Below are 72,089 nucleotides of genomic sequence, written 5' to 3'. Positions count from 1 at the left end.
GGAGGTAATGACATTCTCACCATTTTAACCCAAAAAATGCTACTATTAGTAATAAGTTATTATATGGTAATGATCTTTTCCGTGAACCAAACATGTGAATACAATTCCAGAAAAGATCATTCTCCTTGTAATGATTTTTTCCGCGAACCAAACTCCCTTAATAAAGAAAACGATGGTCTTTTTTCTAATGGGTAAACTAATCTTTTACCAGCTAAACTATTATTTTTGTTCCATTTTTATACTTAAACATTATTTTTTTCAAAATCATATTTAATATTTAGTTTAGATTTCGATTTGATATCCCACTGTTAAAAATTTAACATAAATGCTAACGTGATATTTTTTATTTTTTCAATTATGACATGGCATTATTTTATGGTGAAACATTAACATCATCATTAAGTTTTTAATAATGAGATAGCAAAATAAAATATATATACGAAACGTTAAATATGATTTTAAAAAAAAGATAAAATTTAAGTATTAAAACAAAATAAAACAAATAATTTAGATACCACATGTTACCCTTATTTATTTTGGTAAATGGGTCTAATTCTAAACTAAACGAGAGCAATTAAATATGTACAAAAAATCATGGCGTTTTTACCCAAAAATCACCCTAACAATAAATAATTACATGTCATGCATCGTTTTTCCAAATATTATCGATCTAACATATTTTCTAACATAGTGGCAATAAAGCAAGTATTAGGAGACGCGCATTGCAGAAGTACAAAAGGCACGGATCAGGAGGTGCACCTTCCCGGGATTCCTTTTGAGTTGGCGCCAAGTAGAAAATCACGGATCATGAAGTGCGCCTTTGACGAGTTTTTATGACATGGGGGAAGGCGCAGATCATGAGGCAGGCCTTCCATAAATACCCCCTTTAATACTGCCCAACCGTCCATCCGTCCCCTTTAATTATCACCTACCCCTTTAATATCATTCATCCTCTGCCCCCTATAAATACCTCCTCATACAACCCTCAAATCACACCAAAATTTCTCTCATTCTTTCTTTTATCATTCTTTCTATCAAGCATCAAGTAGGTTTTATTGTCGTTTTTAGAAGGTAATCTTTTATTATATTATAATCATTTAATAGTTTATTATTTCATTATATTTTATTATACTATTTTTTTTAATTTTTGCAGTTATAAAATGAAAGGTGTGTTGTTGCGTTTAGATGATAATCATATCTTGAGTCATTATACTGATACAGTAACAATTTTAAAATTATTGTGAATGTTTTATTTTTTTAGTATTAGTTTATATTTTAATTTATATACTATTTATTTAATTAGGGGAATTACCCATTTATTCGTAACACTAAGTTAGAGATACTGAGTTGTGTTTTGGTTGTATTTAGTCGAGGCTGGATTCAGTTACATAGCGAAATATGAAGGGCATTGTAACCTTGAACCCAACCTTATTTCTGCATTGATTGAGAGGTGGAGACCAGAGACACACACATTTCATCTTTCGTGTATGGAGTGTACTATTACGTTGGAGGATGTTTTCATACATTTGAGACTTCTGGTAGTTACGATGTTATTTCTGGTGTGGCGGATGGTGTATAACACCCCCAACCCGTACCCGACCCGAATACGAATCCCATGTATCACATTGACTTTTCAATCTTTGACTCTTAAAGAAAATCAGATAAATTTTAACTTTCATTACATAAACTTGTAATTACATACCGAAGTTTAAACCATTACGAAATTTATCAGAGCTTACGTACTATACGACTCTATTTACATGCCAACACATATATAACATAAACAAATATACGGTGTAAGGGGCTTGTGATCTGATTTGCAAGTTGTGCTCTGCTGCTCCTAAGACTGGTCTTTTTGTTTTTCTGTACCTACGTGTAAATCACTTATACGCTAAGTCATAGACTTAGTGAGGCATAAACATATCATAAAGAATTTTTAAAAATATGAACGTGCAATCTACTATTTAAATGCAATTATGCCTGTCATATCATAATTTATCATATCATATATGAAGCAATGTAAATAATAATACCGTATTAAGACACAATCATGTACATACTCTTTATATCCTTTATAAGCCCATGTACATTATTGAGAACTCAAGGTATACGAGTACTATAAGGTTGTGCACACATATGCTGTCACTACAGCTCGTATAGAATCCACTAAGTGGCATAAAAAATTTGTGTCCTGGAGGACCTATCCATATGTTCTGAAGAATATAGGTAAGTTGTCCATATGTCCCAAAGGACATAGGTAAACTGTCCATATGTCTCGAAATACATAGGTAACCCTCTACTCTTGGCATGCCAACTATACCTATCGCTCTTATATCACATAACATGGGTATACTCTTTCATATCATTTCACCTATTCACATGTACATTTCACTACAGCTCGTATAGAATCCACTAAGTGGCATAAAAAATTTGTGTCCTGGAGAACCTATCCATATGTTCTGAAGAACATAGGTAAACTGTCCATATGTCCCAAAGGACATAGGTAAACTGTCCATATGTCTCGAAATACATAGGTAACCCTCTACTCTTGGCATGCCAACTATACCTATCGCTCTTATATCACATAACATGGGTATACTCTTTCATATCATTTCACCTATTCACATGTACATTTCACTTTTCATATAATTACATAATCATATGTCACTTAGCTTATAACTTATGTCACATGTTCATTTAATTCATTATGTCCTTATATATTCTCATCTTATAGCTTACATTACCTATGCATGTAACATTATGTCTTATTATCAAGTAACTCAATTAATATTCATGTATTGTTTCACAAATCATTATCCTATAATACATACCACATATTCTATTTGCATATATACACTTATCAAATAACATATAACATATTATATAAACATATATACTCATGCATGTATATGTACATAGTAATTATCTTATATGCATGCCCATAATTACTTTACCATGAAAACTAATATAGGAAATAGACTTGTCACAAGTCTTATTTCCATTGGATTAAATCTATAGTATGCACTTACCTTGGCCTCATTTAATTTCCAAAACCACCTCTTTGAATCGAATCCTAATTCAATGATTGATCCGAAGCTTACTTGTGCTCGATCTACACATTCACACATTCCAATTACTATAATTATACCCTTAATTGCTTAGACTAAACGAAAAGTTTATTTTCAATTTCCTTTTTGAAGTGTACGGTACACCCTATAGGGTATTGATACATTCCTTAACATGTGTATCGATACACTACCTATGTATCGGTACCCAAATTACATTAGAAAATTTTCATTTTAAGGAGGGTATCGATACACTTCCTATGTATCGATACACTTTGAATATTTTATGCATTTTACTCTTGATGTATCGGTACCTGTTGAATATGTACCGATACACCCCAGCCTAGAATTCACATTTTAAGCACAAAATTTACTTCATTTTTAGCTCAACACTTCATTTTTCATTCCTTCACCTATCTTTAACTTACCTACTTATACTTAAACTCATTTCTACTCAATAATCCCCTCTATAACCTCAAAATCCTATCCTTCATATATAATTCAAGAATTACACCAATTTTGCAACAGGTTCTAATTCCAATTCTAACAATTCAAATGCCTTAATTAGGTTGATGACAAGTCAAATTTAACCTCCAATTCTAGTTATGAACTCTATTCCAAAATTTCATTCAAGAACTCCTATTCTTTAATATCTCTTAACCCCATTATCCTTCGATTTTAAGCTAACTTAAGCTTTCCTTAAGCTTAATTATCATCTAAAGAGCAAAATCCAACTTAAATTTTAACTAATAATCCACTAATAAACATTCTTATCTTAGCAAGTTGGGGTTCATGGCTGGAAGAAAACTCTGGAGACTTTGATATTTCCTTTTCCAACCCATATGGAACCATATATATCCCCTTTCAAATTAATTATCTTTTATATCAAATGACCATTATACCACTTTCCATTCTTCCTTATTCACTATTTAATCCTATACAAAATTTGCAATATAAGTCCCTAAACTATTCAATTTATCTAATTTGATAAACAATTTCTGAAATATTTCAATTTAGTCACTAACCCGACATTGAGGATATTACATGGTGATTTGCATTCCTTGTGCGAGGAGTATCTTAGAGGTATCCCACCCAATTTCAACGGTGGTCGAATACCGTTGTCATGGTTGGCAACAAATTTTTAACATTTGAATGAAGACTGTTCTGAGGAACAGGCTAAAATATTAGCTCGGGCTTGCATATTACAACTTATAGGAGGGATCTTGATGCCTAAAAAATCTCGCAACCAAGTTCATTGTATGTGGTTGCGTCACCTCGAAGATTTCACGTGGTCGGCTCACTCAGTTGGGGCTCTACAGTTTTGGCATCTCTGTATAGAGAAATGTGTCGGGACACTGATTATCAAAAAAATATTATCAATGGATGTCTCATTCTTCTTCAGTCATGGGCGTGGTATTACATGCCCTTTTTACGTCTAGTCGTGAATAACTCATTTGTCTTCCCTTTATTTTTTTAGATAATTTCAATACTGAGTTTGTTTATAAATATTTTTTTGGGTATATAATGAAATATGTTTTTACATTGAATAGGTGGTCATGTACAAGGAAAGATCATCGTGATATACCAGACGAACTGGAAGAAATTTGATTACTCATTGATCAAAAGACTGGTAGAGATGTATGTATTTAAATTTTATTATTTACCTTTAATTATACTTATATAATTAGAATATAATTTTCATAAGAATTATATATTTTTGTTTTAGTTTCAATGAGCTCCTTATTGTACTGAAGAAATGTGGCTTTGCATCCCACCTCACTTGAGTGACTCATTATATGTATGGATGGCGGTGGTCCCTCTGATATGTTATACTATTATCGAGTGACATCCTACTGATCGCGTGTTGCGCTAATATGGTGTCATACAAAATATTCTTGAAGCACTTAGGAATCTCGACAATATGCATAATGTCGATAAACGGGGCAAAAAGAATGGCAACTGGTTAATGAAGCATAGTGAGTGGATAATGATATAGGAGGATTGACGTTAATGCATTCCCCATACAGAGTCAATTTATGTGGATCATTATTCAACTGCAGCTGACTATTATTACTGGTTTAATACGAACGGGAAACCATTACTACTTTTTGACAAAGCATGAGGCGGAAGCATTCATCAGCGCCGAGAAAAATATCCATCATCATAGCATCATTATCCCCCAACTCATGGATGGAGAGCATACGCTTTCAGCTCATCCTCAACTGCAGCACCATTACAATCACAGCAGCCACCATCTACACCGATTTACATTCCCAACCTACTACTATACATGGGTACACCACCTGTTCACATAGCACCACAACCATTTTAGATGCCACCGCAATCAGTTCAAACGCCACCGTTACTGATCTTATATTGCCATGCTTATAGATCTAGCGTGGGCTTCATATGCTGCATATTTTGTGAGTGGTGATTCACCACATACACAATCATCTCCTGCTCAATATGGATCGCAATCAATGATGTCGATGTTTTCGTAGTTTTCATAATTTTCTATGAACAGTGGGATATATAGTTATACAGCTCCATGGTCCTTATTCTATGGAGGTCCTACATCGTCATTTGTCCCTCATCAACAAAATGTAGTTGTTACTGCTGATGATGATGAAAGTGAAGGGGAAGACCAAGTTATACAAATAAACCCTCATTGAAATAAACAACCACCACCCTGTAGAATATATTCAAGACGCAGACATCGATAGACTTGTTTAGTTTGTAATGTTTTTATCTTATTTTTTTGTTTATTAGCAAATGTAATGAATTATGGACTTTTTATTTATTTTGTTTCTTAATGTTGTTATTATTTAACTGTTTGAATTGTAACGTTTGTATTTAATGTTTGCATTTAATTATTTTTAGTATTTACTTTGTAATGTTTTTCTTTAATTTTCACTTGAGTAGCCTATTACTTGGTGATGCTAAAATGACATTAATTGAAAGCAAACGAAAATGAAATAACACAAACTGAGATTTCAGAAACTATAATTACATTGTGATGCTCAACGGTTACGTGATGATAAAAGAGATGGACATTTTTTCCTGTTGTGGCCTAGGTTTCTACAATGCCTACATCTTTTGTTTTCTTTGGATGTCTCTTAAATATCCATATCACAATGAATTTAAGTGGATTTTGGAAGACATGCCTCCCTTAATAAGGAAAGATCTAGTACAATTGGAAGCCAATTCTAAACCTCATATGGGTCTTTCTCATTATCTATAGAGGGAACTTAAATTCATATACCTTAAATACTTCTGAAAGTTGGTATACGAGATCCACAAAATGATTATAGTCTTGACGAGTATAAGAGCAAGCTGCTATGAGATGGGAGCATGGATACTTTAGAGCTCGAAAAACTCATAATCACACCATATATCTTGTAGATTAACTCTAAACGAGTTAGCTTCAATCCCTTGAAGAGGTCGTGATATTTATGTGACATGAAATAATTCATGGGCTCGAGAGAAGTTTGTTACAGACATTTCATTTGATGCAACAATTCTTTTTTGTAGATCTGCAAATAATCTTAGGTGATAAACATGGTTGTTTTGCATCCAAGTCTGAGCTTGTCCCCCAAGCTTGGCAAAAATCACTCTCAAACGAAAATACGTTGTTTTAACCAAAGTTGTTACTAATAAATGGTGCCCCTTTTAAGGTCAAATTGATAGCCTCAACCAAGTTAGTTGTCATATATCCATATCGATGTCCACTATCATATGCATTTATCCATATTTCTTTGTTGATGAGGTTGATGTAATTGTATCCTTGCTTGTTTTTTCCTCGTAAATCTTGAAGCATAGACTAAAAAATTTGAGGTTTTAGTTCGTAACCTGAGCATCAAATGTAGTACTTATTGTTAAGTTCCCATAAAAATGATTGAGAAATGAAATTAGGCATTGTAACATACTCATGCACACAAGTAATTGGCGTTCATTATTCTTCTTAAATTTTCCATGATAGTTTGCGAGAATATGTAGGATACAATACCGATGTTGGGCATGGGACGGTTGCCACATTGGACCCAAAAAGTCTATTGCTGCTTTGATCCCAACTCTATGGTCTGAAATGATGCATATTTTTTCATTTGTGACAACATGTAAGCGTAAGTTTATGAGGAAAAAATCCCAATAATTTGTATATTCACCTTCAACAACGGTAAAAACAACTGGAAGAATATTGCGATTACCATCTTTGACAACTGCCAATAGTTAAACTTGCTTGCATTTTTCATACAATAATGTTACATCAATTTGGACCACGAGCTTGCAGTATTTCACAACATTAATGCACTGTGGGTAAGTCCAAAAAAGTCAGTAGAATTGACATCGATCGCGAAACACTCGATCGTTGTAGTATGCATGACAAGCTTCGAATTCGACTATTGTCCCATGATTCAATTTGCGCACTACCCTAAACCAACTTGGTAATTCATTGTAAGATTAATCCCACTCGCCGTGAAGTTTTTAATGGCATTCTATTTTACCTTTCATGCTTTTCTATAAGAGACGTTGTACCCATATTGAGATTGTATAGCTGAAATCAGCACCGCAATAGCTATATGAGAGCTTGCTTTAACCATGGGCATGATGGCTTGGCAGATAATGTCGGAGTTCAAGTTGGGATGGTCCTGGTTGATCCCTTTAGCACAACATGTATGTGGACCTTTGTATACTGTTAGTTCTCACATGTTTTTTTCACTTTCCTCTTCGATACACGAGCCATCCACTTACAACCGTTATCATGTTGGACAAAGTAGCAGACATACTTTTTCAGTAGTGGATCACTCGATTCTAGAGTGAACAGATTTACGAATTTTTTAATTCTTAATTACAATCATCGCTTCTTCTTTGGATGGAAACTCTATTATGATATATATAATTGACCATCATTGACTGATGAGTTAAATTCGTAGTCACCAACATTAGGCATATATGTAAATTCTGGTCTATACATTGCATCATAGTCAGCTTCATACATATGTGCTGGAGTTTCGCTGTGTACCTTATGTTAGGATTTTCGGAAGCTCGAATCGACAACCAGAACGATTTACAAAGAGGGGTCGAAACGGTTTTGTGTTTAGAGAGTAAGGAGATTGAAAGATAGAGAATTGCACAACGATTTATAGTGGTTCAACTTTCTCAATCAAAGTCTACGTCCACTACCTTAGCTCCTCACCAAGGATTTTCCAACAAATTAACTAATTTGTTCTTTCTTTTGAGGATAAAGAGTAACCTTACAAACTCTCTAGTTTTTCCGGGCTAAACTAGAACCTTTCCCTAGATTTTACACGGGATTAGCTAGAACCTTTCCCCTTTACAAAAGGATAAGAAATGTAAACAAAAAAACCTCTCTAAGGTAGGCATTTACAAGATTGAGCTCACAAGAACAAAATATATACAAGAGAAAGATGAAATAAGAATTAAAAACTCTTCTCTTGTGTTTGATTGCTTGGATAGTTGTTCTCTTCCTTCTTCAAGTGTCCTTAGCTTGTATCTATAGCTTGAAATGTGTTTGAAGTCGTATATAGTCGTTGGGGATGTTTTGGAGCCGTTTAGGGATGAGAAACAATTAATAAAATAGCTTGGAGCGTGGGGGGAATCGGTACCCCCTCAAGGGGAATCGGTTCCCTAAGTGCAATCTATTTTTGACCGTTAGACAGGGGGAATCAGTACCCCCTGGGGGGGAATCTGTTCCTCCTGGAGGGAATCTGTACCCCATGGGGGGGAAATCTGTACCCTCTGGGCAATCTGATTTTTCTTGAAACCCTTTAAAAAGAAAATATTTTTGGCTCAATTATGGCTCGAAATACTTTGTAAAATTGTTTTAAAATAGTTAAGTATAAAACACAATTTTACACTTTAGTAAGGATTAAAATGAACTTTGAAAGACTTGGAGTAATATTTTGATATTCGAATAATTACATCGAATATACTTAGAAAATCTTTTGTAAAATCTTAAAATTCATTTAACTTAATTTGTTATATCGAAACATCAAAATGTTTTCAACAATCTCCCCCTTTTTGATATAACAAAACATTTGAGTAATTTTAAGATTTTGAAATAAATTTTGAAATTACTCTCCCTTACTTTAACATTTCTCCCCTTTAACACCTTAACACTTCTCCCCCTTTTTGTTAAATCAAAAAGACTCTAATCTTTGAAGTTCAAAATAACTTTGGAGAGTAAGTAGTAAATTTGACATTTTAAAAATCATTTGAAAAAAAAAATCAAAGCTCCCCCTCAATAAATGCATTCCAAATAAAATTTAGCTTTAAGAACAAGACACTTAAACAAAATTGAATTTCAACAAAGAATAACAAACATGTTAGTAGCACATGAAATTCAATACATCCAAGTCTAAAATACTTTATGCAATATCAATTATTGAAATTAAGTGCATATGCATAAAGTTTTCCAAAAATGTTATGCATTTGAAAATTTTGATATCAATTGTTAGAGAGATATCATTTTCATTTAAACTACATGCATAAACATTTAAATTTAGGCCAAAAATTTTAAATTTTATAAAATCAAAACATTTGAAAAGTTGATATCAATTGTTAGAGATATATCATTTGCATTAAAACCAAATTTGACCAATTTTTTTATATGATGAACTAAAAATTCTTAAAAATTAATATAACTTTAAAATGTTCATCATGATCATCTTTTCAACATACATGAGATTAAAACAATGATGCATAATCATTTAAAACCAAAACTCATGCATGCTTAAAATCAAATGAGCAACCAAATAACCAAAACTAAAAACATTAAGCTTAGAGGTTACCCATTCCTTTTTCATGTGTGGCTAGAGCATCTTGAATATCATCACTTTCATCACCATTGCTCCCACACACCTACAAGAGACATTTATTTTGATTTTGTTATCCAAATTGCTTTGGATCCTTGGACGTTAGGTTCAATGCCCCTTGTTCCTTTTGGAATCCATACTTGTCTAATTTTAAAACGATTTCCTTTCTTCAAAGGACAAGTATGTTCCTTATGACCATGATAATGACAATATGAGCATATTGTCATTATTAAACTAAATGAATTATTTAAAATGATTTCTTTTTCTTTTGTTAAGCATTCAAGCTTAACTTTTAAATCAAAATTTTCTTTTTCAAAACTTTCAATTTTTATTTTTGAAAGCTCTAAATCCTTTTTCAAAATTTCATTTTGGCTTTCAAAATCTATTTTTGATTTCAAAAGAAAATCATTTTCGATTTTAAATTTTGAAATCATTTTCTTATATTTGGAGTTCATGGTCTCAAACTCCGAATATAACCTATTAAAAGCATCTTGTAACTCATCAAACGTATATGAATTAAATTCATTTGAGTTAGAAGATACCTCGGGCTCTTCTCGAGCCATTAGAGACACCACCTTTGTTGGTTCTTCTTTATTGTTTCCATGGATTTCCTCGAGCTTATTCCAAAGCTCTTTGGCATTTGAACATGAAGAAACCCCTTCATAGATTTCATGACCAAATGCACAAAACAACATGTGCATGGCCTTGGCATTAAGTTGAGCTTTCTTCCGTTCTTTGTCACTCCTCTTCTTCTCCTTCTTATTTGGAGAAGAGTATCCATTCTCGATTATCTCTCATACATCAAGATCATTGGATTGGATGAATACCTTCATTAATTTCTTCCAATGATGATAGTTGACTCCATTGAAGTATGGAGGTTTGTTGGTTGGTAGGGAGTCTTCCATGTGGAACGAGCCGGAGGTGGAAGCCATCTTCTCGGTTGTGTCTGGAATTAGTAGAGCTTCTTCGAGGATCGTCTCAAGGTGGTTAAACCTTCTTAATGAGTTAGGCTCTGATGCCAATTGTTAGTATTTTCGAAAGCTCGAATCGACAACCAGAACGGTTTACAAAGAGGGGTCGGAACGGTTTTGTGTTTAGGGAGTAAGGAGATTGAAAGATAGAGAATTGCACAGCGATTTATAGTGGTTCGACTTTCTCAATCAAAGTCTACGTCCACTACCTTAGCTCTTCACCAAGGATTTTACAACAAATTCACTAATTTGTTCTTTCTTTTGAGGATAAAGAGTAACCTTACAAACTCCCTAGTTTTCCCGGGAAAAACTAGAACCTTTCCCTAGCTTTTACATGGGATTAGCTAGAACCTTTCCCCTTTACAAAAGGATAAGAAATGTAAACAAGAAAACCTCTCTAAGGTATGTATTTACAAGATTGAGCTCACAAGAACAAAATATATACAAGAGAAAGATGAAATAAGAATGAAAAACTCTTCTCTTGTGTTTGATTGCTTGGATAGTTGTTCTCTTCCTTCTTCAAGTGTCCTTAGCTTGTATTTATAGCTTGGAATGTGTTTGAAGTCGTATATAGTCGTTGGGGATGTTTTGGAGCTATTTGGGGATGAGAAACAATTAATAAAATAGCTTGGAGCGTGGGGGGAATTGGTACCCCTCATGGGGGATCGGTTCCCTAAGTGCAATCTATTTTTGACCGTTAGATAGGGGGAATCGGTACCCCCTGGGGGGAATCTGTTCCCCCTGGGGGAATCGGTACCCCCTGGGGGGGAATCTGTTCCCCCTATAGGGAATTTGTACCCCATGGGGGGAATCTGTACCCCATAGGGGGGAATCTGATTTTTCTTGAAACCCTTTAAAAAGAAAATATTTTTGGCACGATTATGACTCGAAATACTTTGTAAAATTGTTTTAAAATAGTTAAGTATAAAACATAATTTTACACTTTAGTAAGGATTAAAATGAACTTTGAAAGACTTGGAGTAAGATTTTGATATTCGAATAATTATATCGAATATAATTAGAAAATCTTTTGTAAAATCTTAAAATTCATTTAACTTAATTTGTTATATCGAAACATCAAAATGTTTTCAACACCTTATTTGTGAGAACTTCATATATATCATCATCATCAGAGACCATATTGAACTACGGTGATTATAGCTCAATAAATAGTCTATTCTCAGAATCATCCACACCTGGCTCACAAAGAAGTTCTTCTGGTGGAGATGAGGGTTCCTCTGTGATGTCAATATTTAGGTCGAACAAGCTGGTAGTTGAATGTCGTCCCCTTGAACTTGAAGGCATCGTGTCATATGGGTTTTGAACTGAGTGTTGTATCGCAGACATTTCCACATTGAGTTCGAAGAAGCTCGCAGTTGAACATCTCTCCCTGGAACTTGAAGGCGTCGTACCAAATGGGTACAGAACAGATTGTTGTGTCGAGGGCATCTCCATATTCAGGTCAAAGAGATTGGCAGATAAATCTCTTCCCCTTGAAATGGAAGCGATGTTGCCATATGTATTGTTCATTGAGCCACCTCAGTAGAGATCGTAACAAGTTACTGATGAACTTCTCCCTATTCAACTTGATGGGATTATACCGCGATGTGTATTTCCCATTAACGAGCTAAAATCATTATACATTACTTGAGTTGGGATGTCAACTTGATCAACTTGTTGAGCTAGCCTATAGTAGGAGCATAATGACATACCACAAATCGCAAACACTTCAAAAAATATGGCATACATTTGTGTAACAACGTTTGAATTTTGATTCTGAGCATCAACCATCATAGCAACATCATCATCGTTAGAGAGTTCGAATGTTATATATGTTAATGGAAATAGTGCAATTGGAAATATGTATTGAAGTGATGACAGTCTTCTAGTGCTTCCAACATAAATATTCCTTGAAATTTTAGTTATCAACTTCTGAAGAGTGATGCTTCTCTTGAAGGATAAGGTGATATAATTATTTGATGCGAAGACAACGCTAGTTTCATCTTCCCAAATTTCTCCATCAGAGTAAACAATAACTGAAATATGTCTCATTTTGAGAGTTTGAAAGTTTGAGAGTCTTATATCTGCAAAAATGAATAATTGTTTATAATATATGATCACTCTCTTAATTAAAGAAATAGTATACAAATTACAATATAAACTAATACTAAAAAAATAAAAATATTCACAATAATTTAAATTACACAATTTAATATTGTTATTGTATCGACAAAATGTCTCGCGATATGATCTCACCTTCCTTTTTACAACCACAAAAAGTAATAAAAATAATTAGTAAAATAAAATTTGGTAAAATAATTAAATATGAAATAAATATAATCTAATTAAAAATAGTTTTACCTTCTAAAAATTATAACAAAATCTACTTAATTTGATAAAAGGAATTAATATAATGAAAAATATGATAGTAATTTTGGTGTGGTTTGATATTTAGATTCAGGTGGTATTTATAAGGGAGGGGGATAGGTGATTGGTCGGGATTTACGGCTGATAGCTAAGGTAATAATGGAAGGGGGAATAATTGAAGAATAATAATAGAAGGCACGCTTCATGATCCACGCTTTCCCTCGCGTGTCGGATTTCTCCACGAAGACGCGGCTAGTGATCCACATCTTTCTACCGTGGTGCCAATTCGGACAGAACTCTAAAAGACACGCTTCCTAATTCGCACCTTACGTCCACGTCTGCAAAGCGTGTTCCTTGAGACACGCTTTTTTATCAACATGTTAGAAAGAGTACTAAATCGGTAATATTTGGGCAATCGCTACCTGTGCGATAATATTTAATTTTTAGGGTGATTTATGGGTAAAAACGCAAAAAATCATCACATATAAAACAAAATTGTTTCTAAATTTAATATACATAATGATGATGAATATTCAACATATATGTCCATATAGCAGTATTTGCTTTGGAAAGAGATGAAAAAGGAAACATATAGAGAACCAAACTCCATACATACTTCAATTTTAGTGCACCCATTTTCCTTTTCTTAACTTGAAATTTGACTCCTTTGACATAAGCATAAACATAGATCGTTATTGGAGCAAGGGAGAATAAGAAGGGCTGCCAACGATGTCTGCGAAGACTCGGTTGAGTGATGGCAAATTCATTACTTGTTCTCGGGCTCTGCTCTTCTTTAACGGCGGCCCAGCCGATGAGTCGTTCGAGCTATCACTGCCAAATGCACCATCAACCACTCCACTGCTAGGAGCCACCTTCCTCTTACATGCATTGCCTTGGATGAGCTTGTAACACTCGTTTACTTTTTCCTGTGGAGCATTAAGTCCAAATCAATAACATTTAAATATGTAATCATATACAAATAATGGCAGAAAGACCAAATTGAACTAACCTTGCTTATTTTAAGAACACTGAGAAGCTGGTTTTGGTAGTCAATGGGATTGAAAAGCTCAACTTGGTCTATAACGTTCATCATTGTTGCAGTGGCAATTACAGAGGGAAGATAAAGGACAGATCTTGAATCTAAAAAAAACCCAAAAGTAAGGGAAAAAATGAGAAAACAGAAAGAAAGCACGAAAGGGTTATCTTGTTTGGTAATGAAAGTGAAGTTACCAGAGATTACAGATAGGAGGAGACGCTCACATCTCCTGAGAAACTCCCAATGGAGATGGGTTTTCAACCCCAGTCTTCTTACGATGAGATCGAGGAATGAAAGAGGTGTAATTGGGTGCATCTTCCATTTTAGAGTTGAGAGTACCAAAAGCTCCATTCTTTGTACAGTTTTGGCCTCGAAAACGTACTTTGTTTCCTCCACTTGCAGGTCTAGGAGGAGAGGAACTTGTGTTTCTTCAGCTTTTGCAGCTAGAGAGAGACAAGTGACGGCCACGAGTTGGATCATCCAAGGCTTATCTCTTTGAAACTCGAAGCTACTTAAGAACCTATCGAGATAGTTGATGGAAAGTACGGCCGTGTGAGTGGTGAAACCGTAGCGAGCATTGACTTTGATCATCCACTCCAAGGCCTCACACCGAGCCCTTGCTTGATACTCATCGATCCCCACGTCGAAACAAGACTGCTGATGCTGCTCTGTTTCTTTAGAGAAGAGTGCGAGAAGGTTATCGTCTTCCCAGAACAAATCTTGCTCCAAAAGTGGGAGAAACGAAGGGTTCACGCCCATAGAAGAAGTCCCTTGTTCCAAATCTTCAACTGCATCGATTTCGATCTCGTCCCATTTCTCTTCTTCGCAGTAGAGAGTGTCTAGCGGGAACGAAGGGTGATTCTGTTGTTCTTCGTATCGTTGTATTGCCATCTTCAGAGTTGAAGAAGAGGGTTTTTCGAGTTCGGGTAACTCAGTATAGGAAGGAAAACATCCAAAAATGGAAACTGGTGGAGAGACCCATCTCTGTTTTAGTGGGTTTTCCTTGAGGTGAGCTGTGGATGAGATTGTAGAGAGGCTGATAGTATAGGTCGATAGGGAGAGCTTGGAGAAAGAGCAAAAGGCGTAGAAGAAATAACGAAAAGGAAAAGGGTTTATTTTCTTTGGGTAAACTACATGTTTAGTACCTAACTTATCAATTGTTCTCCGTTTTAGTATCAAAACTTTTAATTTTATCAAACTTATACCTAACGTTTAGTTTTTGTTTCATTTTAGTATCCCATTATTATCTTTTTGTTTCATTTTAGTACCTAAATTTTTAACAGTGGAGTACTAAAATGAAATAAAAAATAAACTTTAAGTATGATTTTAAAAATATTGAAAGTTAAATACTAAAATAAAATAAAAGTAATAGTTTAAATACTAAACATATAGTTTACTCTTCTTTTTATCACAGTGGGTTTCACTCTTGTACTTTTTTCCCTAATCAACACATTATTTGTATTTTCTTTTAGAAATTTATGAAATATACTACAATATAGGTAAATATAAGGGTAAACCACGCCACTGGTCATTCATATTTGACGTAGTGTTCATTTTCATCACTATTGTTTAAAAATCATAAAACGGATCACTGACGTTATCGCAAGTAGACCATTTTAACCGGCTCTTTTTCTTCCTCAACCCAACCTCATTTTTCAACCCAAACTCATTTCTTCCTCAACCCTTCTTCTTTCTTTCTCTTCACTTTTCTTCTCCATAGCTTCCCAATCAAACAAATTTACAATCAACCCAAACAACATCTTAGTGTAAGATGCCACTGTTAATCTATTTACTGCTGCAAATGAGCTGAGCCTAATGGATGTAAAGTAATATGATTTGAAGTAGTTTATCAACTAAGAGTGAGAGGTGAGAAACTAGGCTACGCCGCCAATGGCAATTTCTCAAAACCCATTTCCCCTTTCAGTCTCCTTTACTTCCATTGCCATTAACATCTCCTCAGATTGAAAGAAGGATTGGTAGTGTTGTTGTTACAACAATCACCTTATGTATCCTCGATGACCCTTTGCATAAAAAGAGCTTCAAAATCTTTGGCCACCATCGCCCCTCTCTCTCTCTTTCAAGGTGCGTTTCCTTTTCCCTTCCTCTTTCTCTCTTCTCCACAGCTTCCCTTCCCCAGCCCCCACCTCTCCCCTTGAACCCGACTCCTCATCCGAAACCCGTTGTTAACCCATTACAAACAACTCATCTTCAACACCATTGATGAAACGCCCTGGGCATTTTGCAACACCAACTGGGTTTCCAATCACTTCCATTCCATCATTGTCGGTCCCCATTTGTTTATCAAAATTATTAGTTCGATGAGAGAAATACCCGATATTGCTTTGAGGTTCTTTAGGTGGGTCGAGATGCAACCTGGTCTTAAAAGATCTGAGCTTGTCTTCTCCGTTATGCTTGATAATTTGGTTGAGAATAATTTGATGTGAAATGTTTCAATGTGCAGGAGGAGGTTGCTAGAGAGTTTGGAATACCAGTGCAATTTCAGCGATTCTGGTTGTGGGCCAAACTTCAAAACCGTACCTACCGTCCAAACCGACCATTGCCACATTTGGAGGAAACACAATCAGTAATATTTCTCACCATAAATTGTTATACCGTGGTTCAAAAGTCTTGTTTGAGGAGTACTTGTTTCTAGATGGGTCGTTGTTTTTGCTGATTTCAGCCGGTTCTTATGTCTGATTTTCATGTTGTTGTTGAACCATTTCACATAGTTTTGCTTAGAAAGACAGGTGTCTGATTTCGTGTTGTTGATGAACCATTTCACAAGGTTTTGCCTAGAAAGATTGGTGTCTGATTTTCATGTGTTTTTATTGTTTATCAGACCAGGATAACTTCTTTAATAAAACTTTGATATCACTCTAGTGACCCTGTCAATACATGTTTGGGTTAATTGTAAATTTGTTTGATTGGGAAGCTATGGAGAAGAAAAGTGAAGAGAAGAAAGAAGAAGAAGATGGGTTCAGGGTTGGGTTGATGAAGGAAAAGGGCTTGTCAAAATGGTCCACCTGTGGCGGTAAACTATCTATGTCAGCATATAACGGCATATGATTAGCGACCATTTTACAATAAACGATAATGTTAATGATTATTTTGTAATTTTTTAAACATCAGTGGTGAAACAAACATTATCCCAAACTTGAGTGATCATTGGGTAATTTACCCTAAATATAAATGATTAAAAGTATATATCTTTCACTTGAAATTTAACTTGATTTTGATTTAGAGTGATTTTATTTGATCCGAATTTGATTCGTCTTTTTTAAATAAAAATTGAATATAATTCAAAATAAATATATTTATAAAAAATATTAATTTTATTCAATAAAAATATAGATTTGATTGAAAAAATAATCTAGAAATGTATAATATTGCAATTATCTCTAAATATATAAAATAAAATAATATTACTTTTTAGATCAGATCGAAACGAGTATTTTTCATCTTAAATCTAAACTTAACCCCGACTTTTTAAAAAACCTGACCCAATAGGATCAAGTTAGATCAGAATCCCTCCTATTCAAGTCACGTGCTCATCCATGAATATAACGTACAAATTAATTTTATATATTTTTTCTTATTTTTTAGAAATTTGATGCGAATACAATGTAATAATTGTTTAAATACTTTCAATCATTTGACAATAAACATTCATATTTCTGCACACGCAATATTCAAACTCGAGACCTTAAGGGATAATAACAAATATATTAATCAATAAGATTACTTACTTCAAATTAATTTTTAATTTTATTTAATATTTAAATTATAAAATTAATAATTTTATACATAAGTGGGTTTCACGCTTTCTACATAATGCAATATTCAGTAGGACAATCACATAAGAAAATGATGTTTTTGCTAACTCGATAAAAACAAGTTCTGTAAAAAAAAATCTTATTATGTTGCATAAATAAATGTTAGACAAAAAGTTAATCTCTAATGGATATTATATTTAAAAATATTTTTTGTTGATCAGTTATTTTAGTGAGGTAGAATACTAAATCTTTTAAATAAAATCAGATATTCAAATCCTAACGATTGTAAATTAAGTAACTGAGTTGGGAGGATCGCCCATTGACTCTGTAGTACATTATCTGAATTAATCGATCAATAGATCAGATACTTATAGTTATATAAAAAAAGTTAACAATACGTTATTATTATTTTTAATTTTAAAGGAATATGTATTTGAAAGCGTGTAAAACGAGCTCCTATTTTACGTTGAAATGATTTGGAACGTTAATTACTGAACTGTCATCCTTTATCGGCCACCTCTTTTAGGGGGTGTTTGGCCCGTTTGGTTAGTCCGGGAATATCATTCCTGGTAATATAAGATTATTAATAGTGAATTTTTTAGAATATATTACCGGGAATGTCATTACCTCCATTTCCTTAGGTATTGTTAGATTTCCGACGTTTTGGACTAAAATGCCCTTAAATTTTTTTTAAATATCATTTTTATATCATTGAATAATAAAAATTCTACGAAGGTTAAATTACAAATTTATCCTTAAACTATTTTAGATTTACAAAAAATATCTATAATTAAAATTTTATATGAAGTTCAGGGGTTAAAATAAAATTTTACCTTTTCATTAAACCTTTTTATATTTTCAATTTTGAAAAAAAATTATATAAATTTTATGAATTTAATTTTTTTAAAGAAAATATATAAATATTTTCCAACTTGTTAAAAAAACAAATATATAATGGTCAAATGTATATTCCAATAATCTTTTATTCCTTTAACCAAACACGGTAATCTTACATTCTTGCTAAGCCAACCAAACACAAAATACAACATTCCCAGTAATCCTATTCCCTGATAATCTTGCATTCCCACTGGTAATTTTACATTCCGTGAACCAAACGCACCCTTAAGGTAAGTCTAGGTCTTCCTATTGTTTTTATAATATCATTAATAAATTTAAATTAACAGCTCTATTAATTACTAATTACTACCATTCACTATTAAAAAAAATGTTATCATTAAAGTGTTGATATAATTTTTTTAGACGAAATCCTGTGTTTCTATTAACCCATAAAAAATATGATGAGTCTGTCACCTTGATTAGCACTGTTAAAAATCGTTGAACACCATTAATTTAATTTATGAAAATTTAAAATTTTAAATAACTGAATGTATGACTATAAATTAATTAAAAATCTAAAGGTAAATTATTTAAACAAGTAAAAAAATATTTATGATTTTTTAATTAGGTAAACTACCACTTAATTATTTAGCCTTTTTACTTTTATCATTGATCCTTCAATTTTATCAATCGGACCACTAAATTATTTAAATGCATTCAATCAAACCACTAGCCGTTAATATTTATACACATTTTGTAAATTTAATGTCCAATTAGGTGGAGAAATATGCCACTACCATATTGGATTATATTTTATTAATTTAATTTAATTTATTATGTATCCAATCAATTTGTGACATGTGTCATCACTTGATTAGGTATACAATATAGTAAAGAGATGAAATGCAACTAAGGTAGTTTAAACCTAGGTCTTAAGCATCCATAGACGAGCTTGAATCACTGGGCTAAGCACTCCATTTGTTAATGATTTACAACCTTTTATATATAACCTTCTATAATTAATGGCAGAAGAAGAAATGAAAGTAACATGCTTGAGAAAGAATTCAAACTTGAGATTTTAAGAGCAAGTACAAACACTTAAACCATGAAACCAATTTTTATATTTGATTGAATTTTACAATATTATATAATCAATAAATTAATTTTTAAAATAAAATAAAATTTAGATTTTTAAACTATATTATTTTTTATATAATTTCTTTAAACACAATCAAATTTGAAATTTTGAAAAACAATTTCTCCAAAGCCTGAATTTGGGTTTTAATTATATTTAAGTTTCATATAATCAAAGTATAATTTTATTTTTTAATATATATATATATATAATATATATATATATATATTCATTAAATAAAATTAAAAATTATTAATTATATTTTTAAGTAAAATTATTAATTATAAAAAGTTAATTTAATGATTATATATAAAAAATTATATAAAAAATAATTGTAGTTTACAAATATAAAAATCTAAATATCACTTTTTAAGGAGAAAAAAGCCAATTTAATGATTATATATATAATATTGTAAAATTTAATTAAATTTAGAGTTTGGTTTTAATGGCTAAGGTGTTTTCACTCTTTATTAAATTTCTAAGATTAAATCCCCTTTCAAGCATGTTATTTTCCCTTTTTTCTTGGCCATTGATTATAATAGGTTATATATAATGTCGAAAACAATTAACACTACATAGGTTCGATTCCCCATAGCTGCATTTCATATCTTCATTATATTTTGTACCTAATCAAGTGATGACACGTGTCACAAACTGATTGGGTACAAAATAAATTAAATTAAAAATATTGTTGAATATGATAATGACACGTGTCTACACCTAATTGGATATTAAATTTATTAAATTGACAAAATTATGACCAAATTGATAGAATGTATAAATATTGAGGATCAAACGTGTAATTATACCAACTTTTTAACTGTCACTTCACCTCATCCATTAAATATTAACGGCTAGTCGCTTGATTTGATGCATTTAAAAAGTTTAGTGATATGATTGACAAAATTAAAAGATCGATGATATAAGTAAAATGGCTAAATAGTTAAGTGATCATCGATATAGTTTACCCAATTAAAAAACCTTAAATATTTTTTCCTTATTTAAACAATTTACCTTTAGATTTTTAATTAATTTATAATCATACTTTGAGTCTTTTAGAATTTTAAACTTTTATAAATTAAATTAATGGTACTTAATGGTGCTCATCGTTAGTGGTACTAAGCGGTGGTTATTATTAGTGGTGCTGAACGGTACTCATCGAACGTCGTAAAATTTTATTGAAAAATAATAAAGTACTGTAGAAATTACAAAAGTTCAGTATAGGCTCTTATGCAGTAGCTACAACCCTCAACAAAACCAATTGATTGTACAAAGATTCCTATTTGCATCATCAATCATATTATATTTAGTGATCTGCAACTTTATTCAGACATCATCTTTAATCAATTTAAGTATATGCAGATTTTCCCAACAAGCTGTTGACACTTTCTTTTCCTCCATATTCCCTATGCTAATGGTAGCATGACTGTAAAGTCAAATATGTTATCGAAGTTTAATAACAGACCTAATATTCAGAATACTGGTCTTGAAAAATAGACTAAAGAACTCGAAAGCAGTTGATTTATTAGGTGTAACGACCGTTGGAATTATGACATTATTTATTTATTTATCAGTAAGCATAGACAGTGTCGTCACCAGCAACATTAGTAAAAAAATATATTAGAAAATATGAAAAATAAATAAATTTTAAACTATAATAGATTAAGGAAAAGAAAGAATAAAAACATCAAGTTCTGCATTATTAATTATGTTCCATTTCCACGTGTCTAAATTGCTTCTTTTCATGCAACGTGGTACCAATGATGGCAATGGCTGCCGTTGATATTTAGATGTGAGATGAGAGTCGTGAATATCGTATAATAGGCAGCAAATATTGCGATCCAGCTTTTAGTTTTAGATGGGAAATTGACGCGTGACAGCTTTAAATACGAATAAGGAAAGATGTTATTATTTTTTATTTTTTTAATAAAATTAGTAAAATATTATTAAAAATAATATTATTTTTATCGATTTTATTATTATTAAGCATTTTATTGGTTTTGTTAGCATATCCGATAAAACGCTATTGATTTTGTTATTTTTTAATTGATTTTGTTATTATTGGACTTTTTACCGGAAATATTAAAAAATATTAATGTTTTAAGTTGAAATAATAATATTTTAAATATTTTTTTTATTGATTTTATTAAAAAAATAATAATAAAACTGATAATATATTTATTTAACCGTATATTAAGATTACCACTCGGTATAACTCCCCCATTTTAGATGTTTCTTTAATTACATCGAAATTTTCTTACCCAAAATCTAAGATACGGTCGGCAATCAAAATTTCAAACTTAGTTGTCGTATTGCTGACAACAAAACAATCAAGTTGAAATATGTGTACCAAAATTTCAATACATGTACACGTATTGTATGAATAATGACATGTTAAACACAGCGTTATTAAATTTAAAAAAAATGATTTTAGAAATATTTTACGCATTTGTTAAATAGTTTAAAGTTATTATACGTAGGGATGAGCATAGATTGAATTTTTAGTCAGTTTGACTCGATTTAAAAAATATATCCCTTATATTTGAAACCCAACCTGATATGATTTTATTGTGATTTTACTGGACTGTAATCCGACCCATTTTTAGTTAAAATTCGAACCTGATCCAAAGATATATTTATAACAATTATTATTTTTATTCAATAACAATAATAACTTAATTGAAAAAATAATATATAAAGGGCTATTATTATAATTTTTCATGAATATATAAGGTAAAATTACATTATTTTTTGGGTAGGGTCGGGTCAAATATTTTTCATCTTAAATCTTAACCCGACCCAAACATATCTCAAAAAACCCAACCCGACTCTACTCGAATTCTATTTTTTATTAAAAACTGACTCAATGGAGTTAGGTCGGAACTCATTAGACTCAAATCTCGTGCCTAACCGTATTTACAATGTAATATCTACTCATATTTTTTTCTTAACTATAAATATACTCTACATACAGAATTACTAAATTCAAAATTCTTTAAGAGAACAAACTCTCTTTTATACCTGTTTGAATGTATAATCCTTAAACATGCGACTTCATTTGTCTTTTATTATATGATAGTTGATTGCTTCACAAAGTCAAAGGAGCAAGAAGCATCAAAGACGGAATATGCTAACTTCATTTACTTTGAAAGTAACTTGTTTGATATATTCACTTTCTTAGCTTTAACAGTTGGAACTAAAAAGGAAGAAAGAAAAGAACTAGGCTGAGCTTGACATCTCTGACTTGTAAAACAAATGAACTAAGCAGTAGGCTGAGCTCACATCTCTGATTATGACTCGGCTGACGGAGCAATAAGACAAGGTCCAACAACTCCTTTGAAAATGGCTCCTACAGTCAAGTCCCACAGCTGCTTAGTGGGTTAACCAACTCAGATGCCTTGATTGTGACTTGGTTCAATCAAATTTAACCATTTCTTTTCCTCCCAAAACCAATCATCATCGTCGCTGCTTATTTGTTAGATTTCAAAGCTTTTAATCATTGCTTTACAACTGCTTCATGTTATGCAACACATATGTCATCATTTTCAATCTAGTTTCCTAGCTGTTTCTGTCTGAAAATTACAACGGCAATCGTTCAAGAATAGTTGTCAAGTAGAAGAAACTTGGGCAAAAACATCGGAATACAGTTCTTCTACTCCTCAATGCCTCTCTTTGTGCCACTTTAAAAAAAATTCTAACACGTGTATTATTAAGTTTTAACTCAATGCCACCGTTAAGCTATAATACAAAAGGAACCAAGAATTTGTTGCTTGATTGTCTTCACATCTAATACTTTCGAAATATGCAAATTGTTAAAACAATAATTAGATATCGACCGTCATCAAGAATGAAACCTACCTTAGTATAATTTGGTAAATCAGAGTCCAAATGTTGAATGCATTGCCTTCAAATACTAAAACTAAGAATGTGAAGCATAACGACGAGCTTAGACTTCAACCATGGCTGGTTCAGAAATAAAAGGGATTCGAAAAGTTCCTGTTGCCATCCTTTTGATTCCTTGGGAGTGTTTTAAGATTAAGCTTCTTCTTTTCTCTCCTATTGCTATTTCCATTATTCTATTACTAACGTGTTTATACATCAACGTTCTTTTAAACAGATAATTGCATAAGATCATTGAACTACTCTGAGCCATCGTCGTTGGCTTATTCTCTGGTTTTAATCTTGACATAGGATTTTGTTAGCCGGAGCAACAATCCGAGACAAAACTTGAAAGAAGAAATTAAATTCTTTAAAAAATAAGAAAAATAAAAAGGAAAATAAAATATTCTTTTTATTTTTGATATTGTGATCAAAATCAGCTAAGACCTGTCCCTACACAGTTTCTTTAAGATAGTTTTCGGCCACTCCTCGGTGCTCGAGACATTTGGTCGTTTGTCTTTCAAGATACAACAACTAATGATCAACTACAATAACATAACAATACGAATTAACATTACCTTCGACTATCACCGAAAAAACTAAAGAGCAAGAGTACTTTCTAAGGACGAAAAATATTTTTGAAGAGAAGAAAATTTCTTGAATTCTAAGATGTGAAAACCTAACGAGTTTGCTCCCTATTTATAGGGGATTTTCAAGAGAGTTTTACTCCAACCAAAATCTTTTAATATTAAATTTAAACAGATAATAATATCTTTAGTTTTCACATACAATCCTTAGTTTTCAAGAGAGTTTGCTCCCTATTTTAAATTTAAAATATTAAATATATATACAATCCTTTTATTATTCAAACTTAAACAAATATTATTTTAATTTAAAATATTCAAAAGTATATAATTATCTTTAACATTCAAAGTTGAAAAAGATAATAAATACATTTTTAAATCGATACATTCAAAGAGTAATTATCCTACTAATATTTAAATTAAATAACATCTTTTAATTTTCAATATTTAAAAGGACTACAAATTTAATACAAATATTACGAATTTAATATGCATATTAAATCCTTATTTCCAACAGATAAATATATAAACATCATCACAACATAGAGGCATTAAAGAGTAATTATCCTTATTTTATAGAGACATTAAATCCTTATTCAGAAAATGATTGGAGGGCACAAACAGAGACATTGAAAAGGGGCAAGAGAATTGTATTCAAAACATCGGGAGACTGTCCTTGTACACATATAAACATCATCACAACATAGGATTTGGCAAGAAGATCCCGAATCATATGCAAAATCAAAGACACTAGATTCGTAGGATCTAAAGGGTCACGTACAATCATCGAGCCCCTTATTGTTAATGGGCCAAGTTGCAAGTTCGGGCTTTCTAATCAGCCCTATAAGAGCCTCAAGCTACAATGGTTAATTCAGATATCAATCAAACTGAATTTTTATGAATTAAATTAATCGATTTTTTTCTTTAACAGTTAATCAAACTGATTTTTTTTTTATAAAAATATTAACAAAACCAAACAAAGTGCGATTAATCCTTCTGCTGTTTTTAATTATATTGCTTTGATTTTAAGGTAATATTTTTTTATTTGAGTTAAAATTTAATAAGGTATTAATAGTTTTGAATCCATATCCCCAACACTAATCCTAGTTTGAAGTGTAAAATTGACCACTTTTGAGGAACCCCATCTTCTTCACGAGGTTTGCCCTCCATGATTAAACCACTTTGAGCTGGCTTCCCCCCTTGGACCACTGCACGTGAAAATTCTTGTTCTATATATGCCAAATCGAAATTTGACTTCAAAACAAAACAAAGGGAGGACGAGAAAGAAGGTCAAGGTTTTAGGGTCTCCATGATGATGTTTAGAGATGGCCGACGATGATAATCGGTGGTGACCGATAATAATGATGTGTGATGGTTTACGACGAAAATTTTGATTGAATTTAAAGATTAAATTTATGTTTTATCTAAAGTTTATAAATTAGATTAATATTCTATCTAAAATTTAAGACTAAACTAATATTTTATCTATAATCCAGTGATCAAATTAAAATTTAAGTATTTTTATTAACGTGACATGTCAATAAATTAACTAGAGTTAATGACTCAATAACTAAGTGATTAAAATTTTAAATTTTTAAAACAATAGAAAAAAAAAAACAAAAGAGACTATTTTGTCTGTTTCCAGATTTCAATTTATTAAAATACAAAAGGGGAATATAGAGAAGAAATAATGGTAAAATTTTTATTTTTAGGATCTATAATATTTATTATAATGTTTTAGAATTCGTCACGAAGACATAATATATTTTAATAATATATATATATATATATATATATTAAAATTTATCATATTTCCATGATAAGTTTTAATAAAAGAATATATTTTATTAGAATTTACTGTGTATTTGTGTAATAAATTTCAAAGTACTATAATACATACCATAAATTTTAAAATATATTTAAAGATATTCTATTTCACTAATTAATTATTCCACCCACATTATTTGCCTAATTTCGCCGAAGAATTACTGTGTTTAGTGTGAAACATGTAGAGTAGGCAAGTTACACAGTACGACAGATTTAAAAACGGTTAAAATAAAATGTTATCGGTTTTGTTATCGTTTAAATAATAAAATCGATAAAAATTATTTAAATTTTTTCGATAATTACCTAAAATATTATGTTAATTCGGTCATTTTTTAAGCCTAATAATATTTTCGGTATTTTTTTTGAAAATCTGATAAAAAACACCCAATAATAACAAAATTATTAACGCCTAATAATATTTTCGATAATTTTTATCGATTTTATTATTTAACACAACAACAAAACCGATAACATTTTATTTCAACCGTTTTTTTTATGCCGCACCGGAACTATCCCCATGTAGAGTATGCATTGCAGGGTAAAATCGAAAGGAGCCAAGGCTGTCCGTACGTTTACTGCACGTGATCCGCCCCCAGTAATCTACCGTTAGTAATTTTTTTAACCGCCTTAAACGAAACTATCCGAAAGCTAATCCAACGGCGGAGAAATCTTCCATCTTAGGGTTTCATTCCAAAAACAGAACACGTCACGCCTTCCAATTTATATGTACCCTTTCTTTCTCGGTGTTTATTGTGGTAGCTGCTACTACTTCAAGAACCTATCTTTTTCTTTTATCAACTTATTTTTTCACGCGCCACCGCCTCCACTCAGTCGGCGGTAAATACCCATTTCTTCTTCCTTCTCTTCCCTCTCCTCTGCTCCTCTCCATTTAAAAAAAAACCCCAAAAAAAGAGAAATCTGTACAAAAGAAAAAGTAAAGTTTGGCTCTTTAGCAAGGCTTATTGAAGCACTTGGGATTTTAGTTTGTTTCATTTGTTGTCTCTCTAGGTTTTATTGATTAATAACAGGAGGAGAGGGAAGAAAAATCCCAAAAAGAAAAAAAAAGAACATCTTAAAAAAAAGCTTTTTTTCCCGGTGTGTTTAGCTGTGTTTTCTAGGGAGATGGCGCAAGTTCAAGTTCAGGGGCAGAATGGGAATGTCAACAATGGATCTGGAGGAGGCAGCAACCTGTTCATTCCTACATCGCTTTATGTTGGGGATCTGGATCCAAGTGTGACGGAAACTCATCTTTATGAGTACTTTGCCCAGATGGGTCCAGTGCTTACAGTTCGGGTTTGCAAGGATTTGTCAACCCGGAGGTCTCTCGATTATGGTTATGTCAACTTTGGAAATCCTGAAGATGGTCAGTTGTAGTTTGGTTATATATTGCTTGTTTTGTTTAACTTAGATTCTATGGTATTTACTCCCTTTATTTACCTTGTTTAATAATTGATTCTTATTTTGATCAGTATCTGGATGGTGTTGTAAATATAATCAATTCCCTTTTCATTTAGTTCGAATAAAGGGATGGTGTTTATACAAGCAGAATAGTTATGGTGTTAAGATGCCCTTAATATTAGGAACTTTGTATAGATTTAATACTCATTTTTCAATAAGATGTTTCAAGTTCACATTTATATGGTCAAGCTGATCAAGGCAGGAAATGAAGATGTAGGTTTCGAGTGTGTTCTCTAAAGGTTGTTCTTCTTATGCAATTTCAATGATGATTTACTTCTTTACTTGAAAAATCTTACTTCTATGAAAAAACAAATGGCAATTAGCAAACACGGTTTAGTCTTCATTTGGCTTGAATTCTTATGTACCAAGGCAAGCAGTCTGGAATTTTGTTTGAGTAGCCTTGTTTTATACCAAGTGTGCCATATTCATCAGCCAAGTGAACTATATACTTAATATTCATCAGCTTTCTATATTGCATGATATATTCTTTTGTTTATATACAGCTGCAAGGGCATTGGACCTTCTGAACTTCACTCTTCTGAACGGGAAGCCTATCAGGATCATGTATTCTAATCGTGATCCTAGTATTCGTAAAAGTGGTGCTGGGAATATTTTTATCAAGGTAATAAAATTTTGAAATTCATGTGGTTCTATATGCCGATTTATTTTTTAAGTCCGTGCTTCATAAATCTCATATGTTTATTTTATGTTTGTATGTCATGCTTGTTGAATCTGGCAGAATTTAGATAAGGGAATTGACCACAAAGCTTTGCATGATACGTTTTCATCATTTGGGAACATTCTCTCTTGCAAGGTAGCCACAGATGCCTCTGGCCAGTCAAAAGGTTATGGCTTTGTTCAATTTAACAATGAGGAATCTGCCCAAAAGGCAATAGAGAAGTTGAATGGTATGCTATTGAATGATACGCAAGTCTATGTGAGCCCCTTTGTTCGCAAACAGGAAAGAGACAGTTCTATTAGCAACGTGAAATTTAACAATGTCTATGTAAAGAATCTCTCAGAATCCACGAGTGACGAAGATTTGAAAACCATTTTTGGTGAATTTGGTCCAATCACTAGTGCCGCGGTGATGAGAGAATCAGATGGAAAATCCAAGGGCTTTGGGTTTGTCAACTTTGAGAATGCAGATGCTGCTGCTAGAGCTGTGGTGTCTCTAAATGGAAAGAAATTTGATGATAAGGAATGGTATGTTGGGAAAGCTCAAAAGAAATCTGAAAGGGAGGTTGATCTGAAACTTTGGTTTGAGCAGTCGGTGAAGGAGGCAGCAGATAAATTTCAAGGAGCAAACTTGTATATTAAGAATTTGGATGAAAGCATAAGCGATGTAAAACTTAAAGAGCTTTTCTCTCAATATGGTACCATAACATCATGCAAGGTTAGCATGTTTTAAGGAAAGTAATGTTCGATCAATTTGCTCAATTCTTGTATTTAGTTGGCTGAAGCCGTTTATTTCAAATGTAACAGGTTATGAGAGATCCTAATGGAGTTAGTAAAGGATCAGGGTTTGTTGCATTTTCAACTCCAGAAGAAGCATCCAAAGCGGTAAGTTGGTAATGCTGTCCCTACTTTATCTTATCTTAAGCTAATAGTTTCTCTTCCCCTGTTATTACAGCTGGTGGAGATGAATGGCAAAATGGTTGTCAGCAAACCTCTCTATGTTGCGCTAGCTCAAAAAAAGGAAGATAGGAGAGCTAGGTTACAGGTATGGCTTGATATTTGCTTTGAGGTGGACTGTAATGGGGCAAAATTATGGTTTTGATTCTTTATTTTACTAAAGCACGTGCTGCACCTTTTGCAGGCTCAGTTTTCTCAAATGCGATCGATTGCAACAACGCCTTCAGCTGCTCCACGTATGGTAATGTACCCACCTGGTGGTCCGGGTCTTGGGCAGCAAATATTCTATGGTCAAAGGCCTCCGACTATGTATGCTCAGGTAGTTATTTATTTTGCATTTTCTTGCTTGGTATTTTTAGTGTTATGATGTATACTTAGCCTCCTGAATTAATTGATGTAATATCATTTGTATATCTTCCTTAGAAATTTATGGTCTCGCTTATTGGTTTTTCTTTTGTCAGCCTGGATTTGGATATCAACAGCAGCTTTTCCCTGGTATGAGGCCTGGTGGGGCTCCCATGCCAAATTACTTTGTACCAATGATTCAGCAAGGCCGGCAGGGTCAGCATCCTGGTGGCAGAAGGTACGGGGCTGTTCAGCAAAGTCAGCAACCAGTTCCATTGATGCAGCAGCAGGTTGTTTAAACACTTCTTAGATTTTATAATATCTTCGATACATCTGTTCATATCTTGTAAATACTTCATCTGATCATTTAAATGTCAGATGTTACCCCGAGGACGGGTCTATCGCAATCCACAAGGGCATGGTCTACCTGATGTTGCTGGAGGCATGGTTTCTGTTCCAAATGATATGGGTGGCATGCCAATGCGTGATGTGCCCCTTTCTCAGCCAATTCCTGTAGGAGCCTTGGCCACAGCCCTCGCAAATGCATCTCCAGATCAGCAGAGAATGGTATGCACCGCTTTGCTATTTTTATTTGCTAGTTCTCTGTTCTATATACTTGTGCTGTTCAAGTTTTGGATTTTGCTTGTAGCCTAATTAATAGTTTCTTTTATTCAATTCTCAAAGCATTAATTACAAAAATTATGTTGAAGGGCATACCCTAATACATGTATCCCATATTTAGAACATGTAATTTCCTTCTAAAACTATATATATATTCTGCACTTCAACTATTCCGGTTAACTGAAATTTTTACATTGGGTGAAAATGTGTAGATGCTGGGAGAAAATCTCTATCCACTTGTTGAACAGCTGGAGTCAGATGCAGCAGCTAAAGTAACAGGGATGCTTCTGGAGATGGATCAGACTGAGGTTCTGCACTTGCTCGAGTCACCAGTAGCTCTTAAAGCCAAGGTTGCTGAAGCAATGGAGGTTCTTGGGACCGTTGCTCAGCAGCAGCAGACTGGTGCTGGCAATGCTGCTGATCAATTGGCTTCATTGTCTTTAAGTGACAACCTTGTCTCCTGATTTTGACAACCTGCTGGAGTTCTCCTTAAACACCATTGTTGTGAGGCCTCCGTTGAGTTTGAAACTAGTCGCTTCGTTCGTAGTTGGTTGGTTTTGATTCGATACTTCCTCAGTGTTTTGGAACTTGCATACCACAGCTCTATGCTTTGTAATTTGTGGCTATGTGACCGTGTATGAATTTCATGCATCATACTGCTGTCTTTGGGATTGGATTGATTTTTTTTTTTGGGTGAATAATCTTGGAGATACATTGAACAGTATTTAGATTGATATTTACTTGGGTTTGCATTGCTTTCGAAAGTGGTCTTCAGCTGATTCCTAGTGTAGTGAGCTTGATTTTATATACTGTATGCCATTTTTGCTGGTGATTGCATGTAGCCATGTGGGTCATGGATCAGTTTTGTACGAGGAACTGAAATTAGACCCTAAAATATGATTTATGTACGATCCATTGCGATGTTTACTATTTTCCTGAATTTATGTATGTAAACTCGTAATTTTAAATGAAAAGCTTCTGAAGTTCGTAATTTTATATATAAACAACGTGGAATTTTTATCTTGATAGTCTTAAACTATATATATATGAAGTGTTTCAATGTAACTTTTTATTCACATATATTATTGTGATTAAAGACCAGGTCTATATGCACGCATCTTTATCGTCGTTTAATCGTGTAATTATACATCTTTGACATATATTGTACGCATGGTCTCTTTTTGAATAAAATTTATATAGTTTTAAGGTTATTATTATTATTATTATTATTTTCATTTTGATCTTGTATGAGATTAACATGAGAAAATCCATTCAAATGGTCTATCACGTAGAGGAAGGCGCGTAATCTAAAACTAAGACGTGTCTTTCGGAAGACGCTCTCCCATAAGCATATGCTTTTACTAAAAAGGTCTCATTTTAATAAAATTATTTTCGATAAAAATAAAATTGTCTCTTACATTTTAGTCAAAAAGAGGTTAAGAAGGGTATTGTTCTGGTAAAACTGCCGATTTTAGTGGTTTATTGAATTGGATCATCAGCGTCGTCAAGTCCAAAAGTTGTTCAAGCGATACTAGTTCTGATAACATACATCTCAACAAATGAAATATATCGAGTATTGGGGGGGGGGGGGGCAAAAGCACCACATTTTATGTGAAATGACGATTCGTTACCTTCTAACCTAGTCTGAGTTTTTAATACAAATCCATAATCGCAAAGTTGATGTATTCTATGCACAAAGAATTAGGGGTCAATCCAGCATTGCATTGGCCACATTTAAAATACTACCTACAATGTCGTTGGACACCATCTTGTCAATAATGCATACAAGCTTTCGAAGCACATTCCAACAAATATTATCCTCCTCATTTCAATTGGCACGCCTTAAGTCTCAAACCCACATCTTTCTCGGTCACGCCGGATTATTGCAGTTCCCCGTGGATTATAAATCTGTGTTTCCGAGGAATCCCCTGCCTCCTTTGATTCTCTTCTGAGTTCTCCCCAAAATTATGAAGTCGACGACCGATAAGATATCGGTCATCCCTTACAGAATTGTGGAGTTGGTGAACCAGACATGGAATCTCTTCGCACAAAAGCACAGGCAGCTGAAGCAAAGGCATCCTAGCCATGCAAAGCGGTAGACGGCTGAACTGTAGCCGAGCACTGGAAACACGCCTCGGGCTAGTACGTAAGGTACACACAAGGCTGTCAGCAGCTTCATTATAATGGGCTACGGTCTCCCGCAACACCCAAAGGTCCTGCAGTCTAGAAAAACAATCTTCTCTCACCCTTTCGAATTTCACTCGCCAGCTTTCGTCTACCAATGGCATCATATGATCCAGCATAACCTATGCATATAAAAAAATATTTAGATCTCGTGGGAGAATATGTGTCCATTGTAAGCACGAAAAGGAGGCCAATAAGAACAGGAATGAAAAAAATCTGTACATCACAACACCGATAAAGATTCCTGAGTTGTATATTTGGGGCCCTGAAACAAGTAGAAAACTAATTACACCGGAATGCCACATGACATACCCATATTGATAAGAGCATGGAACTCTTGATGACTATCGAGCTCCACTTGGAAATTTGACCAAATATAACCGCTGCCCTCTTTGTTCTAATGTGCTCAATGGAGTATCTTGCCTCAGCTATGGCAGTCCAAATGACATAGCTTCCAATGACGAAAGAATAGAGGTCTATGATTCCAAAACAAAACCCACCTAGCACTGAAACTACAAACACACATTGGGGTGGGAGGATCAAATCAAACCACATTACCGTTGCACTTAATGCCACGAGTTATTGGGAGAAGAGGAATGGAGTTGAAAAGAGCTCGTCCAAGTGATATCGGTACTATTGTCAAGGAAGAGTTAAAGATTAGCAATGTCATCCAGGCAACCACCAGCAAGAGAACAATGCGATGAACAAAGCTGTACCTGCTAAAGGATACATCAATGAAATTAGACAGAATGAAATGGAGCCAGCTACAAGCAAAGCAAACCTTGTTTGGCTAAATGTAGTAAGAGAAGATGAAAAAGAACAAAACAGAAAATATGTCAAGTCTACAATAACTAACAAATTTAAGTGCTTACCAAAAACACCAAAACTTTTGTGATAACTCTCTATTCAATGAAGAAAATAACTGAGTTGATACCAATGCTAAGATTTGCACTTTAACAGGCACAGAACGTAGCCAATGTTCTGCAATTAAACAAAGCAAAATTCATTTGGAGGAATCAGATATAAAGAATAACTTGAATATTCATCCCAAAATATGATCACAGTTCGGGAAATAGTTTACAAAAATTCAGATTTTTCTAATGTGCCTAAACCAAATATATAGCTAAAACTCCCACGCTCAACCTATAAAGTATTAACCCTAGAATAACTGCCTTGTAAGTGCAAATTCAGTGACCAAATGATATCCAAAAAGTCAAATTACTGAGCAAAACTGCATGAAAATAAACCATAAGCAAAGCTGATTACTTTCAGATCTTGATGTAAATCAGACCCATTATGTAATATTGTCTATAAAAAGCACCACATAACTTACTCTGAATCAGTTCGTTCATCCCCATGAAACTCCTCCACGACATTAGAATTCCCTGATGCGAGGAGACCTCTATTTGGATCATCATCAGCAGCAAATGCAACCATGGCCTGTTCCTGTCCACCTAGTTGCACAACTTGTGGTCTATCCTGCTGACCGGGCTCCACATTGGCATTTTCCTGGCCACCATTCTCCCCAGGTCTGGGAAGTAAAAACTCTGTTAAGCCTAATGTCCGGCCAACGGCAGTAAACCAATAGTGGAAAAGAGACTTGATTGTTGTCTGCAATTTAAATTGCTCAATGGAAAATGGAATGCATATTTGAAAGAGAAGCATATCAGCTGGGATCTCAGTAAATGGGTCAGATACCCTGCAACAAAGAAATCATTTAAATGTAAACTAACAAGAAGCATACAAAAGTGAGTCGATGAGGAAAGTTATGTTCCATTCTTACTATCAAGTGGGAAAATAGATGGTGCTATCTTCATAGCAAGCTGGACTGGCAAGAATACCAGCATCACAATCAAACTTCCATAAACTGCAACTGATAACAAGACTCTCCGAGCATGCTTGTTTACAGGATCATCAATTAAATCACGGTAAGGATTGTAGTTTGGATCAGCTGGGTCCCGAAGGAAGTATAGAACACCATTGCGTAAAACCTGTCCATAACAAAAGTGATATTATCAGACTCATGCTACAATACATAACATCTTAAAGCAAACACTTATATTGTATAGGATAGGAACCAGGATTACCCCTCGAAGAAGGCTGACAAAGATGCTTATTTGTAGCATGTACACAATTCCAACAACCCAATGAACCAATGAACTAGCTATAGGTGAGACCGAGAAGAACTGAACCCTTTGAGACATTGATTTCCCAAACATCCTTATAGTGCATACATCTAGCCACCATCCACACATCAAAGGAAAAACCCCAAGCTCAATTACAAGGAGGAAAGCAACTTTAATCATTGTCATCAAATGCCTCATTGCCGCCAGGAACTGCCTGAAGAGGGATGGAATTGTCTCAACTATCGATGCAATTCCATACAACCTCCCCATCGTCAAAGGCTCACCCCTAGTGTACCTAATCAATGTAACAACACCCAGGTAGAAGAAGACTAAGGAGAATATAAACATATATCCAACAGCAAGAGTTGTAACATCAGACAGCCTTGATGCTTCAAAACTTGCTCCTTTCAAGACATCTGCTGAAAATGGTGGGCTTGTGTTGCTTGAAATTTCACCTACTGTACTAGAGTTCGCATTCAAAATTTCTGCAACTTGACTAAGCATGCTATTGCCTTGGCCTTCAGGTGTCAAATTTTTAACTGCAGTTAATGCATTCTTCAATGTGATGTTTGCTAAGGAAAGGGTAGTGTCTGTCACTGGCATGAATGCCTGACAACACTGGACCACTTGCAGAAGAGAAAAGCCAAGATACATAAAGGAGAATAAGGCGGCCAAGAGAATGATAAACCACAAACTGCAGTCTATTGTCTGTATTTTGGAAGTGGAAACATTTAAAGGAACAATAAAAAGAAGTCAAGTACAATACTCATTAACAAGGTAAATGTGTCACACTCTGCCCCATAAAATGCCACAAAAAAATATAAAAAATAAATATATCTTATAGCAATAAAAAATAAATATATCTTATAGCAATAAAAAATAAATATATCTTATAACAATAAGAATAATATAATGGGGGGAGGTCATGGAGTTTTGAACCATTGATCCATGTAGTGGCAGAAAATGGCTTAACCACCATGCCATGTTGTTATATTTTTATTGAAAATAATATAAGGTTGTTTTATTTTTAAATGTTGGGTGATTACCCATGTTTGGCAAATCTCTCTCTCCCATGTTTTAAACTCAGTTTCCCCTCATTTAAACTAGTTGACGCCCCTCCTCCTCGTCCTTGCTCCGGCCGGCGGTGCACGTCACCGCCACCTCCATTAGGTGCGCATGGCCTCTGCGAAGCGACCTCGACCAACCTCGCTCCGAAATCGATCACAGTTCGGACGAATCAAGTCGACGCCCAAAACCCCGATCGTCGTTTTAATTTTATCGATTTCGACCATTTCAACGACCGTCTTGCTTCACCACCCCCGATTTCAGACTCTTCGTCGCCTCCCGATCAAAACCCAGTAGGTGGGTTGCATTGACATTGATGTTTCGTCCGTCCGCCGTGGTTAAAGTCAGATCGTTTAATTTGGATAATATTTTCAGTGTTTTAGCTTGAAAACATGTTATATTTGGTGTTGGTTTAGATTGTTGTAGCTGAGGGAGTAATCGACCGCCAACCAGACCCTATTTCATCGGTCCACGCGCTCCCACGCGCCGCCGCGTGCGCGTGGGTCTTTTCTTCATTCGGGTTTCTTCTAGAAACCGGTCTAGCCAGTTCGACCCGAATTGTTTAACACGACCAAACTGTTTGACCCAACACGTTGACTTTGACCTGAGTTGACTTTGACCCAAAAAGTCAAATTTTCTAAAAAGTCATATTTTATGTTTTTCGATGTTATGAGTCCGATTCCGAAGTATGTTTTGCCAAAATCAAACCCAAAAGCCTCTGAATTGACCCGTAAACCTGAAAAAATCATATTTATCTAAGTATTTTAATTTAGTTAATTGAATTGAATGGTTAAGGACTAATTATTGTTATGATATGTTTAAGGTACTCGAGGATCTCCTGACTGTTTCACTGCTCATCCTGGTTCCTCCCGATCTGCTCATCCACGAGAAGTCGTGAATACTCGTATAGTTCTGAAACCCTATTAGTTATTCTGTTTAGAATATATTTCGAATATAACCCTGTTCTGATATGGCTTAGGTTCTCGTTCAGTCGAAGAGCCTATTGAAGCTGGTGCTCGATAGATCTTCTGGACTGACCCTATTATCGAGGTGTGTTCCTTATGTGCAGTATAAATGTTTTAAATATCTGTTTGAAATATCATGTGTATATGATTGTTTTCTCTGATTTGACATACAATGTTTGATCTGATTTGACTACTGTATGATTTACCTGATTCTGAATTTACTGAAATGCAAAGCATGATTGCCCGATTTATGATTTATGGATATTGTTTTACTGAACTGATGATCTGTATGAACTCTGAATTACTGTTACTACTGGTTACCGTCTGAAAAATGTTTTCTTCGGGGTACTTTGGGTTCTGGTATGAAGACTCTGGTAGATTCAGTCGCTGTTGGTAATTCCTCTGATAGGTTCAGCACCGATTGGTAATTCCTTATGGACCTAAGTCTAGCCTTGGGTAGGCTGTGCGGCCCTGAGATTTTCTTGGGTAAGCCTTTGTGGCCCCGAGAATTATTTTGGGTAGGCTAACAGGCCCCAAGGTACTCCCTTAGGTTGTGCAGTTCTGGGGATCTGCAGATGGCGTTCGGTTGGAGGACGATGCGAAGGTTTTAAATTTAAAAACTCCTATGACGTTTTAATGATTGTGATCTGTACTGGTTTTAAAAATCATAAATGTATGTATTTATTTATGCACTGTTGGGACACACTGATCATCTGGCTCACTTTTCGAACTGTTTTACCCCATTCAGATACTCTTGGATATGCACTCCGTATCAGGCACTTGGAGGATTGATATATTTAGTTTAGAGTATTTTGTTGTAATATTCTGTCTTCCGAAATGTTTTTAATTATAGTGACATATACCTTATTTTTTAAGTATTTATCATTTTATGACATTTTCTGCTTTTGTTACTGATATTTGATTTTCGATGCTCTGGATTTATTTCATGTAATATTTTACCTGGTCTCTTTCAGGTTTTTTATTTACGAATTTAGTTTTATCGTTACTTATTATATACTTTTATAAATGTCATTTATAATATGATATATATATTATCGAATAATGTTTTGGGAAAAATGTCTTTGAGAATCTTTAATGTAATTCGCTAGACTTAGTCGAAATGCATAGGCTGGGTCTAGGGGTTTAGATTTAATTGGTATCAGAGCTTTTGGTTATTAAATCTCGGACTGTGTATGAGTCCAAACTGAAAATACGGTTTTGAAATGTTTTACAAAACAAGTCACTAAGGTCATGCCACAAAATGTTTACGATTTTAATTGTGTTCGAGTCTCCAAGTGCCAATCTAACACTAGGTTTTATTTTATATAGTAAACTTGAGATTCACCAAGATGAGTGCTAGACGTGGTCGTCGAACTAGCCGTGGTCGCGACAGAGTGGCTAGATTTGTAGAATTGGTAGATGAGATACGTGTAGATCCCCCACCTCCGATAGATGATCCTGCTCCTACGACCCCGATGAATTTGTCTCATGTCTTTGGTATTGGCATGATTGCTCCGATAAAAGGAGCGGCTGGTACTGAGCCTGAGTCTACCAGAGTTGTATTAGATGAGAATTTTGGTAGACAGTTTCTTCAGATGATTTAGGGAGCTGTCAGAACTGTTGGCGTTGTACCCGAGGTTCCTATCTTTCAGACCCTTATTGCAAATGGAGTCAGGACGTTTAGTGGCCTTACTGGTGGAGATCTTACTGAGGCCGATGATTGGCTTAGTGATACTGAGTGACGTATGGATCAGTTAGGTTTAGATTTGTATCAACGTTATTTAGGAGCAATTTCTATGTTGGATGAGAATGCTCACACCTGGTGGGATTTGGTGGTTAGTAGTGTTCAGACCGATCATTTGACCTGGGATTTCTTTAGAGAGCGCTTTAGGAGCCGTTTCCTGGGAGAACGCTATTTAACTCAGAGACGACAGCAGTTTTAGGACCTGATTCAGGAAGATATGACCGTTTTTGAGTACAAGATTGAGTTCTTGAAATTGTTGAAGTATGGATTCAGTCTGGTACATACCGAGAGAGATAGATGCCGAAAATTTGCTCAGGGACTTCGATTCGAGTTGCGTCGCCAGGTAGTTACTCATCAGGACAAGGTATTCAATATTGTAGTTGGGAGAGCAAAAGACGCGGAGGAAGTCGAGGCTTCTGCACATGACAGTGATAGAGTAGGTCTAGAACGATCTAGGAAGCCTTCTGGTCAATCTGCACCTTTTGCACGCCCTGATAAAAGATCTCGTACTGTTCTTCATCAGATGAGTCGGCCTGATTCGAGGCCTACATCTCCTCCACATACTATAGCTAGTTGAGAGTATTATACATATTCCACTCCGAAATTGAGTTGTGAGTTATGTGGAAATCAACACAGAGGAGAGTGTCGCAAGAAGATGGGTACCTGTTTTCGTTGTGGATCTAACAAGCACTTTTTGCGAAATTGTCCATATCCAGCTCCTGTCGATCAGACACCTGTTCAGACTCCTATACGTTCTCAGGCCTCTGTTCAGACTCCAGATATGAGTCATAGTCAAGGTAGGACTTTCGGATCTATTTCTAGGGTCGACAGTAGAGTCTGATCGCAGAGTAGAGGACCATATGCTTCTGAGGCTCGACAGCCTGCTCTTGTTTACGCTACCCGAAGTTCCAGTGATCGATTTGAGCCTGATACTTCTGCAGGTATATTTATTGTTAATTATGTTTCATGCCATACATTTCTAACAACACTCATTCTATACCCGAGTTTCGTAACATAAGACCCTAAGACTTTGGATTAAGGTACCAAGACCCTATTTTCTCTCCGAGTCTATTAAGATATTATGATATTATCAAATTAGCTTTGTCTACTAAAAGATCTATCAGAGACCTAATCTCAGTTTCCTATCCGATTCTGATGAATTTTGAGGACGAAATTTCTTTTAAATGGGGAGAATTGTCACACTCTGCCCCATAAAATGCCACAAAAATATAAAAAAAATAAATATATCTTATTGCACTAAGAATAACATAAAGGGGGTTATGGGGTTTTGAACCTTTAACTCATATAGTGGCAGACAATGGCTTAACCACCATGCCATGTTATTTTTTTTATTAAAAATAATAGAAGGTTGTTTTTTATTTTTAAATGTTGGGTGATTACCCATGTTTAGCAAATCTCTCTCTCCCGTGTTTTAAACCCAGTTTCCCCTCATTTAAACTAGGTGTCGCCCTCCTCCTCGTTCTTGCTCCGGCCGGTAGTGCACGTCACCGCCACCTCCATAAGGTGCGTCTGGCCTCCGCGAAGCGACCTCGACCAACCTCGCTCCAAAATCGGTCACAGTTCGGACAAATCAAGAAGGGAAATCGATGCCCAAAACCCCGATCGTCATTTTAATTTTGTCGATTCCATCCATTTCAACGACCGTCTTGCTTCACCACCCCCGATTTCAGACTCCTCGTCGCCTCCCGATCAAAACCCAGTAGGTGGGTTGCGTTAACGTTGATGTTTCGTCTGTCTGCCATGGTTAAAGTCAGATCGTTTAATTTGGATAATATTTCAGTGTTTTAGCTTGAAAACATGTTATATATAGTGTTGGTTTAGATTATTGTAGCTCAGGGAGTAATCAGTCGTCGACCAGACCCTATTTCATCGATCTACGCGCTCACACGCTCCGTCGCATGCGCATGGGTCTTGTCTTCACTCGAGTTTCTTCTAGAAACCGGTCTGAATTGATCCTACTCTACCCGAACTGTTTGACCTAACTCGAACTGTTTGACCCGACCTGTTGACTTTGACCAGAGTTAACTTTGACCCAAAAAGTCAAATTTTCTAAAAAGTCACATTTTATGTTTTTCGATGTTCTGAGTCTAATTCCGAAGTCTGTATTGCCAAAATCAAACCCGAAAGCCTCCGAATTGAACCGTAAACCTGAAAAAAATCATATTTATCTAAGTGTTTTAATTTAGTTAATTGAACTGAATGGTCAATGACTAATTATTGTTATGATATGTTTAAGGTACTCGATGATCTCCTGACTGTTTCACTGCTCGACCTGGTTCCTCCCGATCCGCTCGTCCACGAGAAGCCGTGAATACTCGTATAGTTCTGAAACGCTGTTAGTTATTCTATTTAGAATAATATTCTGAATATAACCCTGTTCTAATATGGCTTAGGTTCCCATTCAGTCGAAGAGCCTTGTGAAGCTGGTGCTCGATAGATCTTCCAGACTGACCCTATTATCGATGTGTGTTCCTTATGTGCAGTATAAATGTTTTAAATATCTGTTTGAAATATCATGTACACATGATTGTTTTCTCTAATTTGAAATACAATGTTTGATCTGATTTGACTACTGTATAATTTACCTGATTCCGGATTTACTAAAATGCAAAGCATGATTGCCTGATTTATGATTTCTAGATACTGGTTTTCTGAACTGGTGATATGTCTTAACTCTGAATTACTGTTACTACTGGTTACCATATGAAAAATGTTTTCTTTTGGTACTCTAGGTTCTGGTATGAAGACTCTGGCAGGTTCAGTCGCTGTTGGTAATTCCTCTGATAAGTTCAGCACCGATTGGTAATTCCTTATGGACCTAAGTCGAGCCTTGGGTAAGCCTTTGTGGCACCGAGAATTGTTTTGGGTAGGCTCGCTGGTCCCAAGGTACTCCCTTAGGTTGTGCAGTTCTGGGGATCTGCACATGGCGTTCGGTTGGAGGACGATGCAGAGTTTTTAAATTTAAAAACTCCTATGTTGTTTTAATGACTTTGATCTGTACTGGTTTTAAAAATCATAATTGTATGTATTTATTTCTGCACTGTTGGGACACACTGAGCCTCTAGCTCACTTTTCGAACTGTTTTACCCCATTCAGATACTCTCAGATAGACACTCCATATCAGGCACTTGGAGGATTGGTACATTTAGTATTTTATTGTAATATTTTGTCTTCCGAACTGTTTTTAATTATGGTGACATGTACCTTATTTTTGAAGTATTTATCGTTTTATGACGTTTTCTACTTTTGTTACTGATATTTGATTTTCGATGCTCCAGATTTATTTCATGTAATATTTTACCTGGTCTCTTTCATGTTTTATATTTACGAATTTAGTTTTATCGTTACTTATTATATACTTTTATAAATGGCATTTATAATATGATATATATATATATTATCGAATAATATTTTGGGGAAAATATCTTTGAGAATCTTTAATGTAATCTGCTAGATTTAGTCGAAACACATAGGCTGGCTCTAGGGGGTTACAAAATGATTCATGAAAAATTTCCTCCATTGAAAGTATATCAAGTTTGTTATGCAACATACTGCTAAACTTTAAGTTCTCAAATTTAGGGCTAGTTCGACATTATTTTTGAAAAGTGAATGTTAAAAGTGTTTAGAAACGAACTTTTAAAAGTATTATTTAAAAGTGAATTTTAGAATTTAACTGTTTATAATTTTTATTAAAATGTGAGTTTGGAAATATAAAATGTATATTATAAACATTATGTTGTAAATTAAAAATATAAAACTTAAATTATATTTACACTTATATATAAATTATATCAATTTAAATTATAATAAATTCAAAAAATTATTATTATATATGAATTATATAAATTTAAACTATAATAAAAATATAAAAATAAAAATATAATTATAATAAAATATATTTTATATAGCTCACTATTAATATTTTAATATATAAATCTAAAGTTAATTTATTTTTGAATAATTAAAATAAATTAATAAAAGTAATAAATTATTTTTAAGGATGTTTGTATTAAATTATTAAAATAAAATGTAAATATATAATTGAGTGGAGTTAGTAATGGCGAAAATATAAATTTGTTTTTAAAAAACAAAGTTGGAATGAAAGAGCTAGAAATTCTAGCTTTTGCGGTCGTTTTGAAACCACCGTTTCCACTGCATTTTTTTCTTCAATTTTTACCCTTTTGGAATTAGTTTTGCGGTCGAAACGAACTTTTAGCTGAAAGTGTTTTTAGACAATATTACCAAACGAGGCCTTAGTATAAATATAAATTTACCTAAAATTTATTGCAATATAACACTAATATATAATTTTGATTATAGTTTTATTTAATTGATTTATAATTTACTATACAATTGTTAATATAATATTTCTAATAGCTATTACCATTAGAATTACGCTTGAATCTAAATACATCCCATTTTTTGATTCTGTCGACATAATATTCAATTTTATTACTATAATAATTAATTTCATTATGTTAGCTTATGGGTCACTAGATTCGGGGATCGGGACCTTAATCTATGAACCGATTGCACTAAAAGGTAGTTCCCTCTTTCACGAGAATACAAACTTTGGGACCTTAATCTATGAACCGATTGCACTAAAAGGTAATGCCATTGCGGGCAAGGGATTTATCTCGGGTGCGAACTTAAAAAGTTATATTAAAAATTGTAGGAGGTGCGAAGTTATAAAATTTGAAGGGGTGTAAAATTTGATAATCAATAGACAATACAAAGGAAAAACTTAAAAAATAAGGGAATTTAAAATTTCTAGGAGTTAGATCATACCCTTAACACCACCTCAGTCCGTCCCTGATTGCGGACGCAACAAAATAAAATTCTTGTTGAACCAAGCTTGGGAGGTGAAGATCCATCATGTTTGACGTGAACTTAAAAAGATTGCAGACTCTATGGCGGCTTTAATTGAAGTAAACAAGTCGGAGAAACTTTCTTTAACCCGTCCCTAAATATATCATTTTTATGCTTGAATGTGGAATCTTTATTTCAAGAAAATAAATTGATGTTTTGTATTAAAACAATTATTATCATTATTATTTTAATCTCACTATAATTAACATTATTATAATAATTAATCTCATTGTCATTCTTTAATACATGAAATATCTTACCATACAAATTAAGTTTCTTCTTCTTTTTTTTTGGCAAATTCCTTAATGACGTTCCCAGCGAAACTTCTAAATTTCTCTTTCTTTTTTCATGTATTTTTATAATCTTTCTTGACATCTAGTGCTTTTAGTAGGATTTGTTTATGATTTTTCTAGTAAAACTCTGCAGGTTTATCTGTTGAAGATGGTAAATATTACCGCATTAAGTAGAGGTTGAAGATAAAGTTGAATCAGTTATTCATTTAATAGCATGAAAAGCACTTAGTTATTAGTCGACAAAGAACGTTTGTGGACTTCATAATACTGTAGAGATGGGACTTTATACTACTTTTTCATGTATTTGGAACGTTGTTAGAAGGTCATCGGATCAACGGTTCACACAGTTTACAGTTGATTCTGTGCATCTTCCTGTGTTTTGGACTGTGGTTCGAGGAAATTGAAGTTGTCTTACATTTCTTCCACTTTATCTTATATCAACATTATAACTCAGATTTCTTCTTTTGTTCCTGGAATGGAAATCAGAATCATGGACCAAAGAACATGGCGTTGGAGGAAGAAGTCTTCTTTGAAGCGAATTGATGAAAAGGTGACCAATTTTTTTTCATGTTCATGATATCTGAAAGTTTTTTTATTGTCATTATTCTCGTGAATCATGATCTTAAGCCTTTGTATATGATCATTATAGGTACAAATGATGAAGGTGAACGAGATCGAGTAGTGAAAAATCTAAATGAGAAGCTTGCTTCAGTCCTCCTGGACTGTCATGCTAAGGATGACGATCATGTGATAAAGAATGTCAAAAGGGCACCAGAATCCAATGCAGGTGATTTATTTTTATTAATTTTGACATTTAACTCTTTTTTGTCTAGATTTTGATTTTTTGTGTTGATTTTTTTGATAAAATAATTAAATATTATTTTAAAAATGGTTATGATTTTTATTTTAAAAAATTGGTGATTTGGAATTAATTTGGAATTAAATTGAAAGGAGTCGCCATCAACCTTTGGGTTAGGTAGGTCGAATATCTAAAAACGTCTTTTAAAACAATTTTAATGAAAAATCATTTTTTAATACGAAAACTGATCTGCGTTTACCAAAGATTCGTTTTAAAAAGATTCGGGAGTCGGTTACGTGTAGGGAAGGATTAGCACCCCACAACGCCAAAAAACTGGTACTGTGTCGCTTAAATATTGTCGTAAATGGTGGAAATCATGAATCAAATATAAAATTAAAATGTGATACATTTATTGAAATATAATTTATTTGCTTCGAATTAATTAATTAGAGAAAATTCTTTAAGTCGAACAGAAATGTCGCAATTAGCAATCCTCCATCAGAAAAGCTAACTCGACTATTTTTTATCAGTAAAAGAATATTTCCTCATAATTGATTTAAAAAATGTGAATCGAATATAAAAATGAAAATCGATCTTTGCATAAAATCAATCGCTATTTATTAATATGCATCATATTGTTCAACTTAAAATAAAATGAATTAATTAGTAAAATAAAATCAATTTTATTTCAAGTTCACATTTGTTCGAATGTCGTATTGGATTATATCACTTTGATCAAGTGATACTTTTCACGCCCGTTCTAGAAATACGTGTTCTTGAAATTATTCGTATAAAATATTTAAAAAGAAAATTAACATCAAGTACAGGAGATATAAAACATTGAATTGAACATCTTATAAAATAAAATAAATAAATAAGGTCAAGCAAGATAAAATAAGCGTTAGCAATATATACAAATATACAAGAGTAAATGAATATATACACATATATGAATATATATAATATATACAAGCAACATAGACCAAATAATAATAAGAATAATAATGATAATAAACATACATAAATATACTTATATGATAAAAAAAGTAACAGGAACCAAATTATGTGAGGATTAAATCAAAAACGAAACGAAACAATAAGTATAAGGTATATAGTATACAACATGCCATACGACTATTATTATCGGCTAACATAAACATACATATATATAATGTAATAATTAAAACATAATTAACAGAGATAAAAATGCATATGGCATATAATGTATTTACATATATGAAATAATATAAAACACATTTAATAAACATAATAGTGCACACACATATATATATATATATACACCTATATACACAAAAGGTAAAATAAAGAGATAAAATAGTAATATATAGACTAAAATAAATGCAATGTGCAAGCTTTCAAACGAAAATAATGCGTGAATTAAGGTAGGATTATACTAGGAATCAAATGAAATTAATTAGTGGAAAATGGTAAAATGCAACCAAAATCTTAGGGGAACTTTAAAAGATGCCTTCAAGAAGTATGGAAAGTGAATCAATTCATCGAATATAAAAAAATAAAAAAAGGAAACCAAAATAAAATTGGAAATGAAATTAAAGTTATAGTATTTAACTTTATAAATAACATATGCTTATATACTAAATATATCCAAATATTAAAGGTAATAAATATATAAATATTATTATACTATTAAGCGTGAATGTAACCCAAAAAATAGCAATAGGAAATAAATTACCATTTTCATACCACCAGACAAAGGACTAGAATGGAATACAGTGAAAACAAGCAGGCTTAATTTGATATTTTTCATACAACAAAGATAAATGACTAAAATGACTAAAATATAAGAAGCATAAATAACGGGAACAAATAAAAGAAATTAAAACTTCATTAATAACTAAAATAACACGTTACAAAATAGCATGGACTTAAAAAGACATTTACCCCATGCGCGAAATTACAGAACTCGTCCCCCTCAAAACGACACCGTTTTGCACATGCTATAAATAGCCCAAATAACCCCAAAAACGGCCAGTTGTTTCATTTTCACCTAGAGAAAAGAGAGAGAGAGAGAGAGAGAGAGAGAGAGAGAGAGAGAGAGAGAGAGAGATCTGGAAACGACCAGACTCTGCCACGCCGGACGCCACTGACCGGCGGTCGTCGCCATACGCCGGCGCCGGAGGAAGAGAAGATGATGCTATTCGAAGCATCTCCAAGCCCTGAACACGGATCTGGCCTCCATTTGGCCTAAAAGTGACTCAAATGTGGTGGATCTGAGGAGAAACCTTTCAATTTCTCCATCTCCGGCGACTCAAATTTCATTGGCACTCAACTGGGGTATAATCTCTATTCTCTCCTCTCTTTCTTCTATGTTTTTTTCTTCTCTTCTCTATTTACTTTTTTTTACAAACCCCCAATGCTCTCCTTCACCGAATGGTCCTTTGATATTTCTCTCTCTGTCTTTTTATCTTTGCATGTGTGATTGGTGATGGCCTCTGTGTGATTCTTTTGATCTATGTTAAATCCCCTCGGGATTTGGGTGATTTTTTCCTCCTTTTTTTATTTGGGTTTGATAGACCGAGTGATTTAGTAACTGTTGGTGTCACTATAGGTGAAATGGCGTCAGAGATCCCATCGGCGGCAGGAGCAACAGGCGGCAACACCAGCTAGTTATGATTATGCTTTCAAAACCCTATTTGCCTCAGGTCAAGTCGCTGGGTAGAGTTGATTCGGGTTGGTTCGGGTCAGCTGGATCAGTTGAGGGGTTGCTGGATCAGGGCATTGAATTGGGCTTCGGTGGTTTGGGTCCAAGTCTGCTGAGTGCGTCCATTTGGTTTGGGCCTATGCATTTAAGGCCTACAAAAATATGTAACATGTAAATTAATAATAATAATAATAATAATAGTAATAATAATAATATAACGATAATAATAATAATAATAATAATAATAATAATAATATAAAAAAGACCCGGACAAAAACGGGTGTCTACAGCTGCCCCTCTTTGCACATTCTTGTGTTTACAAGAATAGGGCAAAGACGTTAAGACGCCACGTTTTTGTCTGGTTCTCTCCCTTTTATGGTTAGAAGTTGGATAATGTTAGTTGTCGGGGATGACAAGGCTCATACGCGATGAAGAGTTCTGGTCATCTAAGGGTGACACGGTTCTTACGTGATGAGGAAATTTGGTCAAGGGATGACACTGCTCATACGTGATGAAGAGTTCTGGCCATCTTTAGGAGGGGTTATAACACAGTTCCTACTCGATGAGGATGACTGGTTATCTATGGGTGACACGGCTCCTACGTGATAAGGAGATCTGGTTAGGGGATGACACGGCTCATACGTGATGAGGACGACTGGCCATCTTTAGTGATTATGGTTTCAAGGGAAACTGACTCAAAGATATGTTTCAAAAGAAACTGACTCAAAGATTTGTTTCAAGAAAAACAAACTCAAAGGTGATGTGTTTTAAAAGCAACTGTCTCGAAAGAGACAAAATTCGTTTCAAGGGAAACGACCTCAAAGATGTTTGTTTTGTTTCAAGAGAAACTACCTCAAGGGAAACAAAATTTGTTTTAATAGAAACGATCTCAAAGGTGTGTATTTCAAGAGAAACTAACTCAAAGATAGGTGTTTCAAAAGAAAGGACTCAAAGATTTTTTCACGAAAAATTGTCGCAAGCGAGACAAAATTTTGTTTTTAAAAAAATACTCAAAGATGAGTTTTGTTTCAAGGGAAACAGACTCAAAGATGGTAAATGTTGTTTCCAAAGAAACATACTCAAAGATTTTTCAAAAGAAACTTTCTCAAAAGAGACAAAATTTTGTTATATAAAAAACATACTCAAAGTTTTTTTCATTTTGTTTCAAGTGAAACAGACTCAAAGATCCTTTGTTTCAAAAGAAACGACTCAAAGATGATGTTTGTTTCCAGTGAAACAAATTCATAATTTGGAAAATTGCCTCAAGTGAGACAACATTTGTTTTTAGAGAAATTGTCTCAAACGAGACAAAAATTGTTTTTAGAGAAATTGTCTCAAGCGTGACAGAGTTTATTTTTGAGAAAATGATCTCAAGTGAGATCAACTTTGTTTAATGTGAAACAAATTCGAAATTTGTATTCTCAAAGGAAAAATGTCTCAAACGAGACGAAATTTGTTTTGAAAGAAATAACAATCTCAAGTGAGATTAATTTTTTGTTTCAAGTGAATCAAATTCGAAATTTGTATATCAAAGGAACCAATTGTCTCAAGCGAGACAAAGTTTATTTTAAGAGAAATTGTCTTAAATGAGACAAAATTTGTTTTAAAATTCTCAAAATTTATGGGAAATGTCTCAAGTGAGAAAGAATTTTGTTTTAAGTACAACAAATTTAAATTTGTATCTTAGAGAAATAAATGTCTCAAGAGAGATGAAATTTTCTTTGATAGAAATTGTCTCAAGCGAGACAAAATTTGTTTTAAAATTCTAAAAATTTGTGGAAAAAATGTCTCAAGCGAGAAAAAATTTTGTTTCAAGAAAAACACCCTCCAAGGCGATAGGAAGCCTGCTTATTTCCACATGCTGAGGAAATGTCTTGATAGTTGACTTCAAGAAGTCAAATAATTGTTTCTTCAAGTTAGAGACATCTGATCATTTCCGAGCTTTGATTTCCCGAGAGATCAAAATGATGCATTTTTTACTGACTATCTTGGATGTTATGATGGATGTCAAGATGAAATTCATTTGATTTGTCCTCAAGTGAGGTAAAAAATGTTTTTTAATACACATGATGATAAATGTTTGATGCAAATTTTATGTATGTATGTATGTATATATGTATGTATGTATGTATGTATGTATGTATGTGTATGTATGTATATGTATGTATGTATGTATGTATGTATGTATGTGTATGTATGTATGTATGTATGTATTATGTATGTATTATGTATGTATGTAGTATGTATGTATGTAGTATGTGTATGTATGTATGTATGTATGTATGTATGTATGTATGTATGTATGTATGTATGTATGTATGTATGTATGTATGTATGTATGTATGTATGTATGATGTAGTATGTATGTATGTATGTATGTATGTATGTATGTATATGTATGATGTATGTATGTATGTATGTATATGTATGTATGTATGTATGTATGTATGTATGTATATGTATGTATGTATGTATGTATGTATGTATGTCTGTATGTATGTATGTATGTATGTATGGTATGTATGTATGTATGTATGTATGTATGTATGTATGTATGTATGTATATGTATGTATGTATGTATGTATGTATGTATGTATGTATCTATGTATGTAGTATGTAGTAGTATGTATGTATGTATGTATGTATGTATGTATGTATGTATGTATGTATGTATATATGTATTGATTTATGCTTTTCTCGATCTGGAAGGAGAATGGTTGCGAGATCAGTCTTTACTCTATCATTGATTCAGTTTGTCTGCATTTCTACTATGGTGTACTCTTACAAACCTCGACCTGAGACCATTTGTTTGTACCATCAAATTTTGCCCCAAAATTTAGCTTCTCTCGCCCCAGCTTCGATCTTGAGCTTCAGATATATATTCATTGAATTCCAAGATATGCCTCCAAAGAGATTATCTTGTTTGAAAATATTTTTTAATTATTATTTTTAGGAGCCTGAAAAAATCAATTAGAAGAGTTTTGAAAAATGTTTAATCAAATATTTGAAAATATTGCCCCTTTCAAGGTTTCATAATTGACAAATCATAGAACAAGAGTTCATTGGATATCAAAGAATTAATTACACTGTTAATCCTTCAATAAATTATAACTATTTGACAAGTGTCAAGATCAATGCTATCTTTGAGAAATAGTTAAGTAAGGAAGGATAAAAAAAATCTCAAGTGGTTATTTTTGGTCAAAGGTTTGGTATTCTCATTTATTTGTTGTTCACTGATCTGACGGAGTAGCTTCTGCACTCATTTATTAGAAGTGTTCTCCGACTCACAGCTCTCATGATCTTATTCGGGTTGTACGATGCCTCATCAAGGGATTTGGGCGATCGCCTCCTATGCAACAGTCTTCATATTCAAGACTTCTTTTCAGGTTTTCAACTCGAATCCTCCTTTGGTTTCAAGACATTATTCAGAGTTTACGTCTTGAACCCCCTTTGTTATTTTTCCTCTACCATGCATTAAAGATTTTAGAAAACCTTTTTTTTTAAATAAAAAATTAATCCTGATGGACGGGATGAAATCTGAAGATAGTCTCTTCTGTTTAGAAATCCATGTATGATTAGAAGGGACTTTTAAGGCACGTAATGTAGGCCATGGTTCAAGGTTATGAAAGAAATGGATAAAAGGCCCAAACATGTGTTTTAAGGGTATTTGAACCAAGGATCAATTAACTCTGATGCCTTTGATCTTGTTTTGCTCAATTTGGATCTGCTCGTATATGCCTTTCTCTTAATGTTCTATGATCTTCGAGTGAAGTGATTCTGGAGTGATTGTGCTTTATCAATCTCACGGTTTGAAGCTTGATGCGTCATTTGAGTCAAGGGACTCTTTGTCTTTGTGCTTTTGTCTTCTTTTTCTTTTGTTATTTTTCTTTGATTCTTTTCTCTTTGTTTTTTTTCCTTTTGCTTTGATTTTTTTCTTTGTTTTTTTCTTTGCTCTTCTGTGTTCTTTTTCTCTTTTTTTCTTTACTTCTTTTATGTTTATTTTCCTTATCTCTTCGCTTTGATTTGATCTTTGCACTCTGCATCTGGTTCACCTTTCGGTATTTATTCTGAATCGATGTCTTCACTCATACGAGCATATTTACTCCACTTTGCCCCTCAGTGTGGAGGGTAATCCTTGGTTAGGGTTGAATCAGAAGAAAATATCATTCAGGCTCAAAAGGGGACACAATGGATATATTTTCTCCTTTTGTGAAGGGATAAAGAAAGAAAGTCGTTCATCATCTTATACATGGAAGACTTTACAGAAGAGATATCCCCAAGGGGATAGATTTTCAGGATTAATTTTTAGTTACATGAAAACAATGTAATTAATGCATGACAAAATTATTTTGAAATAATTTCTTTTTTCTTCTTGCTCCCAGCATGCCTCAATTGTACAAACTCATCTTCAGAAACCTGATGTGATATGCCCCAAGTTGTCTTCCTGTAGGAAGCTTCATGTTCAAGTGAACAATCTTGTACTCAATGTCTGTAGATCTTATTGGTAGAAAAATATGTCGGTTTGACATCTAAGAAGACGATGATGTGAATTTATTGGCTCGAAGAAAGATATGAGTATGACTTTTTGTGTCTCAAAAAGATAAAGGCAATGTTTCAAGGTCTCAAAGAGAGGAACTGTCAAAATTTGGTTTTTTGGTAATGACCAGGAATTATTCTGAGTAAAAATCGAGAGATTTTATTTTGGTTTAGATGAGATAAGATAGGTATAATTTTGCCATGTGTCAAAATCTATAATTCTTGAAGAATTAAAAGAATCCGTAATTCATTTGATAATCAAAGAACTCAAGATTAAAACTTATTCAATTACTCAACCTTAGAAGGTAGAATAAGTTCAACCATCAAAGATTAAAATGTTTAAGCAAATAATAAAGAAAAAACAAAAAACGAGTTCAAAGAAAACAATCTTTATGGATGCAAATGGAAGATGCAATGCCCCTATCTTCATTCAATTGTTCATACCCCTGAATCCACCGGGTTCTGGATCTTGCGCTTAAGTGCTTTATAGTTTTCAATAGAGTGTTTGGAGCTTCTTATGTGTTATCAACATCATGGAATTCAGGGAACGAACACTCTTTTCTCAAATCACCCTGGAAAGCTCAATCCAATAACGAGTTGAATAAGCTCCCATCGTATTGATTTTAGCTTCTTGCTTCTATGCGGTGTAACGTGGTTAGGACCACTTCATCGAATCCTCTATTGTTTGAATAATGTAAAAATGTTTGAAAATGAAATGCAGATGCAAAATGCAAAGATGCAACAATATTGATCCTAACGATGGATATCGTAGAACAATTTTCACCAGAGATAAAAACTTTCACGTTACAAGACAGTCCACTTCACAAACATGTGTTTGCTTCGATGTTGAATCTGAAATGGGTCATTGCTTCATCTTGGATCTTCGTCCTTGAAAATGATGCCCCTCAAGCGTTTAGTAAACTGACTCTGTTAATGCCCCAGCGATGCTGAAGTCAGTGCATCACTCTTCGATGAATAACGTGGGAACGATCGTAGATAAGAATTTACTGCTGGGTTAATCCTCAGACTTCAGTCTTAAATGTTGCACGATCTTCGAGCTCACTGCTTCGTCTTGGATCTTTGTATTTGGAACTGATGCCCCTCAATGCTCAATAAACTAAATCATTAACGCCTCGATGGTGCTGAAGCCATTGTGTTGCTCTTTGATGACTAGCGATGACATGATTGTAGATAAAACTCCACTGTTGGATTACTCATTGAATCAGTGGATCATCATTTGTCTCTAATACCACACGATCCTCGAGCAATTCTTGTTCTTGCAACTTGGACTCCTTTTAGCCTTCGGCGCATGTCTGTGTACGTGGCTGCTTGATTAAAAACTTTCACCTCTTCTTGTGAAAATTTTCTCTCGAATATCCCCTTGATTATCAACATTTTCGCATTATATTATAACGTTGCAATGCAATGCAAAGAATGATGAAAAATGACACAAACAAAATAAATAAGTTAGTGTACATAAACAAAAGAGAAAAACAAGTTAGTACATGTAAACTAATTGATACATATAAAAATGTTATTCAAAGATGAATATAACACCTACATCATCATGATATCTACTCGAACATGCTTTAATTAAATAACATTCCTACCCGGACATGCTATCTACCCAAAATGATTTTTCAAGCAATTAAACCTAACCGCCTGGTATCTAGTTCGCATGCTATTATTTAACAGAATTTAAAAATAAAAAGGAAAGGTTCAGAAGCGCTTCTCCTTTGTGTACACCTATTTTGGGTACCTACTGACGGACAGAGGTTTGGTATATCTATATCTAGGGTGACCATTCTACGGTTCACTATATGCATGGTTTAGGCTCTAACAGGAAAAGGGGACTCGAATTGTCATTGATGTCGGTGCCCCCTTGGACTACCAAACCCTCGATCCTCACCCATTACAGGTTTCAAACGGAACGAGTTCAATTCGAGGGGATTCACTGCCTTATACCCATACGAGGAATAAATCCCTACGAAGGTATAAGGTATGTATCCCATGAGTTATTTGCTAAAACTCATACGAATAATAAATTCTTACGAGAGTAAAGCATTCACCCCGACTAATTTGGATCGAAGCTCATGTCTAGAGCTTATGTTATGCTAATTCGAGTGATGTGTGTGAGGAGGAACGTACCTACCTTTGACTCAAAACGAAAAAGAAAGAAAAAACTTGACAAAACCTTGGATCGATCTGAAAGTAAAAATCCAAATGTTAGAATGACAGTTGAAAAATGAAGCAATTAAAAACTCCAATAAACAGATCATAAATTAACTAAAGACTTGAACTCATAATTTCGACCACAACGACAATGTGTAAGCGACCTACAACTTGACTCTCTAAAAAAAAGTCCCTAGCATAGTCGCCAAGCTGTCATAACCATTTTTTTGATAAAACAATTAAATATTATTTTAAAAACAGTTATGATTTTTATTTTGAAAAATTGGTGATTTGGAATTAAATTAAAAGGAGTCGCCATCGACCTTTGGGTTAGGTAGGTCGAATATCTAAAAACGTATTTTAAAACAATTTTAATGAAAAATCATTTTTAAGAAGAAAACTGATATGTGTTTACCAAAGATTCGTTTTAAAAGGATTCGGGAGTCGGTTACGTGTGGGGAAGGATTAACACCCCACAACGCCCAAAAACTGATACTGTGTCGCTTAAATATTATCGTAAATGGTGGAAATCATGAATCAAATATAAAATTAAAATATGATACATTTATTGAAATATAATTTATTTGCTTCGAATTAATTAATTAGAGAAAATTCTTTAAGTCGAAAAGAAATGTCGCAATTAGCAATCCTCCATCGGAAAAACTAACTCGACTATTTCTTATCACAAAAAGAATATTCCCTCATAATTGATTTTAAAAATGTGAATCGAATATAAAAATGAAAATCGATCTTTGCATAAAATCAATCGGTATTTAGTAATATGCATCGCATTGCTCAACTTAAAATAAAATGAATTAATTAGTAAAATAAAATCAATTTTATTTCAAGTTCACATTTGTTCGATTGTCGTATTGGATTATACCACTTCGATCAAGTAATACTTTTCACGCCCGTTCTAAAAATACGTGTTCTTGAAATTATTCGTATAAAATATTTAAAAATAAAATTAACATCAAGTACATGGGATATAAAACATTGAATTGGACATCTTATAAAATAAATAAATAAATAAGGTCAAGCAAGATAAAATAAGCGTTAGCAATATATACAAATTTACAAGAGTCAATGAATATATATACACATATATGAATAATATGATATATTATATACAAACAACATAGACCAAATAATAATAAGAATAATAATGATAATAAACATACATAAATATACTTATATGATAAAAAAAAGTAACAAGAACCAAATTATGTGAGGATTAAATCAGAAACGAAACAAAACAATAAGTATAAGGTATATAGTATACAACGTGCCATACGACTATTATTATCGGCTAACATAAACTTACATATATATAATGTAATAATTAAAACATAATTAACAGAGATATAAATGCATACAAGGCATATAATGTATTTACATATATGAAGTAATATAAAACACATTTAATAAACATAATAGTGCACACATATATATATATATATATATACCTATATACACAAAAGGTAAAATAAAGAGATAAAATAGTAATATATAGACTAAAATAAATGCAATGTGCAAGCTTTCAAACGAAAATAATGCGTGAATTAAGGTAGGATTATACTAGGAATAAAATGAAATTAATTAGCGGAAAATGGTAAAATGCAACCAAAATCTTAGGGGAACTTTAAAAGATGCCTTCAAGAAGTATGGAAAGTGAATCAATTCATCGAATATAAAAAAAATAAAAAAAAGGAAACCAAAATAAAATTGGAAATGAAATTAAAGTTATAGTATTTAACTTTATAAATAACATATGATTATATACTAAATATATCCAAATATTAAAGGTAATAAATATATAAATATTATTATACTATTAAGCGTGAATGTAAATATAACGAATCCCAAAAATAAATATCAATAGGAAATAAATTACCATTTTCATACCACCAGACAAAGGACTAGAATGTAATACAGTGAAAACAAGCGGGCTTAATTTGATATTTTTCATACAACAAAGATAAATGACTAAAATGACTAAAATATAAGAAGCATAAATAACTGGAACAAAATAAAAGAAATTAAAACTTCATTAATAACTAAAATAACACGTTACAAAATAACATGGAATTAAAAAGACATTTACCCCATGCGCGAAATTACAGAACTCGTCCCCCTCAAAACGACGCCGTTTTACACATGCTATAAATAGCCCAAATAACCCCAAAATCGGCCATTTGTTTCATTTTCACCTAGACAAGAGAGAGAGAGTAAGAGAGAGAGAGATCCAGAGATCTCTCTGGAAACGGCCAGACTTCGCCGTGTCGGCCGCCACTGACCGGCGGTCGCTGCCATACGCCGGTGTTGCAGGGAGAAAAGATGACGCTATTCGAAGCGTCTCCAGGTCCTGAACACGGATCTGAGCTCCATCTCCGGCGACTCGAATTTCATCGGCGCTCAACTGGGGTATAATCTCTATTCTCTCCTCTTTTTATGTTTTTTTTTTCTTCTCTTCTCTGTTTACTTTTTTTTACAAACCCCCAATGCTCTCCTTCATCGAATGGTCCTCTGATATTTCTCTCTGTCTTTTTATCTTTGCATGTGTTATTGGTGATGGCCTCTATGATTGCTTTTGATCTCTGTTAAATCCCCTCAGGATTTTGGGTGATTTTTTCCTCCTTTTTTTATTTGGGTTTGATAGACTGAGTGATTTAGTCACTGTTGGTGTCACTGTAGGTGAAATGGCGTCAGAGATCCCATCGGCGGCAGGAGCAACAGGCGGCGACACCAGCTAGCTATGATTAGGGTTTCAAAACCCTATTTGCCTCGGGTTAAGTCGTTTGGTAGGGTCGATTCGGGTTGGTTTGGGTCAGCTGGATCAGTTGAGGGGTTGCTGGATCAGGGTACTTAATTAGGCTTCGGTGGTTTGGGTCCAAGTCTGCTAAGTGCGTCCATTTGGTTTGGGCCTGTGCATTTAAGGCCTACAAAAATATGTAACATGTAAATTAATAATAATAATAATATAACGATAATAATAATAATAATATAAAAAAAAACCCGGACAAAACAGTTTCTCTTATATTTTGAAGAGTTAACTCACCCGGATGCTGCAATGAAGACATCGAGTGAGTTCGAGAGAGCAACGAAAGCAGTACAAGACAATCCGACAGAGACGAACAAAAGGCTCAAAGAGTTGGAATTTGAGAACTCTGGTCTGAGTAAGACCCTGCTGGTGAAAGAATGAATGAATAAAGATCAGTGGAAACACAAGTTTCGGGCGGATGATGAATTCCCGCACTAATGGCTAGATTAGATGACATCGAAAAGGAGAACGCATTGCTGAAATACAAACTTCATGTTGTCGAGAAGGAGCTTGAGATAAAAAATGAAGAGATGGAATACATCCGTCGATCAGCTGATCTGGCTCGTAAACAACATTTGGACGGTGCAAAGAGGATGGCCATGTTGGAAGCTGAATGCAGGAAACTTCTTAAGGCAGAAGAAGGGAACAGGTCTCTCAAAGCACTAATGATCCAGCCATCGAGATTAGATCATTTTAGGATATTGTCCAGGCCGAACCGAGTTGAGATTCCGACCATGGAGATTGTAAGGAGTGGTCACATATCAAGGGAACTATCTGTCACTTCAGGTTTTGATATTGGAAGTATTGATGATAATAACTCTTATTGTTCATGGCCTAATGCTTTGGTTTCGGAATCTGAACTATCTATAGAGAGAAGAGTTAAGAACCCGAACCCGATTACGGTTCCATAAATGAGATTCATGGATGATTTTGAAGAGATGGAGAAGCTAGCCTTGGTTTCAGGAAGTGGATACAATCCGATATCGCACGGTGAGGATCATTGTGAATTCAGCAACACAAAACAAATGAACTCATTAGATTTAGCTGCTGAAGGATCATTTGATTGGCTTCAGGTTGTTTTGCATGCTATCTCCGAGCATAAACGTGTTTCCAATCGTGGTTTTGATGAAATTCTCGATGACATTGAAATTGCTTTGGATTTTAGCAATCGTTTAAGTGCTCATGATGTTGTCGATATTTCTGAAGAACAATCACACAACTTTGCTTCTTCACATGACCGGAACCAGAGTGCTATGTCTCAAGAGGACGATATTCGATGTAGCCTGCAGGAGGAAAACAGGAGATTAAAAGATGATTTGAATAGTATGGAAGCCATGCTCGAGTCAGAAACTAACGAGAATGAGACCTTGACGATAAAACTTAATGAATCAGAAGAAAGCATCGGAATCTTACTAACAGAACTTAAGATGATAAAAGAATCGAACGAAATGATAGAAGACGAGGTTGAAAATGAGACCCAACTCACAGTTGCCAAAGCTAAACTGAATGAAATCTTCCAGAAATGCTCATCTTTGGAAGTTGATTTGGAGTACAAAAACAACTGTTGTGAAGAACTAGAAGCCACATGTCTTGAGCTTCAACTCCAATTAGAGAGGTAAAAGCATTTGCTTCTTAATTTTACTTCCTGTGACTACTAAAGAAACATGTCCATATAGTTCTGATTTCCTTAACATGAAACAAACAGTATGGCGAAGAAAGAAGCACCGAATTATGCCACGATTCAAGAGGGAAAGCAATCTCAAAATGTAAGTCATTTTCACGAAGTTTCCTATTTACAAATACTGATGTTAGGTCTGGTTTTTTTCTTCGACATACAGGGATGGGAAATTACAGCAGCTTCAGTCAAGTTAGCAGAGTGCCAAGAAATAATTATGAACTTACGTAAGTAATTAAAGGTGTTGGCTTCATCACAAGATGCAGCACTCTTTGACAAGGTATTCTCTAACAATGGTGATGATGCTGCCCCCACTGCAATAAAGGAGAGAAAGGCGAAGAAACGCTTCTCCTTGCTCGATCGAATGCTAGCAGACGATGGGGGATAAAGGAAAAGGGTCCAAGTCTCCCAGTATCCAAGGAACTTTACGCGTCGATGAAGCAGCAAGTTCGTTGCTTCCTCAATCCAATAACTTCAAGAACACGCAAGCTTCAGATTTGCTGTTAAAGACCTCAGAAGCAGATCGTCTTTCCAAAAATGGAAGTGGAAACGTTGGAGCTATGGCTTTGGCAAGAATGCCGAGCAAGAAGCAAGGAGTGGTTTTTCTAAGGATGCTATTCTTGAGAAGGAAGAAAGGTTACTGTAAGAAAACTTGTCACCGAGCTACTGAAGGGTGACCGGAAAATGGCGAAGAATGCCACAGAAAATTCAGTGGCGATAGAGAGGGAACCGAAGGCAATTATACCAGTAGTTTTCAACATTTCACAGTGTGGAGATTGGTTTTTTGTTTATTTTTTCCACCTTAATTACTTGAGCATGGTGAGGTGAGATCTCGTAGACTAGCAATCCTTATGCAAACTCGAGTAGAGAGACATGTAGCATCCTAATATGGCTTATGTATATTTCTGGATAGGATATCCTTTGAAAAGCCAGAATAACTGCAGTTCGAGTTAGTGGCTTTAACCGGATAGTTGTCGTTCGTGCAATTTGACTGTAAATTTTCTCGATCAGGATTCTGATTTCTGGATTTTAACAGATAATATGCTTGCACACTAAAAATTTCATCCAATTAAACCGGAATGAAGGATAACAAACTGCTAACAATAATTGAAAGGCAAAGTTATCTGCATATAGGTGTTTTTTTCCTTGTATCTAAGGTTAAAATGTTGTATAACATTAGTGTTAATACAATGTTACCACCTGGACAGGTCCCGTCCCTTTCTTCCAGTCTTCTTGTCTACCTTCTTCTGTCACTTTCTCTTTGATGTATTCTATTAGCTCATCCCCCTGAATCTCAAAGAAATATGTTGAAGATGAAGGAAAGTTCCTTGCCTGATATGTATAATGCTACTCCTTCATTAGGATCAAAATGGAAGAGCACGCAATAGGCAACCAGTTCATTAGGAAGAACATGATCACATAACCTATCTGCAGGAGATGCATATGTTCAAATAGAGTTTGCCTATCTAAATACAAGAAGAATTTGACAAGAAGTATTTATAATGCTTCACGTTGACTTCACATATACAGATGACACTTTATCAGCCAAGAAAAAATGTTAAGATTCCTCAATTCAACCAGAATGAGTAAATGTTCTCAGTGGAAAATCACAAATAAAAGGCCTTTTGGGTTTGGGTCATGGTCTGATCGAATTTTGGTGATGTGGTTCGAGCTAAATAGAAGTAGTCTGATCCTAAAATCTCAAACGGCTATCATATCACAATCAACATATTAACATCCAACTCAGAATATCATTAATACTTTTAACGAAAAAGACAAATTTGGAATATATGAATAATCAGGTGATAATTTTGTAACTTTTAATAATCAAGGAACTCAACAAAGCAACGTCTTATAATTGGGGAGACCATTTTGTAATATTTAATAGTTGAGGGACTCAACGAAGCAGTGCTTTATAATTGGGGACCACATGTGTATTTTACCCTTATGTTTTATCTATTATTGACAAATATGAATGGGGCAAAGATGAAAGAGCAACAAATTCCATCAAGTCATAAACGTGATCTTAATGATCCACCCTAAATAATTTATGACAACTAAACAATGTTGTTTATTAATGTTTATGTTTATGTGTTATTTTCATATTATTTTTTTATATTAATCTTTATACTTTAATCGATAAAATTTAAATAATTTTAATACGATCATATATTTGTGTCAGATTCACGTTGGATCATATTCTAATTATTTATAAATAATTATTTTGAATTTAAATATAATTAATTAATAATTGAATTTTCCATATAATTTTAAAATTTTAATTCTATTCTTGGAAGGGTATGTTGTAGTGAGAAATGAAGCATGATTAAGTGGTTAGACGAAATTCAAAAGAAATGAGACTGGAAAAAGCTTGAATGAAATTTTGATGGCATAATTTGATGTAGTTTTGCAGATAAAATTCTCGATGAATTTGTATTTCAGAGCAATTAAACAAAGGGTGAACTACAAGTTTAGTGCTTAAATGATTGCTTTTGTTCTGTTTTGGTACTCAAACATTTTATTTTAAAATCATACCTAACATTTAGTTTAGGTTTCAATTTAGTATTTGTCATTAAAAAATTAACAAACTGTTAACGTAACATTTTTATTTTTTTTCAATAGTGACATGACATTATCTTATGTTGACATGTCAATATTACCTTTAATTTTTTAATGACGAGATACCAAAATGAAACTTAAACTAAATTAAACGTTGAGTATTGTTTTTTTAAATAAGTTCAAATACCAAAACAGAATAAAAATACTAATTCACGTCATGTAATTTACCCTTAATTAAATTGGATTATGGTGTATTGGTCCGTAGTGCAGCCTCCTTCATATCAAGTAAGGCATCTTCCAGGCATTTAGCTAGAAACTGCGGATCAGGGATGATGTCTTTTGCTACCAAAATTTGCATTTCAGCCTTACCAGCATAGCTCAACATGTGCATTGTTATCGCCTGCATTCCCAACACCAAACTGTAAATTCAAATGGTTTAAGGGAGATAGAAGCCCTCAAACTTTTTTAAAAAATCAATTAAGTCCTATAATTGTTTTAAATTGAATTAACTTTATAAAATAAAAGAGATTTGGAGATGGGGTGTTGTATTGTACCTGTGGTAGGCTGGATGTGTTGACTTTAATGCTGGAGAGAGGGTTGCCTGCAAGTGAAATTTCCTCCAAAGGGCCAACAACGTTTGAGATGGTGAATGTAGTATGGCACAGTAGTTTGTAGTTAAACCTACAAGCGCACTGCAAAGCAAAGTTCACAATATAAATAAAATTAATAAATAGATCTATATTAGATACATCGAGGATGTGTAATTCTATACCTTCGATCCTAACAACGACATTACGAGATCTCCAATCCAGTATGAGAAAATAGCCTCGAGAGAATGTTTCTTCTTGTCGACCATCTCCTTCGCTCTCTTCAGATACTCCAATGGATCATTCTCACTTTGTTATAGTAGACTGGGAGTAGAATTACGCCGAATTTGTTGCCCCATCGTGCTTCTGATTTGTTCTTCATTAGCTTCGATAGTTCCGGCAACCCCGTTTGTGCTCTTATATTAACCATGGCTACCCCTGTCATACGAAGGCCCTCATGCAACCCTAACAACAAATATTTCATATACACTATGTTATTCGAATTCTTCATTATTCATAAACTCATCTTTGACGTTTATTTTCGAGCTCAAGTATCTAAATATCCGAGGAAAATGAGTTCACCATTTGGTGTTCGATGGTCCAAGTATCTAGAGAGCCCAGATGAAACCACTCCGAGGAGGACATCATTAATGGTCTGCAACATGTTGCAAAGGGTGAGGAAAGGAGTAGATTATTGGAGATTATTAGGTTAGTCAAAAACGAAAGGTAATTGCTTTTATGATATAGTTTTTTTTATTAGGGTGAAGTACACAAATGATCCTCAACTACAGATGTTACTTTATTGAGCTCCGACTATTAAAAGTTATAAAATGATCTATTGACTATATTGTGTTGACTTGTTGAGTCCCTCGACTACTAAAGTTATAAAATGGGTACTTGAGTATTCATATGTTCCAAACTCATCCCTTTTTGTTAAAAAATTGACGACAAACATAGTTATACGTTGATTAGTTGACAATGATATGATAAAATTTAATCTCAAAACCTCAAACAACTATTATATTTTAGTCAACAAATTATTGTCCAATGGAGATTGTCATCAATTTTTTGAACTAAAATGATGATGAGCTTAAAACTTATGAATAGTTGAGTGACTATTTTATAACATTTAACAGTCAAAAGACTTAACAAAACAACATCTTATAGTCAAAAAATCATTTTATAACTTTTAATAGTTGAAAAACTTAAAAAAATCAATAATCTGAGGGTCATTTATCTGCTTTACCCTTATTATTATTATATATAGTTTATATTGACATTAAATGTCAATTTAAATAAAAAATATTGAAAATATTTATTAATTCTTAGGTGTTTAAAAGGGTAAACACGTCAAATTCACACGACATTTACACAGAAGCTCAGACTGGAATGATTTGATTGGATCATACTTTAGATTGATATTCACGGGAGCATTAAATGTCTAGGGATTGATTTAGAGTTTAGTCTATTTCAAGGGGAGTATTGGTTGTTTAGAGACTAATTTAAGATTTAGTCTAAAATTTGGGGATGTCTTTTGCAATTAAAAAAGTAAATATATTTTGGTAACTAAATTTGATTTCAAGATTCAATTTAGAGCTTTTTGGTACAATTTGATACTTGAATTTGACTTTAATAATCAATTTTTTTCAATTTGATACTTTAGACTAATTTTTGGTACAATTTTTGGTAAAATTTGGGGATGTCTTTTGCAATTTGATACTTTAGACTAATTTTTTTATTTGTTTAAATTGACCTTTGAACTTGACTCTCTTTTGTTGAAATCGACACCTACGTTTTTTAATCGATTTAAAACAATCAAATGTTAAATTAAACAAAATATATATATTCAATTTAATTGAAAGAGAGAGAAAAAGTGTAAACATTGAACTTAATGCCAAAATTAGATAATTGAAAGAAAGTCAAGTACCAAGTTAAGCTTAAAGCCAAATTAAAATACCAAAACATATAGGGATGGGCATGAGACCCGAACTTCACGGTTCCGACCTTAGTTTAAAAAAGCGCCGCTTAAGCGCGATTAAAGCGCTAAGCGACGCGAGCGAGGCCCCTGGCGCTTCAGCATAGCAAAAGCACTACGAATTCATTAAGCGGTAGTAATCGGCGCTTTTGCAGCGCTTTTAGCAAAGCGCTAATCGGCGCTTAATCGCGAGTTTAGAAGATACGATTCTGGGCTTTAGCAGATACGATTTTTGGGCTTATTTAGGGTTTAGCGGGCTATTAAATTATCAGTTTTGGTTTTTTTCTTTCTTGTAGCTTCACACTAAGAAACGAAATAGATTGGCACAATCTAGATTGAATGACATGGTGTTTGTGAAATTCAATCATGCCTTGGAGGGCCGAGCTAAAAGTAAGGAGACCGATCCCATTCTTTTGCAAGATATTGATGAGAGCAATGAGTGGTTAATGGGAAGAATGGAAGAAGATGAAGATGATGATGAGGCGGTGTTTGTTGGTGAGGATTTGACATAGAGTGATGTTGCTAACGCTTCCGGTGCATATGAGCCTAGTTATCTAACTAGAGCATCAAAAGTAGTGAATGATGGAGCCGGACCATCGAGAAATGATAAAGGAAAATCTCCTTCTCATAATCCTATCTCTAGTAGACCATCTCGTAGATGCTTAGTTGATGAAGATGAGATGGAAGAAGATATTGGAGTGTCTAGTGATGAAGGAGATGGTGTTGTCCGAGTTGATGACGATGACGATTTAGAGGATTTTTAGTTATAAGGAATTGAGGGTTTAGAAAAATACTTTTATTGATCTCACTTTAGACTACTTTTAGTGTAGACCATCTTTTGAGATTAGTATGCTCGTATAGTCGTATGGTTAATCGTATATAAGTATTTAAGTGTTTATAACTTATAAGTAAATTGAGAATTATATTTTGGTGTTTACTTATAAGTTTTGAATATATGTATTGACACTTTGATATTTAAGTATTTATAAGATAATTTATAAATATTTTGTATTTTTTTGTGAATTTCGGTCTTTCTGGCGCTTTTTGTGCATAAAGCGAGCGCTTTCGCTTAACGCTTAGCGCTTCGGCGTCTAGGGCCCTAGGCGCTTTAGGGCGCTTTACGCTTTTTAAAACCAAGGTTCCGACCCGATCCGATCCGACCGGGGCATTTTTAAAAAAAAAAAATTAGATTCTGGTCGGGTCTAAGTTTAAGATTAAAAATACGCTACCCGACTTGAAAAAATATAATTTTACCTTATATATTTAAGAATAATTATAATAATATCATTCTATATATTATTTTTTCAATTAAATCACTTTTTTATTAAATAAAAATAATATTTTTTATTATTTTAGGTCAGATAGGGTTCGAATTTTATCTCAAAAAATCAAGTCAAATTCGGGTCAGATGAAAGATATATATTTTTTGAATCGGGTGAATGATATAAAATTTTCCCTCAACCATGCCCATCCCTAAAAACATATATATTATCCCCATCTTTTTTCATGAACAGATGATAAATCCAACCCAATTTCCAGGGAAAAAACAGTAGATTGAGGCAAATTATGCAACAGTCAAATGTGCAAAAGTTCCAAAAATGCTGGAAATCACATAATCCAATTATAATAATCCTAAGATTTAGGGTAAAAACAGTAATAATTTGTTTGTCACTTACAGTATTGGGAACAGCCCTTTTGACTGCCTTCATGTCGTCAAGCAAAAACTTAGCAGTAACCAGTATCCTAGGCCAGAGTTCCACTCCGTCGCCGCCGGTGATCACAGTTTTCTCGTCGGAAACAAAAAAGCTCCTCACCACAAACTCCATTGAAAAGACCAAAGTGAAAAGAACCATCTTCAAAAACCACCACAAGCCACCAAACAACCAAAACCAGGCCCTTCCTTTCCCGCCCTTAATTTCCGGTCTCTTGTCGGGAACCATGCTAGGGAGCGCGTCAGCATCGTCCGTCCTCCGACAACTGACCATCAACATGGACATCAAAGAGATCCCATCGCCTAAAGCATGATGGATCCTGAAAACGGCGTGTTTATGCGCCATCAATACATGTAATTCCCACAATGGCTTGTCCATACTCAAAGGACAACTCACTGTCAAATCCGCTACGTACTGATTCACCGCCGCTTCATCGTCGTCTTCGGAGGAGGAAGCCTGGCGTTCGTCGACGAACTCGCCGGAGTTATCGAGCCGGTTGTTGATGACAATCACGTGTCGGTCAACGTCTATCTGGGTTCTTCTCCAGTGCTCGAACCCGTTCTTGTCGCGAACGAAAAGGCTGCAAAATCTGGGATGTTGGACCATCAACGAAGACTTAACAGCCGATTTTATAGCATCTATGTCGCAGGCATTTTTGCCGCGGAGGATACAGTGGATGACGACGTCTGTTTGCGGCTGAAGAAAAAGACGGCCGGCGGGCGTCAATGGTTCGTCGGAAAAAGTTTCCGGGCAAGCCATGATGGAAGACAAAAGGGGTAATTAGATATAGGGAAGTCGATGAAACTTTAGCAGTGTACTTGATGTGTAATATCAATATATGGTTCCTTTATGACTCTGAGGCTCCTTTTTATTACGAGACGTACGGAGAAATTTTGGTCAAGGAAACTGTAAATTGATCTTTCCAATCACTGCCACTCTAATTGTTTTTATATATATATACAATGAAATAAAAAAAAGAGAAAATCGCCTCAGTGACCAAAAAAAAGTTATAATATACGATTTTAACCAACTTTTTTTGGATTTGCCAAAATGACCAACAAAATCGCAACGCGAAATAAAAATCGCAACGCGATCCCCAGAATCGCAAATCAGTTTCCAGAATCGCAAATCAGTTTCCAAAATCGCAACGCGATTCTTGAAAATCGCGATGCGATAGTACAAATTCGCATTGCGATTTTCCATAATCGCAACGCGAATATGAAAATCGCAACGCGAACACATAAATCGCAACGCGTATCCGTAAATCGCAACGTGTATCCGTAAATCGCAACGCGTATGGGTAAATCGCAATGCGTATCCGTATATCGCAACGCGTATCCGTAAATCGCAACGATAATACATAAAATCGCAACGCGTATCCGTAAATCGCAACGCGATATTTAAAGCGCCATTATAATCGCTACGCGTATTTTATTTTCAAATTACAAAAAGAATATTAAGACAAAATCCCGTAATCGCAACTCATAACCTAAAACCTAAAATCACAACTCAGTCCCATCTCCATCTCTCACTCTCTACGGCGAAGAAATCCGTCCCATCTCCGAAGATTTCCGTCCCCATCTCCGGCGAAATCCCTCACAACCATTCACGGTCAGAAATCCCTCACAATATTCAGAAATGGAAAATCAACCTCCGAGGGTTAGTTTTTTAATTATTTTTATTTTGAAATGTTTGCATTATTGTAGGTTTTCATATTGAAACTGATGATAAGTTTACTGGTCATTTCAATAATAGATTAACCATTTCACTTAGATTTCATTTCGCGTTACGATTCTGTCGTTGCGATTTTCATTTCGCGTTGCTATTCTCTCGTTGCGATTTTCAAGTTAGTATTTGTCTTTGTCTTTGTTCTGTCTTTTGGTTGAAGTAATGCAATCCATTCAAGTTTCAATTTGCAGAAGAGTCGCAACGAGATAAATGAAAATCGCAACGAGAGAATGACTGTCGCAACGAGAGAATCGCAACGCGAAATGAAAATCGCAACGAGAGAATCGCAACGCGAAACCAAAATCGCATTGCGATTTTCATTTCGTGTTGCGATTCTCTCGTTGCGATTTTCATTTCGCGTTGCGATTCTCGTTGCGATTGTCATCTCGCGTTGCGATTCTCTCGTTGCGATTTTCATTTCAACCAAAAGACAAAACAGTGTTGCAAATTTTAGTTTCAAGAATAAACTACTACTTTTATGTTTATTGTTTTGGTATATCTTCACAGTGTAGTTTTGGTATATCTAACTTGGTATGTTTATTGTTTTTGTAGAAATTTTTTTCGGCTCAATTGACCTTGAGAAATAAAGTCAGCCTGGCCACTACAATTGCAAAGAAGCTTTCACCTGCTCAAAGACAATTGTTTGAGGAAACCTGCTTCGGGCCATGGCTGAGAGTACAGCATCCGGGTGGAGATGCTAATTTGACCCATTTGTGGCTTCAGACCATGACATCAAATCTACCGACAGTATACAACGTGGTGAGGAAGAGATATGGTTTCATTTTCCACCAGCGTATACTTGCTTTGGGCGGAAGGAGTTCTGCTTAATCACTGGTCTACGATTCGGACACGATGATGTAGGCCGGTACACTCGTCATATCGCCCGCCCATCATGGTTATCCCGGTTTTTCCGGATGAGTCAATGGAGAAGCCGAACCTACATGTCGACGACCTGAAGAAATTATTTAATAAGAAAGCTGGTTTCACTCGGATGGAAGACGTCGATGTTGTCCGAGTATGCCTTCTACTACTTGTGTATGCCGGCTTTTTAGGCAGAGAGGCCAGACAACCTATTCATCGGGAGCTAATAATATTGGTAGAGGACCTGAATGCATGGAATCTGTTTCCGTGGGGTTCGTATATATGGAAAGCTACCTGGACTAAGTTGTCGTCTGCCTTTGATGACCGCAAAAGTTTGCGGGGCGATGGGTCCAAATACACTTTGTCAGGCTTTGTTTGGGCCTTTAAGGTAAGAATTTCTATATAATGTTTCTAAAATTATAATTAATTATTTAACAATTACTAATTTTGTTATATTGTTTGTAGATTTGGATATTCGAGGCTTTCCCCAGCATGCGTACATATGCAATAAAAACGTCAAATGATATTCCCAGGGCTATTTCCTGGAAGAGGAAAACTCTGTTGGATTGGGAAGACTTAATACCATATGCCACAATAAATAATGTAAGTTAACACAAATACTTTCATATAATATATAAACAAGTTATTAATAGTAGACGTTTAACTTTGTTTGAGTTTTTATATTTTAGGAGGCCAACATTCCATTACAAAGACTGACACCCACGGAGGAAGAGCTTGCCACTGATTGGTGGCAAGCTAGTCAGAATTTTTTTGATGGCACGGATGATGAGCAGCATCCACTTCCTCCAATTCGAGAGCCATCACCTCACCTAGAGCCATCACCCGATCGACCCGACTATACATCTCTAGAACGAGAGCCATCACCTATCCCGTCACATCATCGAGCCTCTCTCCACCATCACCTCATGATAGGCGACCGGCAAAGATGCCACGACTCCTATCTCCCTGTTCTCCACCTCCACCTCAACGGGATGAGTCAAGGGAGTTACGTGATGAGGTCAATGCCTTGCGTGAGGAGATCGGTACTCTACGCGATAACGATGGTGCATGGCGTGTGGAGGTGTCAACTTTACGTGGTGAGGTTGCCGCTCTACGTGAGATGATAGTATCGTTGCAGAATGAGGTTCATACTCTACGCAACGAGGTAAGTTAAGATTTTCCATATTTAACTTAATGATAAATTTACTCGTAATTTCACTTAGATTAGCCATTTCACTTAGATTGCTTAGTAAATTTATTCGGTTGCTGCCAATTCTGCTAAACTGTGTATTCTTTAACACTGTGAAATAGTATTGTCTTTGTTTTGTCTTTTGGTTGAAAGTAAATTTGTTCGGTTGCTGCCAATTCTGCTAAACTGTATATTCTTTAACACTGTGAAATATATTTGTCTTTGTTTTGTCTTTTGGTTGAAAGTAAATTTGTTCGGTTGCTGCCAATTATGCTAAACTGTGTATTCTTTAACACTGTGAAATAGTATTTGTCTTTGTTTTGTCTTTTGGTTGAAAGTAAATTTGTTCGGTTGCTGCCAATTCTGCTAAACTGTGTATTCTTTAACACTGTGAAATATATTTGTCTTTGTTTTGTCTTTTGGTTGAAAGGTTGCTGCCAATTCTGCTAAACTGTGTATTCTTTAACACTGTGAAATAGTATTTGTCTTTGTTTTGTCTTTTGGTGAAAGTAAATTTATCCATTCAAGTTTCAATTTGCAGAAGAAGAAATAGTTTACTTTCGCAACACGAAACTTAAAATCGCAACGCGAAACAAAAATCGCAACGCGAAATGAAAATCGCAACGACAGAATCGCAACGCGAAACCAAAATCGCAACGACAAGATCGCAACGCGAAACCAAAATCGCATTGCGATTTTCATTTCGCGTTGCGATTCTTTCGTTGCGATTTTCATTTCGCATTGCGATTCTGTCGTTGCGATTTTCATTTCGCGTTGCGATTTGGTTTCGCGTTGCGATTTTAAGTTTCGTGTTGCGAAAGTAAACTATTTCTTCTTCTGCAAATTGAAACTTGAATGGATTGCATTACTTCAACCAATAGACAAAACAAAGACAAATACTAACTTCAGGGTATTAGTTTGAAACATATTTTTCTTTGTTATCTGATGCATTTTGTGAACTATGATAGAATAATGACTTGGGTGAATACAATGCAAGTTTGAAAATATTTGTCTTTGTTTTCACTGTTTAAATATCATGTCTGTTTATTTACTGATTTTTGTATTTAATTATTTAGCGGCCCGATAGAGTGGATGCTTTACGTCGGGTTATGCTTGCACGACGGAGTTCACGCATCAGACAGCGTGCACGTGCTATTAAGTCTCCGTACACCCCAATAGTGCGAAGACACCGCAAGAAGAAGCCCGACTCGCCTGTCATCCCTCAAGAGTCCACTCCTATCGTTGAAGAGGCCCCCCATATCATTCCTCGAGAGTCCCCTCCCACCGTTCAAGAGGCCACTGTCATCATTGAAGAGGTCCCTCCCACCATTCAAGACCCGATTCACATGGCGTCATATGTAGGCTTCTTGAGAAACCCTCTGTCGTGCCGGACATGATGGATTCAAGTTGGCTCTCGTATGAGTTACCGGCCAGTACCATACCGGTATCTGAAGAGGAGAGGGAACAACTACCGGACACAATTTTGGATAACACCCTTTGGGCTAAGACCGCAGTTGATTTTATCTACATGAGCGGAGCAAGGGGTGTTTCACTGACATATGCAAGCTCACCGATGATATCTTTTTGTTGCTTGAACGGCCTTGGTGGGGCGTATTATTAGGGGTCGAAGACAATGGCTATTTCGATGGGGGGGTAAGTCTTATATTTTTCTTATATTTCAATTTGATTAATTTTTTTTTAAATTTATGTAAGTCACTAATATATGTCTTTTTTGTAAAACAGCATATCGATGCGTGGGTGACACGTCTTCTAATAATAAGAAAACTTAAGAAAAATAAAAATATACGATATACAATAATGCCGACGTCTTTTCACGCCGTTCACTTGAAGAATGCACGAGATGAATCATTTGATTTGGGCAATGGACAAGCTAAACTTTATCCTGCATGGTGGGAGGTCGATAAGGTTAGTATTTATTTTAGATTGAGTTTAAAGGTTTTATGAAATAAGTGCGCAAATGAATGAATTATTACTTATGATTGCAGGTGTTTATCCCTGTTTTGGAACGTAAACATTGGATTCTCGTCGAGCTTCAGCTCCCATCCCTTAAGACAATAGTGTATGACAGCATGATAAATTACATATCATTGGCTGATTTAAGAGATGTTATTAAGGGATGGAGCTCTCATTGGCTAAATTCTTGGATGCGATCAATTATTGGACTCGTTCTGGAAACAAGAAGCCAAAGAAGCTCAATATTACAGTTATTAGAGACGAGACCGCGCCACAACAAACGAGCGGAGCCAGAGGAGATTGTGGTCCTCGTATGCTTGGCGTTGGAGCGTTTGACGACGGGAAGCATCAAGTATCTACCTCCCACCGATAGAGATAAAGCTGCAGTAGGCTTGTGGTTTCGGCATTATATGGCTAAATCGATATATACGAGACGCTGCCTACCTGCATCCGCGTTATAAAAATGTCCATAAACAATTGGTAAGTTTATATACTTATAAATGAAAATGTTTGGTTAATTAACTAGAATTCAATAATTTGCGTAGAAAGTGTTGTTTGAACAAATGTTTGGTTTCTGCAGGTTAATCTCAGAAGTGAACTGCGTGAAAATGATGTCGAGCTGCAAAGTTGATTCAATAGTTTAATTGATTGTTTTTTGATTGTTTAATTGATTTGTAAAAGTTGATTCAATAGTAGATGATCGGAAATAAGAATTATTGCTTATTTTTGATTGTTTAATTGATTTGTAAAAGATGATTTGTAAAAGTTGATTTGTGTATTGATGCGAACATAATTCTTATTTGTGCTTGTTTAATTGATTGAAATGTAATGGTTGATTTTGTTGATTTCAATCTGCATTATGTTGAAGGCAAAAATGACTATCGCAATGCGAAATGAAAATCGCAATGCGAAATGAAAATCGCAACGAGAGAATCGCAATGCGAAATGAAAATCGCAATGCGGAAATGAAAATCGCAATGCGTTATAATTTCGCATTGCGATTATCTCGTTGCGATTTTCATTTCGCATTGCGATTTTCATTTCGCATTGCGATTCTTTCGTTGCGATTTTCATTTCGCATTGCGATTTTCATTTCGCATTGCGATTTTCATTTCGCATTGCGATTTTAATTTCGCATTGCGATTCTGTCGTTGCGATTTTCATTTCGCATTGCGATTTTCATT

The 72,089-nt window shown here is 34.4% G+C and overlaps 2 protein-coding genes and 2 pseudogenes across 2 annotated transcripts; 1 reads left to right on the top strand and 3 right to left on the bottom strand.

Annotated features, from left to right (window-relative positions):
• Window positions 1-13,877: 13,877 nt before the first annotated feature.
• Window positions 13,878-15,309, bottom strand: LOC120204928 (cyclin-D3-1-like). Its single transcript, XM_039204917.1, has 3 exons — window positions 14,467-15,309; window positions 14,246-14,376; window positions 13,878-14,162 (listed from the first exon to the last, which is right to left on the bottom strand). The coding sequence occupies exons 1-3, from the start codon at window positions 15,161-15,163 to the stop codon at window positions 13,929-13,931; spliced, it is 1,062 nt and encodes a 353-aa protein (XP_039060848.1). The 5' UTR covers window positions 15,164-15,309; the 3' UTR covers window positions 13,878-13,928.
• Window positions 15,310-27,044: 11,735 nt separating this feature from the next.
• Window positions 27,045-31,130, top strand: LOC120204959 (polyadenylate-binding protein 8-like). Its single transcript, XM_039204938.1, has 9 exons — window positions 27,045-27,670; window positions 28,269-28,387; window positions 28,505-29,161; window positions 29,251-29,328; window positions 29,399-29,488; window positions 29,585-29,719; window positions 29,862-30,035; window positions 30,124-30,312; window positions 30,579-31,130. The coding sequence occupies exons 1-9, from the start codon at window positions 27,430-27,432 to the stop codon at window positions 30,828-30,830; spliced, it is 1,935 nt and encodes a 644-aa protein (XP_039060869.1). The 5' UTR covers window positions 27,045-27,429; the 3' UTR covers window positions 30,831-31,130.
• A 1,059-nt stretch (window positions 31,131-32,189) lies between these two features.
• Window positions 32,190-35,750, bottom strand: LOC120204907 (annotated as a pseudogene).
• A 25,373-nt stretch (window positions 35,751-61,123) lies between these two features.
• On the bottom strand, window positions 61,124-65,915 carry LOC120204906 (annotated as a pseudogene).
• Window positions 65,916-72,089: the final 6,174 nt, after the last annotated feature.

Source organism: Hibiscus syriacus, unplaced genomic scaffold, assembly GCF_006381635.1.
Source record: "Hibiscus syriacus cultivar Baekdansim isolate YM2019G1 unplaced genomic scaffold, ASM638163v2 tig00011761_pilon, whole genome shotgun sequence".
Lineage (NCBI taxonomy): Eukaryota > Viridiplantae > Streptophyta > Magnoliopsida > Malvales > Malvaceae > Hibiscus > Hibiscus syriacus.
This window is presented reverse-complemented; position numbering and strand designations above follow the sequence as displayed.

Excerpts from the sequence above, each read along its gene's own strand:
- LOC120204928 (XM_039204917.1), bottom strand. The coding sequence starts at position 15,163 with ATGGCAATACAACGATACGAAGAACAACAGAATCACCCTTCGTTCCCG. Across the intron at positions 14,377-14,466 it reads CCTCCTATCTGTAATCTCTG|ATTCAAGATCTGTCCTTTAT; the intron begins GTAACTTCACTT and ends GGTTTTTTTTAG. Across the intron at positions 14,163-14,245 it reads GTGTTCTTAAAATAAGCAAG|GAAAAAGTAAACGAGTGTTA; the intron begins GTTAGTTCAATT and ends AATGCTCCACAG.
- LOC120204959 (XM_039204938.1), top strand. The coding sequence starts at position 27,430 with ATGGCGCAAGTTCAAGTTCAGGGGCAGAATGGGAATGTCAACAATGGA. Across the intron at positions 28,388-28,504 it reads CTGGGAATATTTTTATCAAG|AATTTAGATAAGGGAATTGA; the intron begins GTAATAAAATTT and ends TGAATCTGGCAG. Across the intron at positions 29,720-29,861 it reads CTCCGACTATGTATGCTCAG|CCTGGATTTGGATATCAACA; the intron begins GTAGTTATTTAT and ends TTCTTTTGTCAG.